Here is a 72,089-nt window from a genome sequence, read left to right as displayed (position 1 = left end):
GAATATAACATTCCTTCAAGACAGTTGAAGCTTGTTAGTTTTAAGAGATTACTGGGATCAATTTCCTCCAGCCATACATTAAGGTAGCAAAACACTTTTCACGTTTTTCTGTTCCCAGCCAGTCAACTACCATTTCCTGGGAAAATCTATTAACTGGTTAGTCTCAGGTCAGTCAGAAACTGCGTTCATTTCCCCCCAATTTCAACAAAGTAGTTACTGGTACCAAGCAGAATTAGTTAAATATATGTTCCTGTTAACATATCTTTGCACTTGGGATCCATGTGAACACCTTCCACCTGCCTTTTATGAAAGGTGGTCATCCAGTTTGCTTTTCCGGTGGCATTCTGTTTCTCACTATTACTCTCCACAGCTAAGTGATGTGAAAATGACATATTTAGTAAATAGTATGATTGAAAGCTCCAGAAGGAATGCCAGCCCTTTCAGCTCTCTGGGTCTTATATGTAAACTGTTCTTTAGAACCTATCTTATTTTCGTATTTTTCTCTTGAATTTCATTTAGAAAAAATATTTTAACGTATTTGAAAAACATCCACCAACTATCCCATGATGATCACCAGATTTCCACTTCCCTACCCTTACCGGTTTCCTTTCCATCCATCCATCACCCCATTAACTCTCCTAGGACCATCTCTTTCCATCACAACCTTCCAGGCTCAAGGTAACCTGTTACTAACTGCTTTGGGAGTGGTGAGCTAGGACTCATGTCTTTGTACGGTACCTACCGCAATGCAGCCATAACGCCATTTATAAAGTTGGTTCTTGTGTGAGCTGCAGTTAAAAGCGATGTTTAGGGAAAACTACAGACACCAGGGACCATGGAAGACCAAAGAACAGCCCCAAAAGCTAATATAATTTGATCTCCCCCCACCAAAATTTCCTCATAGCAGACTTGGCTACCTTGGGGAGTTTACAAATCCAAAGACTTACAGAGGCAATGGACCTAATTGTTGAAACACGCTAGTGAAGTGTCACCGTAACAGCAACTCTGAATATTGTTGGGATAAGTGAAATGGTACAGTTAGGGATGCTGAACAGAGGGCCTGAGGACATGGTGACTTATCTTTGCATCTCCCAGGAGCTTATCTTCAGGCTTCATGCTGCAACTGTTCTCTTGGCTTTGCCCTGTATAGAGTCATCCTTGAATGACTCCGAGGGCGTTGATCACTCATCTGGTAGGTTTATTCCCCAGTGTATGTGTTCGCATCCCCCAACCTTCATTTATGGATAGACCCCCCAAACCTTTTAGTGATGTGTCTCAAGTTTGGTTATTTTCCAAAGGTGGCCATGAGGCGTAAACACAGCTTCCACGGAGAATTTTACTTCTCTTCTGGTCATCTTAGACTCATCTGCCTTCCTCAGCCTATTCCAAATTTGGACAGAATCCAGCATGTGTATGCCTAGGTAGAGGCGGGGCTTTTTAACGGCCTCTTGGCAAAGCTCAGGTTGACTTTTCTTGCGGTTCATCTAATGTTTGGAGGGCTTTTCTTCTGCCTTTACCTTGTTCCCTGGCTGCTTATACTCCTTAGCTTTCTTAGAGTTTTCTATGGTGTTTTTTATCTTCTCCTGCCCATGGCTCTTTGTCTTGCTGATCCTGCTGGAGGCAGCTTTGTGAGGTTTGCTGTTAGTCTTGGCCGTGGTCAAAGGACACCTCTCACTGACTGCAGCATTAGGAACAATCCCCGCTCCCCCTAGCAAGCATTCTCGGACCTTTGGCTGTATTTTGCTCTTGGGTTCTCCCTCAAGAGGTTCAGAAGCCTCCTTTTTGTTCTTCCATTTTGCATGGGAGGTCGCCTTAGTGACACTTGAATTTTCTTGCACCTGCTTCAGAGTCATGGTGTCAGTGGTGTTCATTACCTGCAGATCTTTTCATTGATTTAGGTCTACTGGGATCGGTAGGTATCCAGAGGTTTTGAAAGCCCAGTTTTCATCTGATCAAAATTCTTAACCTTTTGTTCCTGAGTGGGAGTTGGGGTCAGCCCCAGATTATTTTGGTCTGGAGATAATATGGGAACTTCCCCAAATTCAGGTGGTGGATTACTCTCAGGTCTTTGAATCCTGCTACTGCAACATGTGGGAAATTTGGAAATTTGTGTCAGACCAAATGTCTGACCTGAAGGTTTCCATGCCAGGGAAGTCTCCATCCCCAGTAAATTCTTCAGTACAAAGGAAGGAAGGAAGAAATCAGTGCCTGCGAAATGAGATATTCCCTCCACAAAACTAGTGGTACAACAACTGTGCACCTACCAGCAACAGGCAAGGCATTTTTACTGGGTATTCTACGGATAATGGACAAGGCCCTGTGCTTGAAGATTGGAGGTAAATGTTGTAGTTCTTACTGTTTGTCATGTGGTGCTGTTGTTTTTTGGTTTTCTTTGTATTTGAGTTTCTGTGTAACCTAACTTTAAAAATAAGAGACTTTGGACAGAGGGATAGTCCATTTGGTAAGGCACTGGCTCTGCGCACAGCTGACCTCAGTTTGATCTTTCGTATCCCGTATGATCTCCTAAGCATCTTCAGCAGTGATCCCTAGCACAGACCCTGGACTAATCCCTGAGCACTTCGGACTGTGACACAGATTCAACCTCCTACAAACAAAAGATTTTTTTAAAGAAAAATTACAGTCTTTTCAACTAATACGTGCCATACAGAGCTTAGCATTGTAATGTATTTTACTCTCAATTTATTCACTTTCATGGAAAAATAAAAGGACGTTAATATCATAGAATAAGAGTATGAATGAAGCACTAATTCAGCATGATATTTGCGCTAAAATACAGTTTGTAGGTTTCATGATTTGAGACAGAATCTCTGAACCACAAGTGTATTCAGAACCTTGCTGTTCATTAATGGAATGGAAAGTTAAAGAGGTCCCATTACAATAAGAGTTCTGAAACTTCTTAAGAAAATAAGAAAATACTAGTTTAAGACATGTATTTTACTTTTGGTGTGGTAATTCTGGAGGACTGCTGAACTAGACCAGTGTAAAATGTGGCATTCCCTGCCACAGAGGCTGGGTGGGATTGGGGCGATGGGTGTTGGGAGGAATAGTGGGATCCTTGGTGGTGGAGAATGGGTACTGGTGGAGGGATAGGTACTACATCTTTGTATAAATGAAATCTAAGCACAATAATTTGTAAGTCTACAACTATGCCTCATGATGTTTAACTAATAAAAATTTTAAAAATATATGAAATAACTAGGGAAAAACTGTGGCATTCCTTTGTGAGCTCCTGAAGTTTCATTATATGAAACCTAGATATCCATTATGCTATCATAACTTCCAATCTCCATTAGCAGCTCTTATGTTGAGTGTGAAAATAACATGTTGTAAAATGAGTGAGGGGAGTAAACATGAACTTAGTTTAGTTAACTTCATTTCATAAACTTAAAAATCTCAGTGTATTTAAATACCACCTGTCTATGGACAGTTTTCCTCTTTTTTGACCCCAATTTTTGAATTTTATTTCCCTCCTCTCAGTTTAACTCACCTTGATAACTCGATTCTGTGATGGGTTGAGCAGACACAGAGAAGTCGATTCCAGAGGAGGAGGTTGGTGTTTGGTTATTTGGCGGCTGGACCTCCTTCAGAACCATAACCATTTCTCTAGATGAGTTGCTGTAAGCTTGGGGGGCAGAGCCGTTTTGTCCTGTGTATGACATAGAGTCATAGGACTGCAGGCCAGAAAGGAGAGTTCCCAGAGAGCCTTGATGATTGTAATACACCTGGATTCGGTCCTGGGGGAGAAGTGACAGACTTTGACTCTGATATGGAAACTGAGATGGTGTTTTCTCAACAAGACTGGCAGAAAGCGATGGGTACACAGACAGCGTGTTGTAGGTATCTAGGGTTCTCTCATAGCGAGCTGCCTTAGACATGGAAGAGACAGCGGTGTCTTGGTCAAGGACAGTCACAGAAAAGTCTCCCATAGAAGACTTCATTTCAGCACTTCCTGAATTATACCATTCCAAAACACTAGTATAGGAAGAAGCTGAGGTGGATATATGACTCTGGTTAAACACTCCAGATAGCATTGTTGTGCTGAAATATTGGTAAAGTTAGGCACTATCCATCAGTTTTTGGAAAGAGGTGCCAGAGGCTGAGGGCAGGAGCCAAGAAGAACTACCAGCTGGAGCAGTAATCTGGAGTAATTGCAGACACTTCCTGTTAGGGAAGCTGCATCGTTCACCATGGGAAAGGAAAGCTGCAGAGTATGGGCAGTTCCCAATACAGATGGATTTTGAAAATTTTCTGTAAGGAACAAGAGGGTGATGAAAAAATTCTGTGAGACTAATAATCTCCTGCAATGCTGAGAGGAACAATATTAACTTCAAATTTAAGCCATTGAGATGCTTCTAGTACCAACAATCAATTGAGTTTCCAAAATTCCAACAATTTGGGGTGATTCAAAGCCTGGAATCTTTTGGCACTTTGTATATTTGATATCGTGCTCCCAAATAAACCCAGAACTGTAGAAGAACCAGGTGATCTTGTCCGTAACTGGATTTCATGCTTACAGATAGTTTCTCCTTACCCTAGCAATGCCTGAAGCTTGCTCTCCTATGGACTAATATGTTATTTCCTATAAGGCAAGCTTTTCCAAACTAGGAAGTCTAGGAGAATGGGTAACATTCTCTGGACAAGAAGAAACCTGAGGGCCAGAAATGACAAAGCGACTTCATGTTTTCCAATCATTTTTGTTGGGCGTGGTAAGGAGTATAGTTTGGACCAATAACTGACAGTGATCTTGGGCTCTTTCTGGCTCTACACACTGGAGTGACCCCTTATAACATTCAGAAGAGTGTATGCAGTGACAGAGATTCAACTAGATTGGCTGTGTACAAGGCAAGTGACTCATCCCCTATCCAGTACTATCTCTCTGTCCCTTATGAATTTCCAAGTTACAGAACCTAACCATGTGGACTTTTTTCCAAGACTCTGCATGATCACTACTTTGCAGAAATGGTTAGGAAGATACCTTACTTTAATATAGGCATTTGGGATCTTTACAACTATTACCATTGTAATCATCAGGTTTCCATTTGACTTGTGCAATGAATATCTGTTACTTACGGTTCACTTATGACTTAATCTTGTTGATGCATTGAAGGTTACGCTGAGTTTTGATCCACTTCAAAAATGACTACTTGAGTTTTTCCCAAGAAATGTTTTTGGAAGGAAAACTTTATTTAAATTCTGTGTCTTAAGTTGTTTATCTAAAATGTAGTTATTAATAACTCTAAGAATAATAATGCATACATGAATATAATTTTTCCATTTCCTGTGGTTTACATAGGAGGAAGTATAAAGAAAACATAATGAAAAATATGTATCACAGAACTGAAAAAGAAGTATATAGATATCAATGAAATCTGGGCTCTGTAGCAAGCAGCATAGTACAGTAAGTTATTGAGAGCAGACCCAAGAGTAAGCCCTGAATAACAGTGGATGTGGTCTCAAACAAAACCAAATAAAACAGTCCAATAAGGTTATTAAAAAATTGTTCCACATATACAATATGAAGAGTCTATTCTATTTTAGAAAAAAACCTAGCCAAAAAATGGAATAGAAGGTGATTTTTGAGTGCACACTTTACCAGTCCATCAAACAGAAAAGATTTACCAGTAACTGCATAACAAAAAGAAAATAGGAATAAATGTGATTGTATTTCATAGACAAGAAATGTTTTAAATGAGTAAAATACAGAAAGAAACTTCAAAAGTACAAAAAAATTATTTTCATCAATACCTTTGAATATTAACCAGCAAACAATACCTGTTAAACATAGCATAGGATTTCACTTGATCACACAAGAAACACAAAAGTTCATTTAAAAAGTGATCACAAAATATTACAAATTTAATTTCAACACCTAGATTAGAATTATCTTTTTCAGTCAGGAAAACGTTCTTCTCAATGTTTAATAAATGAGCACCAAATCCAATAAAATATCTTTAATGTAGGAAAACTCAGAATTCACAAATATGACAAAAATATGCAATTAGACATGTGAGACTTGATTTTTCTATGTCCTCTTAGGATCTAAAAACAGAAGTTGACTATTATCAAAATATTCTCATGTAAGGAAGAAAAAATCACATGAAATAATATTTGTAAATATGACAAGCACCTTTAACCTGGAACCTACTTACCACACAAATGAATCAAATCTCCTGATTCAAGTTAAAATATACCATTTTTTTTAATTTAAATGGCAGCGAGTACATGTACTTAAAAACCAGAACGTAATAAAACCATTGAAGATTCCGTTTTCTTCCACCGCCTTAAATAAGCACTACTAGGTATTTATGGGAAGCATCACTTCTGAAGCAGGTTTATACGCCAAATTGTCAAGTACCATGTACTGTGTTCTAAGAGATAATAAGGAAAAAAGCCAGCAAGGATGGCTTTCTGAAAAACTGCTTTTCTTATGGTACCCTATTCAAGGCATAGTATACTTTCTAGTCCTGGCATTTTTTGAAGTAAATTGCTTTGACTTGTTCTCAGTGTATTTATCTCAGAATATTTAATATGTATTCTTTCTTTTTTGATTTTAAATCTTTGGTTCTCTTCAACATTCTGTCCAAACGTTTTCCCCTTCCTTGATAATCGCTGTCTATATTCTTTCTTTCTTTCTTTCTTTCTTTCTTTCTTTCTTTCTTTCTTTCTTTCTTTCTTTCTTTCTTTCTTTCTTTCTTTCTTTCTTTCTTTCTTTCTTTCTTTCTTTCTTTCTTTCTTTCCTATTTTATTCTCCCTCATATCGTCTTGGATTCTATTGGTCAATATTTGAAGAAAGTGATCCCAAACTTTCTTACCTTTGAGGGCTTGCCTCTCTACCACTCAGCACTCCACACCTTCCCCATGCCCCATATTTTCTTAATACCTGGTTTAAATATAAAACTCATAGATCAATGATTATTACTGTGTAATGGCACTATATTTAAAATACTGAAGTATAAATACAAGTGGAGAGACCATTACAGAGAAAACATTCTAGTATATATTAACAGTTTTCCACAGCATCTACATTTTCTGTTTCTGTAAAAATACTGTCTCTGATTTATATTTTTTCAATGGATATAATGTAAAATTCACTATTAAAAGGAAAAAGAAACACAGAGAATCAATACTCATACATATATATGTGTGTGTATTTGAGCTTGTAAACATTTCTAAAATATAATGTAATCAATGAGCAAAAGCACTTTGTATATGAGAGAACGAAAGCCAATGTCTAAAATCACACAGCAAATGTCCAAGTCAAGCTAAAATGAGGCTTATAAAATTCTACTTGAATACTTTCTTTCATTACTACATGTTGTTTTTTATTTTACTGCTAAGTTTATGGATGATATATCTAATGAAAAGCGTTGAAATGTATTATTCCTTACCTGCCATGGTCAGAGAAGAGGAAATACCGATGAAAGGTAGACGAGAAGAGGAGACGGTACGAGAGTACGTCTGAACACTGAAGCGGCTTAAGACCAAAAGTGTCCAGTACAGATGACTGGTCACTGGTGATTGGTGATTGGTCACTGGTCACTTGCCATGATGATTCAAATTTGTTTACAAACAACTGCATGGGAACCCCAAGATTCTACCAGTTGGTAGTTGGATGGGTGGGAGAATGATGTCATAAAGTAGGCAGTTGAAAGGTAGAGGCTAGGCAATCAGGAGGTCAGATTCCCAAGAAGAAGACCGGATTGGATAGAGAGAGATGTAGAATGAAGCAGGCTAAGGAGATGGAATCCTATAAGACAGTTATAACAGTTTCACCTTCGTCAAACTCTTCTGTTAGAAAAATACTCCCATTATACTCAAGAGCTTACATATTTCATTAATAAATCAAGAAAATTACTAAAAAATCGTTTATATTGCACTGTTAAAGAAACAACATTTGGTATTACTAGTATATTTTATATAACGTTTAAAGCACAGCGGGTAGGGCATTTGCCTTACAGGAGGCCAATCCTGATTCCGATTCCTCTGCCCTTCAAGCTACCCAGAGTATCTTGTCCATAAAGCAAAAGCTTGGCAAGCTAGCCATGACGTATTCGATAGGCCAAAACCAGTGGCAACAAGTCTCACAATTTCTTGTAAGATGTTACTGGTTCCTGCTTGAGCGAATTGAGGCATCGCGGGAGCATAGTGCTACAGTGCTATGATTGAAAAAAAATGGTGATTTCTTTCAATATGACAACACTTACTATGATAAGTTGTAGATGAATCGAGATATGTTAAAATGTAAATATAATGAGAAGAAATTGAAAATGCACAGGTATCTTATTTGTACAAAACAAACAGTTGTTCTCAGTTTAAAACTGTAGAAGGTAAAGAAAAACATATGCTCATTTGTGTCAAAATTTTGCAATCTGAAAGAAAAGTTTAAAATTCAAATTACTTGATCAAAAAACAAGTAAAACCAACAAATTCTGGCAATTAATATGATAGGCAAAGAATGAATGTTTTTAATAAATTAGTGCTGTGAAATAAATCAGTATTTAGCTAGTAAACTTGTATAGAAAAAATAAGCACAAACTATGATCATATAATCTGTATTGTAAGAAGTGTAAATGACTAGTAAACACAAGAGCAATTTCCTTTTTTTAATTTTTTTTTTTTGCTTCTTTAGTGAACCACCATGAGGTACAGCTGTAGACTTACTAGTTGTTGTGCTTGGGTTTCAGTTATACAATGATTGGGTCCCATCCCACCACCAGTGCCCATTCTCCACTCCAAACAATCCCAGTATCCTACCCAAACCCCATCCCCATCCCACTCTGCCTCTTTGGTAGGGCACTCCCTTTTGTTCTATCTCTCCTTTTGGTTGCTGTGGTCTGCAGAAGAAACACTGGGTGGCAATCATGTTCCGTTCATAGACTACTTTAAGCAGGCATCTCCCTTCCTGGGCAGATCTTCCCAGCACCCTTTATTGGGTGCTCCCTTCTCTATCTGTGCTGCCTTTACCCCTAGATAATGCAGCTGGCCTCTAAGCCATGGAGTGAACAACCTGGTATTTATCACAGCTGTTCTTGGGTGTTAGTCTCTTATTTTGTTACTTTATGTTACCCAGATGAATGCAACCTTTCTATGTCTGTCCCTCTCTTTCTGACTCATTTCGCTTAGCATACTATTTTCCATGTAGTACCACACAAGAACAATTTTCAAGCTCACTAGTAGACAAAGAGCACAAATTAAAATGAGAAATTAAAATTTCCCCACAAATTACAAATATTTAAAAATCAGGTAATATCTTTTCCTAAAGATGATCAATATATCCTAGATATATCAAAAAATCTAAGAAAAAGTATGCCATGAATGTATAAAATATATGCAGATAATTTATTTGATTGGACCCCAGACTTAGTATAGGGGTTAAAGCAATTACCATGCACACAGTCAACCCAAATTAATGGCTGGCTCCACCAGGAATAACCCTTGAGCACAGAGTCAGAAGTCCCAAGCACCACATACGATGGCCCAAATACCCCCCAAAAAAGAAATATAATTTATCACTTATTACTATAAACTACAAATGTATTATAAAGTCCATTAGAAAATGCATTTTAATTTTTTAAAATGTATCAAAATGTACAGATTTCCATACCACACATATCACTACTTAGACAATGTAAGTAAATACTATTAAAAAACCATCTTCTTGGTCAATAGCAGACTATTAAGTTTGGGGACTTTCAAAAGTTATATAGGAATTAGCACCCTTAACCTTTATGTTACTCAAGAATCAGTTATATGTTTTTCTTTTCTTCCTTTTTTGTGGCGAATGGAGCGCACCCATATGTGTTCTGGGCTCACTTTTGACTCTGTATGCAGAGATCACTTCTGGAAGGCTCAGGATTCTGGGGATTGAACTCAGATTCGCTGCATACAAACCCTCTACATATAGCACTAACTATGTGGCCCACATGTTTCTTTTTTAAATAACATTTTAATAAATCATTTTAAATAATTTTTTAAAAAACATTTTTAATGAAACATTTCATTAAAAAGATTAATGTAGTGAAATACTCTTTTAATGATTAAAGTAAATTTAAAAATTAGAATAATACTTGGTAAAGCATAGGAACACAGCAGAAATATATGATGAAATATATGATGGTATATATCTTATTTGTAAATTTGTAACTGTAACACATTGTCCTTTTCCATTTCAAGGATGAGATGAATCCATAGAGTAGATTCGTTCACTCACAATACTATATTCTCTCCTGGATGCTTTTTAAAACTACTTGCCAATGTGCCTGTTTCTAAACTTTTTGAGTACTATAGCCCTCTTTGCTATTGTTAGATGTTTCTCTTGTTTTACTTTTACTTTCTGTTCCAATCTTAATGGTATCACCTTCTACTCAGTCAACCTAGCTAAACCCTAAGGTCTCTTCCACTTTCTCCTGCACAAGTCTCTGCTTTCTGACAAAAGGGAGGACCTCGGAATGCTGACATAAATCTAATACCCAGGGCTGCAGGAGATAGTGTAGTGCTTATGGAACTTGTCTCACATGCTCTCAATTTGACTCCCGGCACCACCGGATTGCCAGAGTATCAAAGGCTGTATAGCCTCAGAGGACCCCAAGCACCATGGACACGTTTTCTGAGAATTACCTGTGGGGCCCCCACACCTCCTGAGCATTGCTTTAGAGACTCTCCCAGCAACCAAAAAATATATAATGCCCCAGAAATATGTACTTGTCTTAAATAGGGACCCTCACTTGAGGTGAGGTTCTCAAGGAAATATTGCATGAAAACATAAATCAAAGAGCAGGGGAGACAGTGTAAATCATGTGAGTACAGATCATATATTGGGTGAAATGTGTTAAGATTCAGATGCCCTAGTCTTCGCACCAGGGATATTCCTTCAAAACTGCCCCCAATATACTGGAAAGGTTCTAGAATATTAGATGACTGAAACTCAATTATGAGCAACTTTGTAACTGTGTATCTCTTAGTGATTCTAATAGTTAAAGTAAAATTTAAATACACCCATCAAAGTTACCTTTTTACCACTAAATGGGAAACATACTTTCTAATACTTATCCTCACCAAAAGCTCAACAGAGTGTGATGATTGCCAAAAAGTGTCCTCCCTTGCATTTTTGTCATGATACTTATTAATACTTAACTCTTCGTTTTTTTTCCCTCTTCTCATGCCAAATCTTCCCGTCTCCCTTGCAAGCTCCTGAAACATTATCCATTCAACATTAATGCAACTTTGCCACTGCTCCTCTTGAAGTCTTGTCCACGAACTGATTCTAAAACATAACATAGCTGCAATTACAGTATTCAGGCCAAAGACAGTCATTGATGTATCTTTGGGTTTAGCATTCTTCAAGATATTGGCACACAGGTGAGTAATATATTTTTCCTACAGTGAACACAAATATATATATATATATATATATATATATATATATAATGTCAGAGAAACATGTACTTGTCTAAAATAGGGACACTCACTTCTGGTGAGTTTCACAAGGAAATATTGCATGAAAACGTAAATCAAAGATCAGGGGAGAGAGTGTAAATCATGTGAGTACAGATCATATATTTGGTGAAATGTGTTAAGATTCAGATGCCCTAGTCTTCGCACCAGGGATATTCCTTCAAAAACACCCCCATTTTTCTGGAAGGGTGCTAGAACATTATATGACTGAAACTCAATTATGAGCAACCTTGTAACTGTGTATCTCTTGGTGATTCTAATTTTTAAAGTAATTTTTAAATGTACCCATCAAAGTTACCTTTTTACCACTAAATGGGAAAGATACTTTCTAATACTTATCCTCACCAAAAGCTCAACAGAGTGTGACGATTGCCAAAAAATGACCTCCCTTGCATTTTTGTCATGATACTTATTAATACTTAACTCTTCGTTTTTTTTCCCTCTTCTCATGCCAAATCTTTCCGCCTCCCTTGCAAGCTCCTCAAACATTATCCATTCAACATTGTTGCTCTTTGCCACTGCTTCTCTTGACTTCTTGTCCATGAACTGATTCTAAAACATAACATAACTGCAATTACAGTATTCATGCCAGAGGCCAGCATTGATGTATCTTTGGGTTTAGCATTCTTCAAGCTATTGGCACCTACAGGTGAGTAACATTTTTTTTTTCTACTGAGAACACAAAAATAGATATGCTGGTTTTTAAAGTTCTAACAGTAGTCTGAGATACCAATTAAGGATATATATTTTTAAATTTTTATTGAATATCTGTGAGTTAGACCATTACAAACTATTCATAATTTGCTTCCAGTCATACAACGATCCAACATGCTTCCCTCCACTAGTGTGAATTTCCCACCACCAATGTCCCTGGTTCCCTACAACATCCCCCAACACCCTACCCCACCCCCAGCCTGTCTCTATGGCAGGCTCTTTAAATTCTTTCTCTCTCCTTTTAATTTTGTGCATTATGGTTCTCATACAGGTACTAAGAGGTCATCATGTTTGTTTAAGGAATTTAGTATTTTTATTGGGGGGTCACATCCGGCGATGCTCAGGAGTTATTCCTGGCTCTGCACTCAGGAATTACTCCTGGCCGAGCTCAAGGAATCATATGGGATGCTGATATTCGAACCCGGGTCGGCAGCATGTAAGGCAAACACCCTACCCACTGTGCTATCGCTTCAGCCCCGGAATTTAGTATTTTTATCAGGAAGGTAAGGCTGGAGTTGCTTTGAGGTATGGACATGACTGCTGCGGCTTCCATAAGTACAAGGCAGTGAGGGTGGGCTGCCCATCCTGACTCAGAGAAAGCCTAGAGATTTCAGTCACAAAACCCGCATATCCGAAATTTCAGCTGTTATATTTCAGTGAAATCCATCCTGAGACGATGTAATGAGACTAGGGCATGGTAGAGATTTTGGTTTGTGGGAGCAAGTGGCTGACCTGAGTTCTGGTTGCGTGGGCAACAAACTAACCTGCCTCCCTCCGATTTACCCTAGTATGTTCTGCCGTGTGCAGGTCCAAGGTTAACTGTGACTTTTGATCTCTTTCAAGATTTATTTATGGGTCACTTAAGCAAGACCAATACATTAGCTTGTATAGCTGAGCCAGGGGTGGTTTGTGAACATGACTCCCTCATATCTTTTGGGCGTTTAATTTCTTGGGAAACTTAGTCCTGAGGTGTTGGGATCCAGCCAGAGGCACAGTGGAAATCTGGGGTTATCAGGCAGCATGATGGCACCGTTAGACTGTAGATACACTCACCTCGAGCGTGCAGGTTGACTTCCTGGAGGCACTGCACCCCCAGACTAATAAATATTCATTGAATTAATGAACGAATAATCAACATTTTCAAAATGTGTCACTTTATTGCATTTTAGAAGGGTAACTTCTAACAGGGAAATCATTTTCATGGTATAATCAAGACCTCCGGTTCATTCTTAATATATTTAATAAAAGCTACACATTCTGGAAATTCATACAAAGAAATTCTTTATATTATCTGTCTTCATAATCTACTTGTAAATTACTCAGATATCACCGTTTATACCACTGTTCTTAGCATAGAAATTTACAGATAGAAAGTGTTTAGTAAAAATTCATTTTGGGGGCTGGAGCAATAGCACAGGGGGTAGGACATTTGCCTTGCACGCAACCAAACTAAGTTCGATTCCCAGCATCCCATATGGTCCCTCGAGTACCGCCAGGAGTAATTCCTGAGTGCATGAACCAGGAATAACTCCTGAGCATCGCAGGGTGTGACCCAAAAAGAAAAAAATTCATTTTGGCACTTCTGTTGAATATAGTACTGGAAGTACTTGCAATAGGAGTTATATAAAAAAAGATATTAAGGGCAGTCATGTAGGAAAAGTAGAAATCAGGCTCTCACTATTCACAGAAGACGTGATACTATATTTAGAGAATTCTAAAACCTCTACCAAAAAACTCCTAGAAACAAGAGATTTATATGGAAAAGTTGCAGGCTATAAAATGAATACCTAAAAGTCTATGGCTTTTCTATATGCAAATAATGAGAGAGAAGAAAGTGACATGAAGAAAGCAACCCATTCACAATCATGCCTCAGAAAATCAAGTATCTCAGAATCACCTTAACTAAGGAAGTAAAGGACCTATACAACAGAAAATAAGAGGAAACGAAGAAATGGAAACATATCTCCTGCTTATGTATTGGGAGAATTAACATTGTCAAAATGACAATACTCCCCAAGGCATTGTACAAATTCAATGCGATCCCTATAAAGATACCCATAATATTCTTCAAAGAAGTTTATCAATCACTCCTGAAATTCATATGGAACAACAAACGCCCACGAATAGCTAAAGCAATTCTTGGGACAAAGACGATGGGAGGCCTCACCTTCCCCAACCTCGAACTCTACTACAAAGCGATAATAATTAAAACAGCATGGTACTGGAACAAAGGCAAAGCCGCCGACCAATGGAACATCATTGAATATACTGACACACACCTTCAAATATATGTTCATCTAATCTTTGATAAGGGAGCAATAAATGTGAAGTGGAGCAAGAAAGACTTCTTTAACAAACGGTGCTGGAAAAACTGGACAGCGACATGCAATAAAATGGGCTCAAACCTCTACCTAACAGCAAGCACAAAAGTCAGATGAAAATGGGTCAAAGACCTCAACATCAGAACAGAATTCATCAGGTACATTGAAGACAAGGTGGGCAAAACCCTCCACGACATTGAAGCTAAAGGTATCTTCAAAGATAACATGCCACTGGCCAAAAAAGTGAAAACAGAGATGAACAAAGGGGACTATCTTAAATTAAGTAGCTTCTGCACCTCAAAAGAAACAGTGACCAGAATACAAAGACAATCTACAGAATGGGAAAGGATATTCACCCAATGCCTATGTAATAAGGGGTTGATATCAATGATATACAAGGCACTTGTTGAACTCTACAAGAAGAAATCATGCAACCCCATCAGAAAATGGGATGATGAAATGAACAGTAACTTTCTCAAAGAAGATACCGAATGGCCAAAAGGCACATGAAAAATGCTCTTCATCACTAATCATCAGGGAAATGCAGGTCCAACCAACAAAGAGATATCACCTCACACCACTGAAACTGACCCACATCCAAAAGAACAAAAGCTACCGGTGTTGCCATGGATGTGGGGAAAAAGGGACTCTCCTTCACTGCTGGTGGAAATGCGGACAGGTTCAGCCATTTTGGAAAACAGTATGAACAGTTCTCCGAATACTAGAAATTGAGCTCCCATTTGACCCAGCAATATCACTCCTGGAAATATAGCCTGGAGAGGCAAAAAAGTACAGCCGAAATGACATCTGCACTTGTATGTTCATTGCTGCACTGTTCACAATAGCCAAAATCTGGGGAAAAAAAAACCTAGTGCCCAAGAACAGATGACTTGTTAATAACACTTTGTTTCATCTACACAGTGGAATACTATGCAGCTGTTAGAAAAGAAGAAGTCATGAAATTTGCATAAAGTGGATCAACATAGAAAGTGAAATGAGTCAGAAAGATATGGACGGACATTGAAAGGTTGTACTCATCTGTGGAATATAAAGTAACAGAATGAGAGACTAATACCCAAGAATAGAGTGATAAGGACTAGGAGGTATGCTCCAGGCCTTGGAAGCCGGCATCACATGCTGGGGGGAAAGGCAGCTCAGATAGAGGTCAGAACACCCACTAAAGGGTATTTGGAGGACCCGCTCTGGGTGGGAGATGCATGACAAAAGTAGACCATAGAGCCATTCTTTCTGCCCCACCAAGATCACGATTTGACCCCCACAAGAGGCTATCCGGCACGACCACAGCACCAGAGGCACGTGGAACCAATTCAGAACCCAGAGGCTTTTGGCAGAAATGTGACTGAACTATGCATTAAGCTACGGCACCATTCTCCCTCAGGTGGGAAAGGGTATTTGTCGCTTCCGCCTTTCTCCCCACTGGCGGCACGATTCCCACCACCTCAGAGACTATTGGACAGCCAGGTATGAGCTAGGGTGACAGGGCAACTACATCCTCGTGGGATTGGGGGTGAGGGGTGAAACCAGCCCATTCGTCCTGCCAGCCAAGACCATGAGTTGCCCACCACGAGTGGCTCTCTGGCATGCCATGGCCCCAGAGAACAAAAGAGAATGCCCTGCCACAAAGGCACGTTTGGGGGCATGGTGGGAGGAATACTGGTATCATTGGTGGTGGAGAACGATTTCCTTGAGCAGGCACCAGTTACATCTCCATTCGTCCTAGCCCTCAGATTTTAGCAAGTACCACATTGGAGGTTTTTTCACGGTCAGGGAAATGAGATACTTCATTGTTTCTGGGTTTTGGCATATAGAATACACCACGGGTAGCTTGCCAGTCTCTGCCATGTAGGCAAGATACGCTTGGTAACCTGCCATGTTCTCCGAGAAAGAGAACTGGACAATATGAGTTGTTGTCTAATCAACAAGATCCAGTCTCTGGATCTTGGCCATTGATGGAATTACATGGCTCCAGAGGCAGTCCGGGGGTGTAACCCTTAGCTACTGGAAGATGGGGGATCTGGATGGAGGAGGCCCATTCTTGGTCCGAGCAGACTTGAATATCTCAGCCCCGGGTCCCGCACACCTGGGTTCCTCTGCCAGTTCTTCATGCATGAGGCTCCTTCAAGTGTGGTGAGAGTGGTCTTAAGCATACCTATTGCTGGTTGCAGAGGTCTTCAGCTGTCAGGTCTCTGCTCGGGGTGGTGAGGGAAACACAACCCACACACTCCAAGGGGCCCTGGTGAGGAAAGCCAGGTGCGGCGTCAGGAGACCGTCATTTCAGAGATACTTAGACTTAATTTTAGATCGAAAAGTACACATCATTCAAACAGTTGTATGTGCTTAGTAATAAAATATTACACACATGTTCAATCACCTAAGAAAGCCCATTCTGCTCAGGGAACTAGATTTTTAATTACAGGTCTGTTTTGCCCATGTGGAATGACTGAGAATCACTATGAGTAGATATAAAACTCACTATACACACAAAGATGCACACAGGTTACTTTGAGTCATCTGTGTTGTTAATGTGTCTTGGCCATTAAACTACATTGAGACCCCTTTTATGTCCTTTACAGGAGCCTCATGAGTCTCACCTTCCCTTCAAGTTGAACTTGTAATAAGGTGGAATGAAATCATCAATATGCTTCTCACCTCTTCCTTCAGGAGAAAAATCCTACTTACTTTCAAGGTGGTCAAAGTGCGGACAACGCAATCCACTGTTTTCTGGAGATGTACACGGGACCGAGGTGAGAATATCAAAAGGCTCCAGTTTAATTTTCTTAATGAAGGTTTCAGGGTAGAGCATTAAACAAGACTGATACACCACCTTCCAAAAGAATTATTTTGCAAAACTTATGCCCTGGGTATGGTAAAAGATAATATGGTAAAAACCAGACTTTTCCTTCTGGGACATTAATGTTCTAAATTTATCACTTCAAGCTGCTTTGAAATACCTTCCTAGATTGGGAATCACTGTCTGCCATAGGAGTGAGTAAGGACAACACTCAAAGAAATCAGAAGAGAAAAATAGGGAAAAAAATCAGCTCTTATACTCAGTTTGGCAACACATATACTAAAATTTAAATGATACAGAGATTAGCATGATCCTTACACAGAGATGACAGGCCAACTTGTAAAGTGTTCCATATTTTTGTTGCATTAAGAATTAACAGGGCTACTTTAAGCTAAGACAAGCCCCACAAATACTCAAAATTTCGACATAAAGATAGCAAAAATCCCCATCACAATGATCTCTCTCAATGTCAATGGACTAAGTACACCAATTCAGAGGCACAGGATGGCAGGATGAAATAGAAAACTGAACCCAACATTCTGCTGCCTGCAAGAAAAATATCTGAATAATCAAAGCAACCATGGGCTCAAAGTCAAAGGCTGGAAAACAATTCTTCAAGAAAAGAACACCACCAAAAAGCTGCAGTGGCCATACTAGTATCAGACCACGTGGACTTCAGGCTAAAGGTTATAAGAGACAGTGAAGGTCATTTGTTAATGATCATGGGATATGTACATCAGAAAGAACTCACCCTCCTCAATGTATATGCTCCTAATGACAGACCAGAAAAATACGTAAAAACAACTTCTAATAGACTTAAAGAAAAACATTGATAGCAACACAATACTAGATGGAGATTTCAACAGTACTTTCTCACTTCTCAATAGATCAAACAGACAAAAACTCGGCAAGAAAATATTTTATTTGAGGGAAATAATGAACAACCATTGGCTTAGAGAAGAAATCAAAGAGGAAATAAAAAGATTCCAGAAAAAAATGATAACGAGGAACTATCAGAACCTGTGGGACAGAGCAAAAGCAGTTCTAAGAGGAAAGTTTATAGCTCCGCCAGAATTCAACTGGAAGAAAGAAAGGGCCTACAAAAATAACTTACAGCTCAAGATTTTGGAAAATACCAAGAAAAGGAGTCCAAACTAGACAGGAGGAAAGAAATAATAAAAACTGGAGCAGAAATCAATGAGATATAATCCCAAAATACAATCCAGTAGACCAACAAAAGCAAGAGATGGTTCTTTGAGAAAATAAAAAAGATCGATAAACCACTAGCAGAACTCACAAAGAAGAAAAGAGAAAGAATCCTAATAAATCGAATCAGAAATGCAAAGGGGGACATCATAATAGAAACTACAAAATCCATAGGATCATCAGAGATTATTTTGAGAATCTTTACAGCAGGAAATGAGAGAATCTTGAATAAATTGATAAATTACTGGATTCCAATTACCTCCCAAGGCTGAACCAAGAAGATTTTGAAAACTCGAACCCATCACTACAAGGAAAATGAAATGATAATCAAAAGTATCCCCCAAAACAGGAGCCCAGGCCCAAATGGATTCACTAATGAAGTATTTCGAAACCTTTCAAGAGGACCTACTGCCAACATTTTTTAAGATTTTCCAGGAAATTGAAGAAACAGAAATACTCCCAAACAATTTCTATGAGACAAAGATCAGCCTGATACTCAAATCAGACAGAGACACCACAAAAAAGAAAATTACAGACCTATTTCCTTGATAAATCCAAAGATCCTCAAGATTATACCAGCAAAGAGAATCCAGAAACTCAACAAAAGGTCACACTCTATGACCAACTAGGTTGATCTTGGGGATGCAAGGATGGCTTAACATTCTCAAGTCAAACAACAGAATACACCATCTCAATAAAATAAAGATAAAAATCATATGATAATATCAATAGATGTAGATAAAGCATTTGAGGAGATCCAGCACCCATTCATGATGAAAAACTCTCAACAAAATGGGAGTGGAAAGTACTTTCCTCAATATAGTCAAAGCAAACTAACACAAACCCACACCAAGCATTATTCTCAACGGGGAAAAACTAAAGGCTTGGAGCAGAAATCAATGAGCTAGATTCCCAAAATAAAATCAGGCACAAAACAAGTTACCCACTCTCACCACTCCTATTCAACATAGTACTTGAAGTACTTGCCATATGATTTTGGTAAGAAAAAGATATCAAGGGCATCCAGATAAAAAAAGGAAGAACTCAAGCTTTTACTATTTGGAGATGACATGATAGTATACTTAGAAAATCCCAAAGAATCTACCAAAAAGCTCCTGGGAAGAATAGATTTTTTTACTAAAGTAGCATAATACAAAATCAATATCCAGTAGTCCATGGCTTTCCAAATACTATTAATGAAAGAGAAAAAAGAGATAGGCGAAAAACAATCCCATTCACAATAATAACCTCAGAAAATCAAGTATATTAGAATCAACTAAATAGGTTAAGGACCTATACCAAAAAAACTCTACAAAACACTACTTCATGAAATAAAAGAGGATATGAGGAAATGGAATCACATCCCATGCTCATTGATTGAGAGGATTAACACTGTCAAAATGGCAATACACCCCAAAGCGCTATAAAGATTTAATGTACTTTCTATAAGGATACCCATAACATTTTTCAAAGAAATAGATTAAACCCTCTTGAAACGCATACACAACAATAAACTCCCATGATGAGCTAAAGCAATCTTTGGTAAAAAGAAGAAGGGAACAGCTTCCACAACTTCGAACCCTACTACAAAGTCGTAGTAATCAAATTAGCATGATATTCAGATAAAGACAGGCCTCAGATCAATGGAATATAGTCAAATATCCTGACGCTGGCCCTCAGATTATTATTACCTAATGTTTCATAAAGGCTCAATAAATATGAAGTTGAGCAAGGAAGTCTCTTCAACAAGTGCTGCTGGGAAAACTGGTCAGCAACATGCAAAAAAAAAATTAACTCAGACCTCTTTATAGTGCCAGGAACAAAGTCAGATCAAATGAATTAAAGACCTCAATATCATACCTGAATTCTTAAGATATATGGAGAAAAATGTGGGAAGATCCCTCCATGACATTAAAGCTAAGGGAAACTTCTAGAATGATACACCACTGACCAAGGAAGAGGAAGTGAAGATAACCAAATGAGACTACATTAAACCAAGAAGTTTCTGCAACTCAGAAAAAATGGTGACCATGCTAAAAAGACAGCCCTCATAATGGGGGAAAATTATTTATGCAATACCCATAAAATTAACCCCTTATTGTATATAACCCAAGATATATATGGCACTGGTAGAACTTCATGAGAAAAAGACATTCAACCCCACCAAAACATGAGGAGAAGAAATGAACAGAAACTTCCTCAAAGAATAAATACAAATGACCAAAAACCAGAGGTAAAATGTTCTACATCATGAATCATCAGGGAGATACAAATCCAAACAGCAATGAGATATCTCACACCACAGAGATTGACACACATCAAAAAGAACAAGAGCAACCAAAGTCAGCATGGAAGTGGGGAGAAAGGGTCTCTTCTTCACTATTGGTGGGGATGCCGATTGGTTCAGCCTTTTCGGAAAACAATATGGGCATTTCTCAGAAAGCTACAAATTGAGCTTCCATGAATCCAGAAATACCACTTTTGGCAATATACTTCCGGGCCCCAAAACACACAGCAGAAATGCTATCTGCACTTCTATGTTCATTGCAGCACTATTCACAATAGTGAGAATCTGGAAACAACTTGTATGCCCAAGAATTCTCAATGATTAGTTAGAGAAACTATGGTATATCTAAACAATGGAATACTATGCAGCTGTTAGTGAAAATGAAGTTATCAAGTATGCTTATAAATGGATGTACATGAAGAGTATCATGCTGAGTGAGATGAGTCAGATGGAGACAGACAGATATAGGATTACATTCATTTGTGGGATATGAAAAAACATAACTTTAGATTAATACCTTAGAACAGTAGAAATAAGGGCCAGGATGATTGGTCCACTGTTAGAAGCCTACCTTATGGGCTGGGGGAGATGGCAGTTGGGATCGAGAAGAGACCACTATGACAAAGATAGTTGGAAATGATGATACTGGAAAAGAACTGTGAAGTGAAAATAGGTAAAGGAAGAAACATGGTAACCTATCAGTTCCTGTGTTGTAAACCATGATGCCTCAAAAGGGAGAGATCGGCAGATAGGTATATAGGCAGAAGAAAGGGAGAGACAGGGGGCGGGGGTGAGGAGAGAGAGAGGGAGAGAAAGGATTTCAGGGGGAAAACTGGGGACACTGTAGGTGGGAAATGTTCACTGGTGGAGCAATGGGTCTTGGAACACTGTATGACTGAAACCTACTCATGAACAGCTTTGTATCTCTTTATGTCCCAGTCATTCAGTCAATCACTCAATGGTGATTCAGTCAACCAGTCATGGTGATTCAGTCAATCACTCAATCAATCAATAAGTAAATAAATAAAAATCAACTCTTTGGGCCCAACCATACCTAGAGGGCACTCCAGCTTTATAGGCACATGAATCAAGTATCTTCTTAGTTTAAAATGAGTGTGGTATGAGTTTGTCACTTTCAAACATAAGAATTCTGATTAATCACCATGGAATGTTTGTTTAATATAATGTTTTCTGAATAATTTTTATGAGACAAGATCTGTGAATAAAACCTTCAAGTGAAGAAAACAACATTCAATTATTTCTGTCACTTATTCATTTCACACTTCACTTAATCACTTAACTTCCCGTTAGTCGTTGATTTGCTCGAGCGGGCGCCAGTAACGTCTCCATTTGTCCCTATCGCGTGCTTCAGGGTCAGGTGAATGAGACCAGTTGTAGTTACTGGTTTTGGCATATCGAATACACAGCGGATAGATTGCCAGGCTCTTCCGTGCGGGCGGAATACTCTCGGTAGCTTGCCAATCTTTCCGAGAGGGATAGAGGTTTTTGGGGTGACCTCTAATCACCCTTGTAGGTGTTACCATATTTGAACCCTATCAAATATGGTACGACAATTCCAGAGGATGGGTATTTAGTGTCTTATGATGTGTCGCTCGGCCGCAAGGGGCCGCGCGGTTCCGGAAAGCATCCTGGAGTGTGGCGACGGCTGGGTAGTGGAAGTAGTGTCGAGAGTGGAAGTCTGCCAGCGAGAGTGGAAGTCTGCCAGCGGGGTATTTATCTGGGTAGGGTGGGTCTCCTGTGCACAATTCGATCCCTGGGTGGTTGATGGAAGCAGACAGGGCAGGGTAGGGTGGGGCTCCTGATTAGAATCCCTTTGTCACCTGTGGTGGTGGGAGCAAGCAGAGGAGCTCTGTCCCTGGGTCCGCCGAGCCTGGAGTCCAAGGTCTCAGAGAGTTCCGCTTATCTTGTTCTGTGGGTCTTCAGCTGTGCGTGGGTCTCGGCCGGAGCTGCCGCGTGGGTCCGGAAATCGTCCTGGAGTGTGGCAACGGCTGGGTAGTGGAAGTAGTGTCCACTTATCTCCTCTGTGCCCCTGGCTGAGCATTTGCAGATTAAAGAAGCCTTTGAGAATGAAGTGGGACTCATAAAAGCCAGCTTGAGAAGAAAGGAAGAAGAAAGCCAGAACAAAACGCAAGAAGTCTCCAAACTTCAGACTGAGGTGCAGAATACTAAACAAGCCTTAAAAAATCTAGAGACCAGGGAGGTGGTTGATTTGTCCAAATACAAAGCAACAAAAAGTGATTTGGAGGCACAAGTTTCCAACCTAAGTGAAAAGCTGGCCAATCTGAATAGGAAATATGAAGAAGTGTGTGAGGAGGTTTTGCAAGCCCAAAAAAGGAAACTGTCAGCAAAAGATGAGAAAGAATTGCTACATTTCAGCATTGAGCAGGAAATCAAAGACCGGCAGGAAAGGTGTGATAAGTCCTTAACAACCATCACGGAGTTGCAGAGGCGAATACAGGATTCTGCTAAAGAGATTGAAGCAAAGGATAATAAGATAACTGAGTTGCTTAACGATGTGGAGAGACTAAAGCAGGCCCTCAACGGCCTCTCGCAGCTCACCTACGCCAGCGGGAGCCGCAGTAGGAGGCAGAGCCAGCTGGTGGACAGTCTGCAGCTCCAAGTGAAGACTCTGCAGCAGCAGCTGGCTGATGCTGACAGACAGCACCAAGAAGTAATTGCGATTTATCGGACACATCTTCTTAGTGCTGCACAGGGTCACATGGATGAGGACTTATTCATTTATTCAATTATTATTATGGAAAATAGGATTCAGGTGAGAAAACAAGAAATCTTTTACTTATAGCATGAACTTCTAATGTCTGGACTGCAAATTTCTAACATCTTTAGATTGGCTATAATATAGCTAGTTCTGCTTGAGAAATAATTGACTTCTGTCCAATATTCTGAATTTTGCCTTATTGTGTGGCCTGAATAAGTACTTCTATGAATAGAAATTATTAATTATCATTAGAAGCCATTTGAATGTTAATTTATATTGTTGTGATTTATATTTTAATCTAATTACTTTTTCTAAAAGAGATAAATTTGGATGTGGCAGATTGAATCCAATTGAGTCCTGAAGAGGTCAGGGAGTAAATGAAAATTATAGGAAGAATTTGATGAATTGGAGGAGGGGAAGGGCTTAAAGGCCAAAATATTTCACCACCTGAATTTAATAAAATTTATTTATTACGTTATCATAATGAATGACAGCATCACTTGGTACAGTAGTTCAGATGAAATATAGGATTTTTCTAAGAACACACACACACACGGATACATGCAAACATACTCATTCTCTCTCTCTCTCTGTCTCTGTCTCTCTCTTACACATGCATGCATGAATTCTTATAAACTCAACATTCTCACACAATAGCACTCATAAACACACACACTTATAATCTCTTCCCATCTTTCCACCCTCCCCTGCAGTCCACACCACCCCTGATCCCTATCTCCAGCTACTTAAATACATGCTACCCATCTACAGTTTTCATCCAAGCAATTGCTAAAGAAACAACAAAAGTGTTCATGTGTGTACAGATTTACTCATTTTATTTTGCCTCTTTTATATACCTTAGGCCTTCAACATTTTAAAAACGCAATACTGTTTACTATAGAATGTACCACTGCCACCCCTAATATCTACAAGCTACTAGAGAAAAATAAATTATCAAAGAAGCTACACAACAGTCCTGAATTTTCTTGTTTGGTATCAATTAACCTCTAACAAGTTTTATAATAGGTTGGGTCCAAAATGCTGCTGCGTGTCAGTATTTCCTGGGGCACTATCTTGAGAATCCAAGTATGGAAACCCTTGCTCATAGCATTGTCACTCCCGGTGTGGGTGTGGGCAGCAGCATTGATGGTATCTGACCACTTTTTTTTTTATGCATTGCCTCACTTTTTATTCTTTTAATGCTTACTACTAAAAAACCATGAGGTACAGTTGTAGACTTACAAATTTTTGTGCTTGGGTTTCAGTTATACAATGATCCAGTACCCATCCCTCAACCAGTGCCCATTCTCTGTCATTTACATTTTTTTTTAATTTTTGTTAGTGAAACACCATGAGGTACAGTTATAGATTTACATATTTCTGTGCTTGGGTTTCAATTGTACAATGATCAAATACCCTTCCCTCCACCAGTGCCCATTTTCCACCACCACGGGTCCCAGTGTCCCTCCACCCCCTATCCCCCCATCCCACCATGCCTTTGTGGCAGGGCATTCCCTTTTGTTCTCTCTCTCCTTTTGGGTGTTGTGGTTTGCAAAAGAGGCATTGACTGGCAATCATGTTGGTCTTTACTCTACTTTCAGAATGCTTCTCCAATCCTGGGAGGATCCTCCAAACACCCTTTATTTGGTGCTCCTTACTCTATATGAGCTCCCTTTCCCCCTAGAATGTGTGGCTGGATTCCATACCATGGAGCAAAACTCCTGGTATTAATCTCACTGGCCACTTTTTGAATGAAAGCTGGTGTCTCTGGTCCCATGCCAAACAATTTAAACAAGCATCTGCAATAAAGATTCCCCACTTATTTTGTGAAATGAGGGTCTTTCTTAAGAGCCTTTCAGACTGGAGTGATAGCTCACTGGAACGACTGTGGACTTTGCCTGCAAAAGAAACAGATTCATTTCCTGGCACAACATAGTACCCTGAGCAACACTGGAAGAGACCCTTGAGCCAAAGCAGCACCTGAACATGACTGGATGTGTCCCCAAAGAACCAATAACCATCAGTACATCTAGTTAGAGTAACCATCAACAAAATAGTGCCTCTTTTCTCCATTCATAATACTCAAAATTCTGACTGCAGTATCATTAAGAATACTAAATAGTTCCCGTAAATTTTATTCTTCTTCACATATATTTACTCTAAAATAATTTAGATTTCGTTTTAAACTACAGGTAAAAAAGTAAAATTATAACTTTTTTAAAAAATTAAAAATAACGCCTATACATAGCCAGGTACGACTCAAAAAACAAAAAAGCAATCAAGCAAGCAAGAAAGAAAGAAAGAAATTAAAAATTAAAAACAATGTTGTTTCCAGTGCTAAGGATCAATCACAGATCATCATACAATGGAAGGCAAATTCTGAATCACTGAGTTATAACCCTGTTCTTAAATATTTACAAAGGTCTTATTTGATGTCTCATTACATTTTTTCTTTTTATTAAAAAATGCTTTTTGTAGTAGACCTGATTGCCACCTTACCTCCTACTTCATGCCCTTTGCTTCTCTTGTATATTTTAAGATACATATTATATTTTAATATAAATAAATATATATAAATACTTATAAAATATTGTATATTTTAATATATATATCTTATATATTATAAGACCCAGTTGTCACCTTAATCTTCCTAAATCCATGCTTTCCTTTGACAGACTTTCCAAGATCATGTATGGCTTCCTTTAAATTGGCAAAAATGGAAACCTTATTTTCTGTATGCTCTCACGCTAGAGGTGATGATGTTTTTGATCCTGGAGAAGTCTTTTCTGGGGAGTTTTCTGGCTGTTTCTACTTGACTTCAAAATATCTAAAGGTAAGTCATCATCTTTTTTTTTGCGTTTTTGGGTCACACCTGGAGATGCACAGGGGATACTCCTGGCTCTGCACTCAGGAATTACTCCTCACGGTGCTTGGGGGGACCATACATGATGCTGGGAATCTAACCTGGGTAGGCCGTGTGCAAGGCAAATGCTCTACCTGCTGTACTATAGCTCCAGCTCCCCCCCCATCCCCATAATTCATCATCTTGAGGGCCTCAGATTTTTACCTTTGATTTAGAAACTTCATCTTTACATTGACACAGTAAATTGAAACCACAAAACCATTGAATGGCATGTTATAATTGTAGCAGCCATGAGCAAACATTGATAAACCATAAGTTGGCATAAATGAATTCTGTCTCAGAGGCTTCACTTATGAGGATCCCTGTCTGTTACATATACCAGGATCAGAATCTACATCAGGCCATCAGTAGAAATTGTCCAACCGAAAGCTAGTCATCCACTGGGATCAGAATCCTTGATCCATCTAACTTGTAATTTTTCATTCATGACTTGTTGACCTTGTTTCAGTTGGAGACATCCAGAGCATCAACTCAGCTTTCCAGTAATTTCCACAAGAAATCCAAATACCTAAGAATGTTATCATTTCTTACGCCACTGTTAAAAATTTTTTTGGAATCCCACGGTAAGATACTATCATTAATGTTATAATATTACTGTTCTCCATAGTCCAGATCTCCCGAAAGAACACTCTACCCTTCTCACTCCAAGTGCAGACTCCCGTTTAAGATGTTCCTGAGCATACTTCTAATAGTGTCACTCAGGTTCTCCCCTAAAGTGCACAAGTTAAGTTCATACCACTCCAAGTTCTTATTCCTAAACTACCAGAGTCGGCTTGGTCCTCAAATTTGTGTTCTCCCTTGAAGAAATACCGTGCTTCCTTTCTCCACGTCTCTCTTTGCTTGCTTAGTTAAACGAGTGTTCTCTCTTGAACATATATTCCATTCCACCGTACACCTGTTTCACAAGTTTCTAAGTGTTTTTCAGTAAAATCTATTTTGCTTCATTAAACTGAAAATTTTAAAACACCAGAGCATTGTTAAAACCAATATTTGTATCTTTAAATGACAAATTTTGAAAATGAAAGGTGGTAAAGCAATGGAATACTACTCAGTTGTATGAAGTGAAATCTTCTTATTATTTGTATAAAAATGGATAACATGAGGATATTATGGTTAGTGTCATAAACCAGGCAGAGAAAGATAGGCATCATACAATTTCATGCATATGTGGCATATGGAGAAAACAAATTAAAAGAATAAAATGTGACAGACAAACGTCTAAATCATTATTTATATTCTATGATTTATAATTCAATTAATAATGGTTTGTCATACACATAATTCCAACATGACACTCCTCATTCTCTCAAAAAATAACCCCTTCCTCTCCCCAAACCCCCAGAATCCCTCCCTCCCAATCCCCTGACTCAATTGTGTGGATCAGTTCTCCCCTTACATTGCCCTTGAACCTTTGTTGCTACCTTGCTGTGTGTCTTTACATCCCATATATGAGAAAAATCTCTCTGTATCTGTTCCTTTCCTTAAGGCTAACTTTACATGCATGATATCCTCTACTTTCATCCAATGTTGAAAATTGCATAGTTTTGATCTTTTCAAAGCAATTAAAACAAACTATAGAACTATAAGACTATTTAGTTACCAGAAGGAAAGGTGTAATCAAAGTGGAAAAATTGAACAATGGTGAATGACAGAGTAGGCCTTTCAGTGGTGAGTGTAATGTGATACATGCATGTTGATTCTGCATAATCCTAAAATTTAAGCAGTTCTATAAAGTAATTATAAATAACAAATAGTATTTAAATAATTGGCATTTATCTATGGTTTTGACATATCTTTTGTGTCAAACTATCAGAAATAAAAATAAAGTGAGATAGAGATATGGTGTATCACTATACTTTTAAATAAGAGAAGTGATGAAAATTTCTCTGTCTTGATAAACTGTCATATAAATTGATTCCATAATCAAATTTATATACTCAAGGAAAAATAAAAGTCAACCAACTTAATCTTTTGCCTTCACTCAGGTTCCCATCTATTGATCTCTGGCAGACAAAACAATTTTTATTTTATTTTATTTTTAATTTTTATTAGTGAAACACCATGAGGTACAGTTGTAGATTTACCAATTTTTGTCCTTGGGTTTCGATTATACAATGATCAAATGCCCATCCCTCCGTCATTGCCCATTTTCCACCACCATGGATTCCAGTATCCCTCCCACACACATCCACCCATACCACCATGCCTCTATGGCAGGGCATTCCCTTTTGTTCTCTCTCTCCTTTTGGGTGTTGTGGTCTGCAAAAGAGGCATTGAGTGGCAATCATGTTCAGTCCATAGTCAGAATTTTATTTTCAAGAGATTTCTTGGCAGAGATTTGGCATTCTTTGCTAGCAACCAACTCATTTTCTTCTGCTTTTTTTTCTAGAAATATATATTTATACTAAGACTGACTAGTCATGGCACCAAATGACAAATGTCCCTGTTTTTACTTCAGTTCTATTGACTAATTATCATATATTATTTGCAGTGAATAGAAAATAACTGCCCAAAATTCTTGGGGTAATGGAAAATGTTTATTCTTCCCTTAGTTTGGAAAATCCCTGTCACTAGTATAGTGACATTCATCGATATTTGCAAACACGATGATTAATAAGAGGTAAACCATGACTGCCACTTCAAGGAAGAATGGGCCTTCAGCAGACATCTTCTTTTGCAGAAGGATACCTCTGGCCTGGGTGTGGGTAAAACAAGAGAGCTGTGAGCTACTGGCAGTAAATACATGCTCTGAGGCTATGTGGTGACACTGCTGAGAAATGTAGAGAGCCCTGATTAGGTAGGGTCATGGGGGAGAATGGAATGATGAAAAGAAAGCAGAGCAACAGGACAAGGTGATAGATTCCTTTGTATAAAAGTTTTCATCTCTATTGTACTAATCTGTGAAAAAGAGAACAAGCTTCTTATCATTCTTTCTGGCAATATATTATACTTAAATAGTGCTTCAGGAAAAAAATGGTCCCCTTGTTAGTTGATATAGCCTGAATATCTGTGAGGTCTTTGAACTCTATGTATACACTGCTGATGACTTAAACCAATCTCACTATTTAACTACCTAAACTGCTGTGGTCTCACCATTTAACTCTCTAAACTCTGATGGCTCCAAATCTTCTAAGATCAACTTTCATCTCTTCCATGATATCCAGGATTCTCTTCCCAACCTTCAACTCTCCCTTTCTTTCTCCATCTCTCTACCAACTATGCTCTCCATGCCAAAATTTGCTAAGACAAGCCTTCTTGATATATAGACATAAGTTGACTTCTCTTTTTTCAACATTTAGGCAATTTTGATTTACAAAGTCACTTGTAATGGAGTTTTGTCATACAATATTCCAATTCTAATCACACCACCAGTGTCTTCATTCCTCGACCAACAAACGACCCATTTCGCCCAGCATTCCCACCGATTTCCTTGACGAACACATTTTGAAGTTTAACTATTGTACTTTGGGTTCCATACTTACAGTGGTTTTGGCATTGGTGGTTAAGATATACACCTCAACTTTTTCATGCTGGCCTTCCTAGATCAATGCCAATTTATACCATGTAGGGAAAATATATTAGAACAAAACATTAAGCTCCAATTTTTTTCCTTTTTTTTTCTTTTTATTAGTGAAACACCATGAAGTACAGTTATAGATTTACAATTTTTGTGCTTGGGTTTCTATTATACAATGATCAAATACCCATCCCTCCACCAGTGCCCATTTTCTGCCACCATGGATAATATCCCTCCCACCTCAACCCCCAACCCATCCCACCCTGCCTCTGTGGCAGGGCATTCCCTTTTGTTCTCTCTCTCCTTTTGGGTGTTGTGGTCTGCAAAAGTGGCATTGAGTGGCAAAAATGTTCAGTCCATAGTCTACTTTCAACATGCATCTCCCCTCCTGCTTGGATCCTTCAAACACACTTTATTTGGTGCTCCTTTCTCTATCTGAGCTGCCCTTTCCCCTAGAATGCCCGGCTGGCCTCTAAGCTATGGAGTAATGCTCCTGGTGCTGATCTCAGCTATTATTGGATATTAATCTCGTATTTTGTTACTTTATATCCCCCAGATGAATGCAATCTTTCTATGTCTATCCCTCTCTTTCTAACTCATTTCGCTTAGCATTATACTTTCCATATTGTACCACTTGTATGTAAATTTTATGACTTCATCTTTTCTAACAGCTACATAGTACTCCATTGTATAGATGTACCAAGTTTCTTTAACCAGTCATCTGTTCTTGGGCATTCAGGTTTCTTCCAGTTTCTGGCTATTGTATAGAGTGCTGCAATGAACAAACAATTTCAGATGTCACTTTGACTATACATTTTTGCCTCTCTGGGATATATTCCCAGGAGTGCTATTGATGGGTCAAATGGGAGTTCAAGTTCTAATTTTTTGAGAATTGTACATACTGTTTTCCAGAAGGACTGAACCAGTCGACATTCCCACCAACAGTGAAGGGGTGTCACTTTCTCGCCACATCTGTGCCAGCATTGGTTGCTTTTGTTCTTTTGAATGTGGGCCAGTCTCTGAGGTGTGAGATGGTATCTCATTGTGGTATCTCATTTTGATCTGCATCTCCCTGATGATTAATTATGTAGAGCATTTTCTCATGTGCTTTTCAGTCTGCCAGGGGGTTGTCCTGTCCAGTTCACACTATTTTCTTTTCGATCAGAATTGTTTAAAGATTATTTGATAATTATTTGATAATTATTTGATTATTTGATAAATTTGGAGCTTAATGATTTGTTCTCATGTATTTCCACTACATGGTGTCAGTGGGCATTGATCCAGGAAGGCCAGCATTAAAAATTTGCAGTGTATGTCTTAACCACCAATGCCAACACTACTGTAAGTATGGAACCCAAAGTACAATAGTAAAACTTCAAAATGTGTTTGTCAAGGAAATCGGTGGGAATGCAGGGAGAAATGGGTCATTTGTTGGTGGAGGGATGCAGACACTGGTGGTGAAAATTCTCTACATCATTAATCATCAGGGAGATGCAGAACAAAACCACAATGAGATTCCATCTCACACCTCTCTCAGGTGTGAGAGAGAGAACACAGGGGATTGCCCTGCCACAGAGACAGGGGGGATGGGGGGATGGGGGTGGGAGGGATATTATCCATGGTGGTGGAAAATGGGCACTGGTGGAGGGATGGGTATCTGATCATTGTATAATTGAAACACAAGCACAAAAAATTGTAAATCTACAACTGTAAAAAAAAATAAAATAAAGGGAAAAATTTAAAAAAAAAAGAAAGCAAGAGATTGCAGCCTAAAGAAGAAAGGATTATACTAGGCACTCTTTATGTACTCCTGTCCCCTAGGAAAATCCATCTTTGGGAAAAGTATGTATTTTACACCATTAACTTTTGAATTTTGTGGGACTGGACATTTTTATTTCAGAATGGATACTTCTTTAATAACCTAATCCTTTAAAAAACTATAGAAGTCACAACTTCATCACAGTCTTCAGCAGAAGATTTCCAATACATATTGTCTAAAGGACCTCTAAGAGATAAAATAAATACACACTCAATCACGATTTGTATGAGTTATGCTTGTTCAACACATTGGTTACACAGGAAAGCAAAATATTGGTACTTTTGTATCCAGGTAATGAGTGTTTTACTGTTCAAGAAGAAAAATGGCCCAGAATATTCCTTGGAATCTATTTGGGTCTTAGTTCTCTTATGCTAAGAAAAAAAAAACCCTTCCTTTTTTTGGTTGTTGTTGTTGTTACTGTTAAAAGTTAAATAAGAAGTTTGATCAGGCATCCTCATATTTTGTGCTATGAATTATAAATACTTCTTATCATATATGTTATCTGCTGTGCCTGTAATAAAAGAGACTTAATTCTAAAAAAAAAAGAAAATGTAATGGTGTTGACTAGATTATATCAAGATCATTTTTAGCTATACATTTCGATGATTCATCCTTGATTCACTGATTGATACTTTGAAATGTCCCAGTTCATTCTCATTCAGAGAAGTCATTTATTTTTCCTAGTATTGATGTGTACAGGGAATTTGTCACAAAATTCTTTATATAAAGTATATTGAGGAACTCAATGATAATGTTTTATTACAATTTTGCAAATAATTAAAAAAATACACTTTTAAAAGATTTTCTTGGTTCTATATATAAAAGCTAAAGTACAAAAATTTAGGTTAACTCAATATTTTCTAAAGTTGTTACATTAGTATTTGAAAAGAAATTTTAAAAGATTCAGGGAGATGGGATGGGAAAAAGTCATGGATCCTTAAATATCAGAAGAAGTCTTTGGGTATGTGGGGCAGGGGAGTGTCTAGGAAAGTTGAGATCACACTCAGTTATGTGATCTAATCTCTATATATCTAATCTCTGAATTAGATACCAATGATATATCCTCACAGATGTATTCATATGACTATCATGTACAGTAGTGAGACCAAGGGAAATAATTCTTAGCATTGACATTCTTGGAAACGGAAGTAATAATCAGGTTTTTATGATTAAGTTGTTATGATTTCATAAGCAGTGTTTGTTTCCTTAACCTAACTGGAATGTCTTTAAAAGACCAAATATAGGAAACTTAATTCACATTTAATTTAATATAGATAATGCTGAATTTACAGGTTAAATAGAGATATCTTTTCAAAAGTCTTTCAGAGACACTGTCCTTTACTTGTTTTATTAGGAACTGAATGTGGTAACCTATAATCTCTAATTCCATCTGTAGTCCTCCCTACTTTGTTTCTACCAATTCAAATAAACTTCACTTTAGACCTAGTTTTCAGTAATCTCAACTAAACTTATAGTAAAAAAAATTCTTAATCATTAAAAATCATTTCTAATAAAACATTTAATTAAAAAGTTTAATGCAGGCAAATACTGTTTTAATCTTTAAAGTAAATTGAAAAATCAGAATAATACTTGGTAAAGCATAGAAACATAGCAAAAAATAGATGGTATATATCTTATTTGCAAATTGGTAACTGTAACACATTGTCCTTTTCCATTTCAAGGATGAGATGAATCCATAGAGTACATTTGTTCACGAACAATGCTATATTCTCTCATGGATGCGTATTTAAATACTTGCCAATGTGCCTGTTTCTCAACGTTTTGAGTACTATAGTCCTCTTTTCTATTGTTAGATCTTTCTCTTGTTTATTTTTAGTTTATGTTCCAATTTTTTATTTTTAATTTTTAAATTTATATTAGTGAGATACCATGAGGTATGGTTGTAGACATATGTATTTTTGTGCTTGGGTTTCAATGATAAAATGATCAAATACCCATCCCTCCACCAGTGCCCATTTCCCACCACCAGGGATCCCAGAATGCCTCACACCCACCATCCCCTCATCCCACCCTGACTCTGAGGGAGGGCATTCCCCTTTGTTCTCTTTCTCCTTTTGGGTGTTGTGGTTTGCAAGAGGCATTGAGTGACAATCATGCTTGGTCTATATGTACAGCACTCTCTCCCATCCTGGGAGGATCATCCCAACACCCTTTCTATAACTTCCCATTCTTTCCCATGCCATACTTCAACCCCCAGCCCCTGCCCAAAACAACCAAATTTGACAGCATCTCAAACTTCAGAACTTTTATTAACAACCAATTAACTACGATGCATCTCTACAAATTGTTAAAAATTTATTAAAATAAACAAACTGTGTATGGTATTTCTGTGTTTGTCTAAAGCAACCATCTGGTACCTCAAGTGGAACCTACCATTCCAGCTACTCACATTACGTAGCCATAGTAGAGAGAGATGTCCATCTCTTTTTCTCTCTCAATAAAGAACTGCACTTTCCCCAAAGAGGTGTGTTTGGCAGCATTCTCACGCTCCTGCTGAGCCTTCCTTTTCATAGCCTCACGCTCTGGTCTCTGCTCTTTGGTGATGGGCTTTGACACGACTCGCTCGGGAACATTGGGCTTTCTCCATGGAATCGGTTGGAAACGGAAGTCCTCCTTGTTCTGTCTCTCCTTTTGGGTGCTGTGTTCTGCAGAAGAGACATTGGGCGGCAATCCTGTTCGGTCCATAGACGACTTTCAGCAGGCATCTCCCATCCTGGGCAGATCTTCCCAGCACCCTTTATTGGGTGCTCCCTTCTCTATCTGCGCTGCCTTTACCCCTAGACAGTGCAGCTGGCCTCTAAGCCATGGAGTGAACAACCTGGTATTTAACACAGCTGTTCTTGGGTGTTAGTCTCTTGTTTTGTTACTTTATGTTACCCAGATGCATGCGGTCTTTCTATGTCTGTCCCTCTATTTCTGACTCATTTCCCATTGCATAATATTTTCCATGTAGTACCATACAAGAGCAATTTTCAAGCTCACTAGTAGACAAAGAGCACAAATTAAAATGAGAAATTAAAATGTCCCCCCAAATTACAAATATTGAAAAAACAGGTGCTATCTTTCCCTAGCAGAGGTGCTAGAAAAAAGACCTTTTCAAGCTATTTTATTGAGAATTAAATCCTTTTAATAGTTAGGCAATATATAGCTTAAAGCAGTTTAATGTTAATTAAGTCAGTGTCACTGTCACTCTCCTCCCATTGTTCATCGATTTTCTTGAGCGGGCCCAGTTAGGTCTCCAGTGTGAGACTTTGTTGTAAGTTAGCTTTTGTGTGTGTAGATGGAAATTCAGGGATCAAACCCAGAACCTCAGAAATGTGAGGCAAATATTTTACCACCGAGGCCAATTTCCAGCCACAGTTAATGGTTTTGCTTTTGTTTCTATAGTGCGAAGTACAGAAATCAAAGTTTCATACACGCAGGCCAAGTTCTTTTGCCCTGAGCTACATATCCGGTCACAAGTAAGTTAGCTGTGAAGAATTGATCTTATGTAAACAATTAGAAAAGTAGACAAATAGATATAAATGCTCACATCAATGTCATCTTAGCAGTAAAACATTACAATTATAAAGTCTCAATAAACACTTTATAGTAATTGAAATTGATTATTTAAAAATCATACTTGTGTAGAGACTAATATAAATGCATAATTGAAAGACTCCAAAGAAATGTACCTGCATTTTACTTGCATGTTTATTGTGGTTCTACTTTCTTCGTAATATAGTTATCCCATGAACAATACAAATTTGGACTTCTATATGATATTTTTCAATAATTGTATTTTGAAAATTTTTGGACATTGGTAGGGATGTGAAATAATTAAAGATGATCAATATATCCTAGAAATATAAAAAAATCTAAGGAAAAGTATGCCATGCATGTATAAAGTATATGCAGATAATTGATTTGGTTGGACCCCAGACTTTGTATAGGGGTTCAAGCACTTACCATGCACACTGTCAACCCAAATTAATGGCTGGCACCACCAGGAATGACCCTTGAGCACAGAGTCTGAAGTCCCAAGCACCACATACTACGGCCCAAATACCCCACACAAATAGAAATATAAATTATCACTTACTACCTTAAAATACAAATGTATTATAAAGTCTATTATAAAATCCATAAAAGTTTTTAAATGTATCAAAATTTACAGATTGACAGGCCACACATAGTACTAATTGCAGACAATGGAATTAAATACTATTAGAAAACCATCTTCTTGGTCAAGAGCAGACTATCTGTTAAATTTGGGGGTTTTCAAAAGTTATAGAGGAGTTAGCACCCTTAACGTCTATGTTACTCAAGAATCAGTTATATGTTTTTCTTTTCTTTTCTTCCTTGTATGTGTGGAGGGGAGTGCACCCAGATGTGCTCCAGGCTCACTTCAGACCCTGTATCCAGAGATCACCCCGAGCAAGCTCAGGGTTCTGGGAATTGAACTCAGGTTAGCTGCATACAAGGTAAACACCCTCTTCATGCTGCACTAGCTCTTTGGCCTATATGTTTCTTTTAGAAAATGACATGTGAATAAAACATTCTTAATCATTAAAAATCATTTCTAATAAAACATTTACTTAAAAAGTTTGATGCAGGCAAATACTATTTTAATCCTAAAAGTAAATTTAAAAATCAGGATAATACTCGGTAAAGCATAGAAACATAGCAAAAAGTAGATGGTATAGATCTTATTTGCAAATTGGAAACTGTAACACATTGTCCTTTTCCATTTCAAGGATGAGATGAATCCATAGAGTAGATTTGTTCACGAACAATGCTATATTCTCTCCTGGATGCGTATTTAAAAATACTTGCCAATGTGCCTGTTTCTCAACGTTTTGAGTACTATAGCCCTCTTTGCTATTGTGAGATCTTTCTCTTGTTGTATTTTTACTTTATGTTCCAATTTTTTTATTTTTAATTTTTAAATTTTTATTAGTGAGACACCATGAGGTACGGTTGTAGACATATGAATTTTTGTGCGTGGGTTTCATTTATACAATGATCAAATGCCCATCCCTCCACCAGTGCCCATTTCCCACCACCAGGTATCGCAGTATGCCTCCCACCCCCCATCCCCTCATCCCACCCTGACTCTGTGGGAGGGCATTCCCCTTTGTTCTCTGTCTCCTTTTAGGTGTTGTGGTTTGCAAAAGAGGCATTGAGTGACAATCATGCTTGGTCTCTAGTCTATGTTCAGCACTCTCTCCCATCCTGGGAGGATCCTCCCAACACCCTTTATTTGGTGCTCCATTCTCTATCTGAGCTGCCTTTTCTGCTAGCGTGTGTGGTTGGTCTCCAAGCTATGAAGAAAAATTCCTGACACTAATCTCGGCCACTCTTGGGAGTTCGTCTCCTATTTTGTTATTTTATGTTCTCCGGGTGAATGCAATCTTGCTCTGTCTGTCCCTCTCTTTCTGACTCCTTTCGCTTAACATGATACTGTCCATGCAGTACCACTTCTATGTAAATTTCATGCTCTTCCTGCCTGAAGATGTCTCTCTGGCTTCCTGAAAGAACAGGGAGGGGAGAGGCAAATTCCTGGTCCTAAGCAAACAGAGGAGGGGAAGAATTATCTAAAAAACATACCAAAAGAGGCATTGAGTGGCAATCATGTTCGGTCTAGAGTCTACTTTCAGCATGCATCTCCCATCCTGGGAGGATCCTCCCAACACCCATTATTTGGTGATCCCTTTTCTATCAATAAAAAATAATAAAAAATTAAAAAAAACACACAAAAACAATCAGTTTTGATTCGCATGAAATATGGAAATTCTGAATTTCACGTGTAAAAGATTTTACTTGGCTTCACTGAAAGGATTAAAAATTAAATTGCACAAAATAGCTTTGCAATGGCCCATCTCATGGTGATTCAATTAAAAAATAAATGAAGAAATTTTAAATCACTCATAAAGATTAAAACTGCCATAACAAATACATGCACCTTGATTTGAAACAGATAACTCACATTTGAAAAGAGAGAGAGCGAGAAGGAATAAAATAAAGTGAACAAAGCAAATGACTCCTTAGGAGGTCATATATATAGTAATTAAGGTGGGAGGAGGTGGTGCTGGAGCACACGAAAAGGTATTTATGATTCAAGGATTCACACCCAGAGATATTATTGCAAAATTTCGAAAATATATAAAACTATCTCACAATACCCTCAACCATGTATGGTGAGACTTGAAATTTGATACCAATTATTTATTCACACAGATGTATTCATATGCCTATCATATGCACTAGGGAGATCAAGGGAAATCATTCTTAGCACTGACATTCTTGGAAACTCAAGTAGTAATCAGGTTTTTATGATTAAGTTGTTATGATTTCATAGGCAGTGTTTGTTTCCTGAACCAACCTTGAATGTCTTTAAAAGGCCAAATACAGGAATATTAATTCACTTTTAATTTAATATATAATATGCTGAATTTACATGTTAAACAGAGATGGATGTCTTTTTCAATAGTCTATTAGGGACACTGTCCTTGACTTGTTTTATTAGGAACTGAATGTGGTACCCTATAATCTCTAATTCCATCCCTAGTCCTCGCTACTCTACTTCTACCAATCAAAGCAAACTTCACTTTAGACCTAGTTGTCAGTAATGTCAAATAAAGATGATAGTACAAAATAAGTCTGATCAAATACTTGTGTTATCCAGCAGTTGTTAAAGATGCTTACACAAGTGAACAGAATATTGAGAAAGAAACGAACACTCCAAATTGTCGTTGAAGAAGGCAAAGAATACATGTTGTAAGTGACCATAAAAAGAAAGAAACTTAAAGTCAATTCCTTGGTAAGTTCTGGTAGTCTTGAAACCATGTTGCCCATGGGGTAATCAGCTAGCTAAGTCTTCCTTCACTTGGATGTTCCTTGTTCACATCCCTGATATCGCTCTTTTCCTCCTCAGAACCCATTCCCAGTAAATCATGTGCTCACCAGATCTTGTTGTTTCAAGCGTTGTTTTCGCCAAATTTCAAGTCCTTCCTTTTGCACTTATTGTCTCTTCTCCCATCATTTCAGACTGTTCTCCCAGCATTTTTTCCTCAGTGAATACAACTTTCCTTCAAGGGAGTTGAAGCTTGTTCGTTTGGAGAGTAGACTGGGATCATTTTCCTCTAGCCATACATGAAAGGTAGCAAAACACTTTTCAAGTTGTTCTGTTCCTAGCCAGTCAACTACCCTTTCCTGGGAAAATTTGTTAGCAGTTTAGTCTCAGGTCTGTCAGAAACTGCATCTGTGTTGCTCCATTTCCACCAAAGTAGTTACTGGTACCAATCAGACTTAGTGAAATATATGTTCCTGTTAACCCACTGGCACTTGGGATCCATGTGAACACTTTCCACCTGGCTTTTATGAACCGTGGTCATCCAGTTTGCTTTTCTGGTGGCATTCTGTTTCTCACTATTCCTCTCCACAGCTAAGTGATGTGAAAACACCATCTTTAGTAAATTGTATGATTGAAAGCTCCAGAAGGAATGCCAGCCCTTTCAGCTCTCTCAGTCTTATATGTAACCTGTTCTTTAGAACCTATCGTATTTTCTTATTTTTGTTTTGTTTATCAATTACGAAAAACATGTTAACGTAATTAAAAAACATCCACCAACTCTCCTATGATGATCACCAGCTGTCCTGTTCTCTCCCCTTCCCGGTTTCCCTGCTATCCTTTCCTCACCCCATTAACTCTCCTAGGACCATCTCTTTCTGCCACCACCTTCCAGGCTCAAGGTCAAGCGGTACGAATTCTTTGGGAGTGGTGACCTAGTGCGCATGTCTTAGTCCGGTACATCCCGCAACGCAGCCCCAAGGACACTGATAACGTTGGTTCTTGTGTGAGCTGCAGTTAACAGCGATGTTTAGAGAAGGATACAGGCACCCGGGACCATGGAAGACCACAGAGCAGTCCCTCAAGGTAATATAATTTGAGCTCCCCACTCTTCATCAGGCCCATGCAATTTCTCCTCTGATGGGCTTTAGAACCTTGGACCAAGTTTCTCTTTCTCAGAATCTTGTCTATTCCCCCTTTGTCCTCTCTATACCTTCCCATTCTTTCACATGCCATCCTTCAAACCCCAGCCCCTCCCAAAAACAACCACATTTGACAGCATCTCAAACTTCAGTAACTTTATTAGCAACCAATTAACTACGATGCATCTCTTCAATTGCTTAAAAAGGTATTAGAATTAATAAACTGTGTATGACATTTCAGTGTTTGTCTAAGGCAACCAACTGGTACCTCAAGTGGAACCTACCATTCCAGCTACTCACATTACATAGCCATTTTAGAGAGAGATGTCCATCTCTTTTTCTCTCTCAATAAAGAACTGCACTTTCCCCAAAGAGGTGTGTTTGGCATCGTTCTCAAGCTCCTGCTGAGCCTTCATTTTCATAGCCTCACGCTTTGGTCTCTGCTCTTTGGTGATGGGCTTTGACATGACTGGCTCGGGAATATTGGGCTTTCTCCATGGAATCAGTTGTAAACGGAAGTCTTGGAGGAGAAACTGACTCTGATGTATGGGTGGCGAGAGCTGCTTCTTCACAGATACTGGAGAAGGCTCCAGATGTTGAGAAGTGCCAGCTGCTGTCTTGTAGGAAGCAGGTGTAGAAGCTGCAGGGCGAAGAATACACTGGCTACTAGGGTTCTGCAAACCTGGTTGAGATGGGTTGGTTGAAATGGACTGAGCAGGTTTGGCAGAACCAGACAAAAATGCAGTGGTTGACCGGGAAGAATTGGCAGCAGTTGCCTGAGCTGCATTGGTAGAGCCAGGCTTGGCAGGGTAAGCTGCAGCAGGACGATGTGAGGCCACAGATTGTCGTCTGGAGAAACAGGTCGAGCTTGCGGCCTCTCCATGGTAAGAAAAGTCAAAGGTACCAATTTGACCTTCCCAGGAGGTGGCAGCTCAGACTGGGATGGAGATGAGCGTTTTTCAGCATTGTTACTTGGTTTCTGTACTTTGTTTTGACCTGAGTTTTCTCAAGGACTTTTCCATCCCGTGTAGCACCTAGCCATGGCTTGACAGCTGAGGGTGGATTGGCATCTTTAGGCCTCTTTGAGCTACCCAGGACCTGGAAGGAAGAGATTCCAGGTTTTGGATCACTCTTCTTCCCCAGAGCATGAAAAACTTTGACAGAATCCAGCATCTGTATGCCTAGGTAGTGGCGGGACTTTTTAACAGCCTCTTGGCAAAGCACAAGTTGACTTTTCTTGCGTGTCATCTTGCCAGTGGTGGGCTTTTCTTCTGCCTTGATCTTGTTCCCTGGCTGCTTACACATCTTAGCTTTCTTAGAGTTTTCTCTGGTGTTTTTTATCTTCTCCTGCCCATGCCTCTTTGTCTTGCTGATGCTGCTGGAGGCAGCTTTGTGAGGTTTGCTGTTAGTTTTGGCTGTGGTCACAGGACACCTATCACTGACTGCAGCATTAGGAACAATCTCTGCTCCTCATAGCAAGCATTCTTGGACTTTTGGCTGGATTTTCGCCTTTGTTTCTCCCTCAAGAGTTTCAGAAGCCTCCTTTTTGTCGTTCTGTTTTGCATTGGAGGTCCCCTTAGTGCCACTTGAATTTTCTTGCACCTGCTTCAGAGTGATGGTCTCAGTGGTGTTCATTACCTGAAGATCTTTTCATTGATCTAGGTATACTGGGATCTGGTAGGTCTCCAGAGCTTTTGAAATCCCAGGTTTCATCTGATCAAAATTTATAACTTTTTGTTCCTGAGTTGGAGTTGGGTCAGCGACAGGTTACTTTGGGTTGGAGATATTATGGGAACTTTCCCAAGGTCAGGTGGTGGATTCCTCTCGTCTTTGAATCCTTCTACTGCAACATGTGGGCAATTCGGAAATTTTTGTCAGACCAAATTTCTGACCTGAATTTCGATGCCAGGGAAGTCTCCATCTCCAGGAAATTCATCACTTAAAAGGAACCGAGGAAGAAATCAGTCCCTGCAAAATGAGATATTCCCTGCACAAAACTACTGCTGCAACAACTGTGCACCTACCATCAGTAGACAAGGAATTGTTACTGGCTCTTCTACGGATCATGGCAAGGCCCTGTGCTTGAAGATTTTAGGTAACTGTTGTAGTTCTTACTGTTTGTCATGTGGTGCTGTTGTTTTTTGGATTTCTTTGTATTTGAATGAGTTTCTGTGTAAACTAACTTAAAAAATAAGAGACTTGGACAGAGGGATAGTCCATTTGGTAAGGCACTGGCCCTGCGAAGAGCTGACTTCCATTTGATCTTTCATATCACGTATGATCTGCTAAGCACATTCAGCAGTGATCTCTAGCACAGACCCAGGAGTAATTCCTGAGCACTTCGTGCTATGACGCAGATTCAATGTCCTCCAAACAAAAGATTTTTTTTAAAAAAAATAAAGATTTTTAAACTAACAAGTTCCATACAGAGATTAGGATTGTAATGTGTTTTACTCTCAATTTAGTCACTTTCATAGAAAAATAAAAGGACGTTAATATCATAGAATAAGAGTATGAATGAAGCACTCCTTCAGCATGATATTTGTGCTGAAGTGCAGATTCTAGATTTGATGATTTGAGATAGAATCTCTGAAACATAAGTATATTCAGAACCTTGCCGTTCAATAATGGAAGGGAAAGTTAAAGTGGTACCATTACAATAGGAGTTCTGAAACTTCTTAAGAAAATAACAAAATACTAGTTTAAAACATGTATTTTGCTTTTAGTGTCGTAATTCTGGAGGACTTCTGACATAGAACAGTGAAAATTGTGGCATTCCCTGCCACAGAGGCTGGGTGGGATGGGGGTATGGGTGGTCGGCGGAATACTGGGATCCGTGGTGGTGGAGAATGGGCACTGTTGGAGGGATAGGTACTCCATCATTGTATAAATGAAATCCATGCACAATAATTTGTAAGTCTACAACTGTGCCTCATGATGTTTAACTAATGAAAATTAAAAAATAATTGAAATAACTAGGGAAAAAATGTGGCATTCTTTTGTGTGCTCCTGAACTTCATAATATGAAACCTAGTTGTCCATTATACTATCACATGTTCCAATGTCCATTAGGAGCTCTTATGTTGAGTGCGAAAATAACATGCTGTAAAATGAGTGAGGGGTGTAAACATGAACTTAGTTAACTTCATTTCATAAACTTAAAAATCTCAATGTATTTAAATACCACCTGTCTATGGACAGTTTTCCTCTTTTTGAGCCCAATTTTTGAGTTTTCTTTCCCTTCTCTCAGTTTAAATCACCTTGATATCTCGATACTGTGAGGGGTTGAGAAGACACAGAGAAGTGGATTCCAGAGGAGGAAGATGGTGGTTGGTTATTTGGGGGCTGGACCTCCTTCAGAACAATAACCATTTCTCTAGATGAGTTGCTGTAAGCTTGGGGGGGGGGGGCAGAGTCATTTTGCTCTATGTATGACATGGAGTCATATGACTGCAGGCCAGAAAGGAGAGTTCCCAGAGTGCCTTGATGATTGTAATACACCTGGGTTCGTTCCTGTTAGGGAAGTGACAGGCTTTGACTCTGATGTGGAACCTGAGATGGTGTTCTCTCAACAAGACTGGCAGAAAGTGATGGGTACACAGACACCGTGTTGTACGTGTCCAGTGTACTCTCACAGTGAGCTGCCTTAGACATGGACGAGACAGCGCTGTCTTGGTCTAGGAAAGATACAGAAAAAGTATCCCATAGAAGTCTTCTCTTCAGCCCTTCCTGCAATATCCCATTCCAAAACACTCAGGTAGGAAGCAGCTGAGGTGGATATAAGAGACTGGTGAAACACTCCAGATAGCATTGTTGTGCTGAAATGTTGGTAAACATAGGCACTAACCATCAGTGGTTGGAAAGAGGTGCCAGAGGCTGAGGGCCGGAGCCAAGCAGAACTATCAGCAGGAGCAGATATTCTGGAGTAGTTGCAGACACTTCCTGTTCGGGAAGCTGCATCATTCACCACGGGAAGGGAAAGCTGCAGAGTATGGGCAGTTCCCAATACAGATGGATTTTGAAAATTTTCTGTAAGGAACAAGAGGGTGATGAAAAAAAATCTGTGAGACTTATAATCTCCTTCAACGCTGAGAGGAACAATCTGAACTTAAAATTTAAGCCATCGAGATGCTTCTAGTACCAACAGTCAACTGAGTTTCCAAAGTTCCAACAATTTAGGGTGATTCAAAGCTTGGAACCTTTTGGCAATTTGTGTATTTGGTATCGTGCCCTCAAAGTAAACACAGAACTGTAGAAGAACCAGGTGATCGTGTCTGTACCTGAATTTCTTGCTTACAGATAGTTTCTCCTTAGCTTGCTCTCCTATTGACTCCTATGCTCTTTCCTAGAATGGAAGCTTTTCCAAACTAGGAAGTCTAAGAGAATGGGAAACATTCTCTGGACAAGAAGAAACCAGAGGCCCAGAGATGGCAAAGAGATTTCCTATATTCCAATAATTTTTATTGGGCGGGCGTGGGGTGGTGTAGAGTGTGGACCAACAACTGACAGTGATCTTGGGTTCTTCTTGGCTCTGCACTCTGGAGTGACCCCTTAGAACATTTGCGAGAGTGTATGCCGTGACAGAGATTCAACTGGATTGGCTGTGTACAAGGCAAGTGCCTTATCCCCTCCAGTACTGTCTCTCTCTGTCTCTTATGAATTTCCAGGTTACACAACCTAAAGCATGTGGACTTTTGGCCAGGACCCTGCATGATCAATACAAGGCCAGAAACCGGAAGGAAGATACCTTACGTTAAGATAGGCATTTGTGGTCTTTGCAACTATTACCATTGTAATCATCAGGTTTCCATTTGACTTGTGCGATGAGTACCTGTTACTTACGGTTCACATACGACTTAATCTTGTTGATGCATTGAAGGTTACCCTCATTTTTGATCCACTTCAAAAATGACTGCTTGAGTCTTTCCCAAGAAATGTTTTTGGAAGGAAAACTTTATTGAAACTCTGTGTCTTAAGTTGTTTATCTACAATGTAGTTACTAATAATTCTAAGAATAATAATGCATACATGAATATAATTTTTCTATTTCATGTGATTTACATAGGAGGAAGGCTAAAGAAAACATCATGAAAAATATGTATCGCAGAACTGAAAATGAAGTATATATATATTAATGAAATCTGGGCTCTTTAGCAAGCAGCATAGTACAGTAAGTTATGGAGAGCAGATCCAAGAGTAGGCCTTGAATAACAGTGGATGTGGTCCCAAATAAAACCAAATAAAACAGTACAATAAGGTTATTAATAAATCGTTCCACATATGTAATATGAAGAGAGTATTCTATTTTAGAAAAAAACTGCTAGCCAAAAAATGGAATAGAAGGTGATTTTTGAGTGCACACTTTACCAGTCCATTAAAGAGAAAGGATTTATCAGTAATTACATAACAAAAAGAAAATAGGAATAAACGTGATTGTATTTCATAGACAAGAAATGTTTTAAATGAGGAAAATACAGAAAGAAACTTCGAAAGTACAAAAAAATTATTCTTGGAATTCTTGCTTACAGATAGTTTCTCCTTACCCTTGCAATGCCTGAAGCTTGCTCTCCTATGGACTAATATGTTATTTCCTATAAGGCAAGCTTTTCTAAACTAGGAAGTCTAAGAGTGGGTAACATTCTCTGGACAAGAAGAAACCTGAGGGCCAGAAATGACAAAGAGACTTCATGTTTTCCAATAATTTTTATTGGGCATTTTAAGGAGTATAGTTTCGACCAATAACTGACAGTGATCTTGAGTTCTTTCTGGCTCTGCACTCTGGAGTGACCCCTTATAACATTCAGAAGAGTGTATGCAGTAACAGAGATCCAAGCAGATTGGCTGTGTACAAGGCAAGTGCCTTATCCCCTCCAGTACTATCTCTCTTCCCCTTATGAATTTCCAAGTTAGGGAACCTAAGCATGTGGACTTTTTTCCAGGACTCTGCATTTTCACTACAATGCAGAAATGGTTAGAAAGATACCTTACATTAATATAGGCATTTGGAGTCTTTACAACTCTTACCATTGTAATCATCAGGTTTCCCTTTGACTTGTGCAATGAATATCTGTTAGTTACGGTTCACTTATGACTTAATCTTGTTGATGCATAGAAGATTACCCTGATTTTTGATCCACTTCAAAAATGACTACTTGAGTTTTTCCCAAGAAATGTTTTTGGAAGGAAAACTTTATTTAAATTCTGTGTCTTAAATTGTTTATCTACAATGTAGTTACTAATAACTCTAAGAATAATTATGCATACATAAATATAATTTTTCCAAGTCATGTGGTTTACATAGGAGGAAGTATAAAGAAAACATCGTGAAAAATATGTATCACAGAGCTGAAAAAGATGTATATAGATATCAATGAAATCTGGGCTCTGCTGCAAGCAGCATAGTACAGTAAGTTATGGAGAGCAGACCCAAGAGTAAATCCTTAATAAATGTGGATGTGGTCTCAAACAAAACCAAATAAAACAGTCCAATAAGGTAATTAATAAATTGTTCCACACATACAATATGAAGAGTGTATTCTATTTTAGAAAAAACTGCTAGCCAAAAAACGGAATAGAAGGTGATTTTTGAGTGTACAACTTACCAGTCCATTAAAGAGAAAGGATTTAGCAGTAACTACATAACGAAAAGAAAATAGGAATAAACGTGATTGTATTTATAGGTAAGAAATGTTTTAAATGAGTAAAATAGAGAAACTTTGTAATTACAAAAATTATTCTCATCAATACCTCTGAATATTAAACACCAAACAACACGTTTTAAACATAGCATATGATTTCAGTTTATCACACAAACAACAGAAAAGACCATATAAAAAATGATCAGAAAATATTGAAATTTACTTTCAAAACCTGGAGTAGAATTAACTTTATTAACCTGGAAAACTTTCTTCTCAATGTTTAATAAATGAGCACCAAAATCCCATTAAATGTTTTTAAAATAGGAACAATCAAAATTAACAAATATGACAAAAATGTGTAATTCTACATGTGAGACTTGATTTTCCTATTTCCTCTTAGGATCTAAAGCAGAAGTTGACATTATCAAACTACTCTCATGTTAGGTAGAAAAAATCACATGAAATAATATTTGTAAAGATGACAAGCAGCTTAAACCTGGAACCTAATTACCACACAAATGAATCAAATCTCCTGAATCAAGTTAGAAAATACCATTTTTTAAATTTCAACAGGCAACGCGTACATGTACTTAAAAACCAGAACGTCATAAAACATTGAAGATTCTATTTCTTCCACCCACCTAGAGAACCACTATTAGCTATTTATGGGACTCATCATTTCTGATGCATGTTTATATTCCAAATTGTCAAGTACCAAGTACTGTGTTCAAAGAGATAATAAGGAAAAAAGTCACCAAGGATGCCTTTCTGATATACTGGTTTTCCTACTGGTACCCTACTCAAGGAACAGAATACTTTCTAGTCCTGGCATTTATTGAAGTAAATTGCTTTGACTTGCTCTCAGTGTATTTACCTCAGCATATTTAACATATATTCTTTCTTTTTTGATTTTAAATCGTTGGTTTTCTTCAACATTCAATTCAGACGGTTTCCCCTTCCGTGATAATTGCCGTCCATATTCTTTCATTCTTTCTTTCCTTTTTTATTCTCCCTCATATCGTCTTGGTTTCGATTGGTCAATGTTTGATGAAAGTGATCCCAAACTTTCTTACCTTTGAGGGCTTGCCTCCCTATCGCTCAGCACTCCACACCTTCCCCATTCCCCAAATTTTCTTATTACCTAGTTTAAATAGAAAACTCAAAGATAAATGATTATTACTGTGTAATAGCACTATATTTAAAATACTGAGGTATAAATACAAGAGGAGAGACCATTACAGAGAAAACATGCGAGTATATTTCAGCAGGATTCCACAGCATCTACATTTTCTTTTTCTGTAAAAATACTCTCTCTGATTTGCTTTTTTCAAAGGATATTATGTAAAATACACGATTAAAAATAAAAAGAAACACAGAGAATCAACACAAATATATGTTTGTATTTGAGCTCATAAATATGTCTAAAATATAATGTAATCAATGAGGAAAAACCGTTTGTATGTGAGAGAAAGAAAGCCAATGTCTAAAATCACACAGCAAATGTCAAAGTCAACTAAAATGAGGCTTATAAAATTCAACTTGAATACTTTCTTTCACTAGTACATGTTGTTTTTACTAGACTGCTAAGCTTAGAGATGATAAATCTAATGAAAAGCTTTGAAAAGTATTATTCCTTACCTGACATGGTCAGAGAAGAGGAAATACCGATGAAAGGTAGACGAGAAGAGGAGACAGTATGAGAGTAAGTCAGTAAACTGCAGCGGCTTAAGATCACAAGTGTCCAGTACAGATGACTGGTCAATGGTGATTGGTCATTGGTTACTGGTCACTTGACAGGATGATTCAAATTTTTTACAAACAACCGCAAGGGAACCCCAAGGTTCTACCAGTTGGTAGTTGGTTTGGTGGGAGAATGATGTCATAAAGTAGGCAGTTGAAAGGTAGAGGCTAGCCAATCAGGAGGTCCGATTCCCAAGAAGAAGACCGGATTGGATAAGAGAGAGGGTTAGAATGAAGCAGGCTAGGGAGATGGAATCCTACAAAACAGTTATAACAGTTTCAAATTCCTCAGACTATTGTGTTAGAAAACTACTCCCATTATACTCAAGAGCTTACATATTTCTTTAATAAATCAAGAAAATTACTAAATAATCATTTTTATTGCACTGTTAAAGAAACAACATTCGGTATTCCTAGTATTTTTATATAACGTTTACATCCAGCGGGTAGGGCATTTGCCTTGCAGGAGGCCAACCCTGATTCCGATTCCTCTGCCCGGCAAGATACCCAGAATATCTTGCCCTCATAGCAAAATCCTGGCAAGCTACCCATGACGTATTCAATAGGCCAAAACCAGTAACAACAAGTCTCACAATCTGTTGTAAGAAGTTACTGGTGCCCACTCGAGCAAATGGACGAACCACGGGAGGATAGTGCTACAGTGCTATGATTGAAAATAATGATGGTTTCTTTCAATATGACAACACTTATTATGACAAATTGTAGATGAATCGAGATGTGTTACAATGTAAAAATAATGAGAAGAAATTGTAAATGCACAAGTATCTTATTTTACAAAACAAACAGTTGTTCTCAATCTAAAACTGTAGAATATAAAGAAAAACATGCTCATTTTGTGAAAATCTTACAATCTGAAATAAAAGATAGAAAGTAAATTAAGTGATCAAAAAACAAGCAAAACAAACAACTAATGGCAATTAATATGATAGGCAAATGATGAATGTTTTTAATAAATTACTGTTGTGAAATAAATCAATATTTAGCTATTAAACTTGTATAGAAAAAATAACACAAGAGCAATTTTCAAGCTCACTAGTAAACAAAGAGCACAAAATAAAATGACAAATTAAAATGTGTCCCCAAATTACAAACATTTAAAATTCAGGTAACATCTTTTCCTAGCAAAGATGCTAAAAATAGACCTTTTCAAGTTATTTTATTGAGAATTAAATCTGTATAATAGTACGGCAATATGTACTTGGGTTTAAGCAGTTTAATATTCTTTAAGTAAATTAGCTTTTGTGAGCGTATATGGAAATTCAGGGATCAAACCCATAACCTCAAAAATGTGAGGCAAATATTTTACCACTGAGATATATTTTCAACCATAGTTAGTGATTTTGGTTTTTTTCTATTATGTGAGGAATAGAACCCAAAATTTCATACTTGCAAGCCAAGTGCTTTAGCCCTGAGCTACATACCCAGTCATAAGTAAGTTAGCTTTTTATTTTCTTTTTGGGTCACACCTCGCGATGCACAGGTATTACTCCTGGCTGTACACTCAGGAATTACCCCTTGCGGTGCTCAGGGAAGCATATGGTATGCTGGGAATTGAACCCAGGTCGGCCGCTTGCAAGATAAACATCCTACCAGCTGTGCTATCGCTCGAGCCCTAGTAAGTTAGCTTTTAATATCAGATCTTAAGTAAACAATCAGAAAAGTAGACAAATAGATATATATGTTCACAACAATATCATCTTAGCAATAAAACATTGCAATTATAAAAAACTCAATAAAATGTTATAGTATCTGAGATTTATTTTTCAAAGATTATACTTGTATATATACAAATATAAATACATAATTGAAAGACTCCAAAGAAATGTACCTTCATTTTACTTGTATGTTTATTGTGGTTCTATTTTCTTCTTAATATAGTTATCCCATGAACAATACAAATTTGGACCTCTATATGATTTTTTGTCAATAATTATATTTTGAAACTTTTTTGGAGGTTGGTATTGATGTAAAATAATTAAAAACGATCAATATATCCTCGAAATACAAAAAATCTAAGACAAAGTATGCCATGCATGTATAAAATATATTCAGATAATTTATTTGATTAGCCCCCCGGAATTAGTAGAGGGGTTAAAGCACTTACCATCTACACAGTCAACTGAACTTAATGGCTGGCATCACCAGGAATGACACTTGAGCACAGAGTCAGAAGTCCCAAGCACTACATACTATGGCCCAAATACCCCACAAAAACAGAAATACAATTTATCACTTATTACTATAAAATACAAATTCATTATAATGTCCATTATAAAATGCATTATAATTTTTTTAAAATGTATCAAAATTTACAGACTTACAGGCCACAAATAGCATTACGTGCAAACAATGTGAGTCAATATTATTAAAAAACCATCTTCTTGGTCAACAGCAGACTATCTCTTAAATTTGGGGGTTTTCAAATGTTATATAGCAGTTGGCACCCTCAACCTCTATGTTACTCAAGAAACAGTTATATGTTTTTCTTTTCTTTTCTTCCTTTTTTGTGGGAGGGTAGCACACCCAGATGTGCTCTGGGCTCACTTCTAACTCTATCCAGAGATCACTCCTGGCAGGGACAGGGATCTGGGGACTAAGCTCAGGTTAGCTGCATACAAGGTAAACACCCTCTACATACTGCACTAGCTCTTTGGCCTATATGTTTCTTTTTAATAATGACATGTTAATAAAACATTTTTAATAATTAAAACAATTTGCAATTTGTGTTTGAAGAAGGCAAAGAATACATGTTGTAAGTGACCATATAAAAGAAAGAAAATTAAAGTAAATTCCTTGGTAAGTTCTGGTAGTCTTGGAACCATGTTGCCCATGGGGTAATCAGCTAGCTAAGTCTTCCTTAACTTGGATGTTCCTTGTTCACATCCCTGATATCACTCCTATCCTCCACAGATCCCATTCCCAGTAAATCGTGTGATCACCAGATCTTGTGGTTTCAAGCTTTGTTTTCAGAGGAACCCAAATTTCATGTCCTTCCTTTTGAACTTATTGTCTCTTTTCCCATCATTTCAGACTTTTCTCCCAGCACTTTTTCCTCACTGAATACAACTTTCCTTCAAGGGAGTTGAAGCTTGTTAGTTTTGAGAGTTGACTGGGATCATTTTTCCTCTAGCCATACATGAAAAGTAGCAAAACGCTTTTCAAGTTTTTCTGTTCACAGCCATTAAACTACCCTTTCCTGGGAAAATTGATTAGCAGTTTAGACTCACGTCTGTCAGAAACTGCATTTGTTTTTCTCCATTTCCACCAAAGTAGTTACTGGTACCAAGCAGACTTAGTGAAATATATTTTCCTGTTAACCCACTTGCACTTGGGATCCATTTGAACACATTTCACCTGGCATTTATGAAAGGTGGTTATCCAGTTTGCTTTTCTGGTGGCATTCTGTTTCTCACTATTCCTCTCCACAGCTAAGTGATGTGAAAATACCATCTTTAGTAAATGGTATGATTGAAAGCTCCAGAAAGAATGCCAGCCCTTTCAGCTCTCTCGGTCTTATATGTAACCTCTTCTTTGGAACCTATCTTATTTTCGTATTTTTGTTTTGCTTATCATTTACGAAAAACATGTTAAAGTATTTAGAAAACATCTACCAAATCTCCCATGCTGATGACCAGCTGTCCAGTTCCCTACCCTTCCCGGTTTCCTTCCCATCCATCCATCACCCCATTAACTCGCCTAGGACCATCTCTTTCCGCCACCAACTTCCAGGCTCAAGGTCAAGCGGTACCAACCCCAAGATTCTACCAGTTGGTGGTTGGTTGGGTGCGAGAATGATGTCATATATTAGGCAGTTGAAAGGTAGAGGCTAGCCAATCAGGAGATCAGATTCCCAAGAAGAAGACTGGATTGGATAGAGAGAGAGGTAGAATGAAGCAGGCTAGGGAGATGGAATCCTACAGGACAGTTATAACAGGTTCACCTTCCTCAGACTCTTACGTTAGAAAAATACTCCCATTATACTCAAGAGCTTACACATTTCATTAACAAATCAAGAAAATTACTAAATAATCATTTATATTGCACTGTTCACCAACATCATTAGGTCTTATTATTAGTATATTTTATATAACTTTTGCAGCACAGTGGGTAGGGCATTTGCCTTGCAGGAGGCCAACCCAAAGTTTCATACACGCAAGCCAAGTGCTTTAGCCCTGAGCCACAAAATCAGTCATCGGTAAGTTAGCTGTTAACTACTGATCTTAAATAAACAATCAGAAAATTAGACAAATAGATAAAAATGTTCACATCAATATAGACTGAGCAGTAAATCATTACAATTATGAAAAACACCAAAATTTTATTGTCACTGAAATTTATTTTTTAAAAATCATGCTTGCATATGGACTAATGTAAATACATAATTGAAAGACTATTGTAAAATCCATTATAAATTTTTAAATGTATCAAATTTACAGGTTTACAGACCACACTATCTTCGTTGTCTACGCACCAACATCTCATTATGATGAAAGAGAAATCGAGAAGTTCTACATGGAGCTAGAGGAGTTCTATAATGAAGACCTCACCTTCTACAAGATCATTGTGGGTGATTTTAATGCCAAGATAGGACTGAGAAGATCAGCTGAAGAACTTCACATCGGGACCCATGGCCTAGAATGGAACAAACAGGGTGAGAGACTGTCTGAGTTCATCATGTTGACCAAGATCATTCATGGTAACTCACAGTTCCAGAAGGCAGAATCTAAATGATGGACATGGGAGTCTCCCGGTGGACGATTCCACAACGAAATAGACCACATCATATTCAATCAATGGTTTTGCCTGACTGAAGTTGCTGTTGTCCCAAAATTTCGAACGGGATCGGATCACCGTCTCCTTCGTGCAAAATTCTACTTCACAGAGCGGGGAGAAAGGGCTGCAAAGTTAAAAAGAGAACTCCCAGAATGACCACCAACTGGGAACTCTTTGCTACTATTGCGGCAACATGGGAAGATGCCATTGTTGACAACATTGACAAAGAATACAATCCACTGGTTCAGCACCTCCATGAATGTGCGAGGAACGCCAAGAGAGAAAGCCACAAAAAATCGCCTATCTTCGAAAACTCTTGAGCTAATTCGCCAGCATGGTTTGGCGCATGCCTCAGGCAACCACAAGCTAATGTCCAAGCTCGCAAAGCAGTGCAGAGATGCGAACAAGGAAGACCTCAAAGAGAGAAGAGCAGAAGTACTGGTAGATGCGGCAGAAGCCGGGAAAAGTATTCGTAACGCCCGAGTGTCCTTCGCCAACTATAAGACCAAGATGACTGCCCTCCGACGTCCTGATGGATCAAACAAATCCCCCAGAATGGCAATGTAGAAGATTATCCATGACTTCTACTCAAATCTCTTCCATAGCCATGTCCACTTGCTGACATACCAAATTCCACAGGATGGATATGTTGTTCCCAAAGTTCTCCCTTCTGAAATCCGACACACCATTTTGTCGGTAAAGAAACAAACAGCACCTGGCCCAGACAAGGTCAGACCTGAACACCTGAAGAACCTGCCATCAGTACTCATCAATACACTGGCTTGGCTCTTCACTCGCTACCTGTCTGAATGCAAGGGTCCGTCCCAATGGAAAACCAGCAGGACCGTACTACTGTTCAAGAAGGGAGACATCCATGACATTGGCAACTATCGCCAGATCTGCCTCTTGTCTGTCATCTCCAAGTTGTTCACTCGAGTCATCCTAAATAGGATTGGCAGAACACTAGATGAAGGACAACCATACGAGCAAGCAGGGTTCCGCAAAGGATTCAGCACCATCGACCATATCCACACGATAACCAAGCTCATTGAGGTTTCTCGGGAGTTCAAGATGCCGTTCTGTTTAACGTTCATTGATTTAAAATGGCTTTTGATTCTGTTGAGACGGAAGCAGTCATTGAAGCCCTAGCCAATCAGGGCATTCAAGCCCAATACATCAGGATCCTCCGTGAGCGGTATTGCGGATTCACTACCAGGATCTCACCATTCTACAAAGAAGTAATCGTTGATGTCAAGAGAGGGGTGCGGCAGGGTGATACCATTTCACCGAAACTCTTCAGTGTCACCCTTGAGAACATCATGCGACGACTGGAATGGGAAGGAATGGGAGTGAAGGTAGATGGTCGATAATTTGTATTTTAAAAAACCACCTTCTTGGCCAATAGCAGACTATCTCTTAAATTTGATGATTTTCAAAAGTTATATAGGAGTTAGCACTCTTATTCTCTATGTTACTCAAGAATCATTTATATGTTTTTCTTTTCTTCCTTTTTTGTGGGGAGGGGAGTGCACCTAGATGTGCTCCGGGCTCACTTCCCACTCTGTATCCAGAGATCACTCCTGGCAGGCTCAGGGTTCTGGGGACTGAGCTCAGGTTAGCTGCATACAAGGTATACACCCTCTACATACTGCAATAGCTGTTTGGACTATATGTTTGTTTTTTAAAATGACATTTTAATAAAACATTTTTAATAATTTTAAAAACATTTCAATAAAACATTAATTAAAATGATTAATGCAGGCAAATACTGTTTTAATTATTAAAGTAAATTTAAAAATTAGAATCATACTTGGCAAAGCATAGAAACACAGCAAAAAGTAGATGGTATATATCTTATTTGAAAATTTGTAACTGTAACACTTTGTCATTTTCCATTTCGAAGGATGAGATTAATCCATACAGTAGATTTGCTCACTCACAATGCTACATTCTCTCCTGGATGCTTATTTAAAAATACTTGCCAATGTTCCTGTTTCCAAATCTTTTGAGTACTACAGTCCTGTTTGCTATTGTTAGACCTTTCTCTTGTTTTATTTTGTTTTGTTTTGTTTTATTAAACACCATGAGTTACAGTTGTGGACTTAAAAGTTGTGTGCTTGGGTTTCAGTTATACAATGATTGAGTACCCACCACAACACCAGAGCCCATTCTTCACCCTTACCATTCCCAGTATCCCTCACACCCCCTATCTCCCATCCTGCTCTGCCTTTGCGGCAGGGCACTCCCTTTTCTTCTATCTCTCCTTTTTGGTGCTATAATCTATAGGAGAGACTTAGGGTGGCAATCATGTTCTGTCTATAGACTGCTGTCAGCATGCATCTCCCATTCTGGGTGGATCTTCTCAACGACCTTTTTTTGGTGCTCCCTTCTCTATCTGAGCTGCCTTTACCCCTAGAGTGTGAGGCTGGTACCTAAGCCATGGAGTGAAGAACCTGGTATTTATCACAGCTGTTCTTGGTGTTATTCTCTTAGTTTGCTACTTTATGTTATCCAGTTGAATGCAGTCTTTCTATATGTGTCCCTCTCTTTCTGACTCATTTCACTTGGCATAATATTTTCCATACAGTACCACTTGTAAGTAAATTTCATGACTTCATTTTTTTCTAACTGCTACATAGTACTCCACTGTGTAGATGTACCAACGTTTCTGTAACCAGTCATCTATTCTCAGGCAATCGGGTTTTTTTCCATATTCTAGCTATTGTAAATAGTACTGCAATGAAAAAATAAGTGCAGGGGTCACTTCGACTATACTTTTTTGCTTCTCCGAGGTATATTCTCAGGAGTGGTATTGCTGGGTCAAACGGGAGCTCAAATTCTAATTTTTTGAGAATCATCTCTACTTTTTTCCGAAAGGGTTGAGCCAGTCAGCATTACCACCAGCAGTGAAGGAGGGTCCCTTTGTCGCCACATCATGCCAACAAAGGTTGCCTTTGTTTTTTTGAATGTGGGCCAGTGTCTGTGGTGTGAAATGATATCTCATTGTTGTTTTGATCAGCATCTCCCTGATGATTAAAGATGTAGAGCATTTTCTCATGTGCCTTTTAGCCATTCGGATTTCTTCGTTGATTAATTCTCTGTTGATTTCATTGCCCCACTTTTTGTTGGGGTTGGATGTTTTCTTCTTGTGGAGTTCAATCAGTACTTTGTATATATATATATATATATATATATATATATATATATATGATATCAACCCCTTCTCAGATGTGTATTTGGAGAATATCCTTCCTCATTCTGTAGACTATCTCTGTATTTTAGTCATTGTTTCTTTTGAGGTGCAGAAGCTTCTTAGTTTAAGATATTCCCACTTGCTTGGCCAGTGACGTGACATCCTTGAAGATACCATTAGCTTCAATGTCATGGAGGGTTTTGCCAACTTTGTCTTCAAAGTACCTTATGGGTTCCGGTCTGATGTTTAGGTCTTTGATCCATTTTCATCTTACTTTTGTACATTGTGTTAGGCAGAGATCGAAGCCCAGTAGTTTGCATGTAGTCATCCAGTTTTGCCAGCACCATTTGTTGAAAAGACTTTCCTTACTCCACTTCGCATTTCTTGCCCCTTTTTCAAAGATTAGATGGTCATATGTTTGAGGGGAGATGTCAGTATATTCAACCCCGTTCCATAGCTCTGCAGCTCTACCTTTGTTCCAGTATCATGCTGTTTTAATTATTACTACTTTTAGTAAATTTTGCGGTTCGGGATGTTAATTCCTCCCATTTTCTTTTAACCAAGAATTGCTTTAGCTCTTCGTGGGGGGCTTATTGTTCCATAAAAATTTCAGGAGAGTTTGCTCCAATTCTTTGAAGAATGTCATGCATAACCTAATAGGGATCGCATTGAATTTGTACAGTGCTTTTGGATGTATTGCCATTTTGACAATATAAATTCTCCAGATCAATGAACAGGGGATATTTTTCCATTTCCTCGCTTCCTCTTTTATTTCAAGAAGCAGCGTTTTATAGTTTTCTTTGTACAGTTCCTCTACTTCATTAGTTAAACTAATTCATATGTAGTTGATTTTCTGGCACACAATTGTGAATGTGATTGTTTTCATCTTGTCATTTTCTTCTCTCTCAGTATTTGTGTATAGTAAAGCCATGGAATTTTAGGTATTTATTTTATACCTGTAAATTTACTCTCGAGTCTATCATTTCTAGGAGTTTCTTGGTAGAGTTTTTAGGGTTCTTTAAGTATAGTATCATATCATTTGCGAATAGTAAGAGCTTGATTTCTTCCTTTCCCATTTGGATGGCCTTAATCTCTTTTGCTTGCCTAATTGCTATTGCTAGTATTTCCAGTACTATGTTCAACAGCAGTTGAGAGAGTTGGAATCCTTATCTCGATGCTGATCTTAGGGTGAACGCTCTCAGATTTTCCCCATTGAGGATGATGCTTGCTGTATGCTTGTGGTAGCTGGCTTTAACTATATTGGGGTAAGTCCCCTCTATCCACAATTTGGCGAGGGTTTTCATCATAAACGGATGCTGGATCTTCTCAATTGCTTTCTCTACATCTATTGATATGATCATATGATTTTTATCTTTCGTTGATATGATGGATTATGTTGATTGATTTCCGAATGTTAAACCATCCTTGCATCCCCGGGATGAATCCCACTTGGTCATGGTGTATGATCTTTTTGATGAGCTGTTGAGTTCTCTTTGCTAGTATTTTGTTCAGAATCTTCTCCTCCGTGTTCATCAGTGATATCGGCCTGTAGTTTTCTTCTCTCGTGGTGTCTTTGTTTCCATTTGGTATTAGAGAGATATGGGATTCATAGAAACTGTTTGGGAGAGTTTCTGTTTTTTCAATTTCCTGGAAAAGTTTGAGAAGGACGGGCAGTAGATCCTCTTTAAATGTTTGGAAAAATTCGGTAGTGAATCCATCTGGACCTGGGCTTTTGTTTTTGGGAAGAATTTTGATTACTGTTTCAATTTCATTTTTATGACTAGGTCTATTCAGGTATTTTATATCCTCTTGACTCATTTTTGGGAGATTATAGGAATCCAGGAATTTATCCATTTCTTCTAACTTCTCTTTTTTCTTGGCATACAGACTTTCAAAGTAGTCTCTGATGATCTTTTGAATTTCTTTGGTTTCCATTGTGATATCTCCATTTTTATTTCTGATTCGGTTTATTAGTTTTCTCTCTCTCTGTTTCTTTGTGAGTGTTGCTAGTGGTTTATCTATCTTGTTTATTTTCTCAAAGAACCAGCCCTTGGTTTCATTGATCTTTCGGGTTGTTTCTTAGGTTTCCATGTCGTTGATTTCTGCTCTAAGTTTTATGATCTCTTTCCTTCTGCCCGATGTAGGCTCCTTTTCTTGATCCTTTTATAAGAACTTGAGCTGTGAAATAAGTTGCTTAAGTGCATCTTTTTTCCATCCGTAGATATGCTTGCAGAGCTATGAATTTTCCCCTTAATAGGGGTTTAGCTGCATCCCATAAGCTCTGGTAGTTCGTGTCTTCGTTCTCATTTGTTTCCAGGTATCATTTGATTTCTTCCTTGACGTCCTTCCTGACCCACACATTGTTCAGCAGTGACTTGTTTAGTTTCCAGGTGTTCGATTTGGTTGTCCGTGTCTGTGTGTGATTCACATCTATCCTCAGTGCATCATGGTCTGAAAAGATTGTTGATACTCTTTCTGTCTTCCTGATTCTATTGAGGTATGTTTTGTGGCCTAGCACATAGTCGATTTTGGAAAATGTTCCAGGAGCACTGGAGAAGAAAGTGTATTCTTTCTTTGGGGCGTGTAAAGCCCTGTATAGGTCTATAAGTCCTTTCTCTTCTATTTCTTCATTCAAAGCCAATGTTTCCTTGCTGAGTTTTGTTCTTATTGATCTATCCAGAGGTGATAAGGTGATGTTGAAGTCTCCATCTACTATTGTGTTGCTAGCACTGTCCTCTTTAAAATCTGTTAGCAGTTGTTTTAAGTATCTAGCTGCTCCTTCATTAGGTACTTATACATTTAAGAGTATGATTTCTTCCTGTTGTATGTATCCCTTGATGAAGAGAAAGTGGCCTTCGCTGTCCCTTCTAATCTTTTTCAGCCTGACATTAATGTTGTCGGATACTAGTGTGGCCATCCCAGCTTTTGTGAAGGAGCTGTTTGCTTGCAGGATTGTTTTCCATCCTTTCACTTTGAGTCTGTGTTTGCTCTGATTGTTCAGATGAGTTTCTTGTAGAACGCAGAATGCTGGTTTCAGTTTCTGGATCCATTTTGCCACTCTCTGTCTCTTAGTAGGTGCATTTAGACATTGACATTAAGGGAGAGTATTGTCATGGGGTTTTGTGCCATCTTCCTGTAGGAGTTGTTTGTGTTTACACGTGTTTTCCTTCTTTTCTTACAGGAGCCCCTTTAGTTCTTCTTTTAGATTTGGTTTTGAGTGTATGAAGTTCCTGAGTTTGTGTTTATCTAAAAAGTGGTGTATCATTCCATCGAATTTGAGTGAGAGTTTTGCTGGATAGAGTATTCTCGGTGAGGCGTTCATTTCTTTGAATTTTTTCACTATATACAACCATTGCCTTCGGTTTTGAGGGTTTCCACTGATAGGTCTGCTGTGAATCCAAGGGGTTCTCCTTTGTATGTAATTTCCTTCTTTGACCTTGCTGCTTGTAATATTGTGTCTCTGTCCACAGCATCCATCGTTCTGACTATGATATGCTTGGAGTGTTTTTTCTGGGGTCTCCTTAAGCTGGTACCCTTCTGGCTCCTTGGATCTGGATGTCTGCTTTCCTTAACGCTGGGAACTTTTCAGCCATGGTTTCTTTTACTCTAGCTTTTTCATTGGGGTTGTTTCCCTGTCCTTTTGGTACTCCAATGATTCTAATGTTGTTCCTCTTGGCGTCATCCCCTTGGTCTCTGATTCTCCTTAGAGCCATTTTGAGGTCTTTTGCTATTGCTTGTTCTTCCCAGTGGGATTTCTGTTGCTCACCTTCAAGCTCGCTGATCCTAACTTCAGCTGCACTTATCCTATTGCTATGGGCACTTACTAACTTTTTAATTTCATCCACTGAATCCTTTATTTGTGAATCTTCTTTTTGTAGCTTTTTAAAATTCTGTTCTCTTTTCTTCCTGTATTTTCTTGGCTCTCTTTTCTGTTGTTTTTTTCATTTCTTCTTTTAGTCTTTGGATATCTCTTCCATTGACTCTTTGAGTAGGTCCTTGAACACCTTCTGCATTTTATCCTGGAATTCTTTATCAAAGAGAGTGCAATTGTGGAAAACCTCGGTTGAGGATTCGGGATTCTTTTCTTCATATTCTCCTTGTGGTGGAGATTTGCGCTTTGGAGGAGGTACTTTTTAGTTTTGAGCTTGTACAGCACATTTCATACAGGTCTTTTGTTATAAATGGAGTAGGCGAGTGGGATGTTGTTGTATTCTAGTAGAGGTGGTCAGAAATTTTTAGTCGGTATTAGGCGACAAAGTGAGAGATGAAAGTCCTGAGAGCCCAGATTGGGAAATATAACTGGGGCTGGACACCCATGAGAAGGCCACGCCCACTTCTGGGAGGAAACGCTCCCTATATGGTGGTCACGCCCCTGGCCCATCCCAGGGTCACTCCCACCCAGGATCCTGGAATGTAGGAGGAGCAATGAAAAATCCCATGGAGCTGCCTCAGGTGTCCCCTGCTGGAGGGTGTCCAGTTCTGCAGGAAAAGGTGAGGGGCTGGGGGTGAGGAGTGGAGGAGTGGTGAACCTGGCTTGTGCTCCCTCTACCCACCTGGAGGGGAGGGCTGATTAGGTGATGGATAGTCCAAAGGAGCTGCTGCAGGTGTTGTCCGCAGATGTACCCCTGTGGAGGGTGTCGAGTTCAGCGGGAAAAGGCACGGGGCTCTTGTTTTATTTTTACTTTATGTTCCAATCTTAATGGTATCACCAGCTACTCAGTCAACCTAGCTAAACCCTAAAGTCTCTTCCACTTTCTCCTGCACAAGTCTCTGCTTTCTGACAAAAGGGAGGACCTCAGAATGATGAAATAAATCTAATACTCAGGGCTGCAGGAGATAGTGTAGTGCTTATGGAACTTGTCTCACATGCACTCAATTTGACTCCCAGCACCACCTGATTGCAAGAGTATCAAAGGCTGTATAGCCTCAGAGGACCCCAAGCACCATGGCCACGTTTTCTGAAAATTGTCTGTGGGGCCCCCACACCTCCTGAGCATTGCTTTAGAGACTCCCCCTGCAACCAAAAAATATGTAGTGCCCCAGAAACATGTACTTGTCTTAATTAGGGAGCCTCACTTGAGGTGAGGTTCACAAGGAAATATTGCATGAAAACATAAATCAAAGAGCAGGGGAGACAGTGTAAATCATGTGAGTACAGATCATATATTTGGTGAAATGTGTTAAGATTCAGATGCCCTAGTCTTCGCACCAGGGATATTCCTTCAAAAATGCCCCAATATACTGGAAAGGTTCTAGAACATTAGATGACTGAAACTCAATTATGAGCAACTTTGTAACTTTGTATCTCTTGTTAACTCTAATTGTTAAAGTAAATTTTAAATACACCCATCAAAGTTACCTTTTTACCACTAAATGGGAAAGATACTTTCTAATACTTATCCTCACCAAAATCTCAACAGAGTGTGACACTTGCCAGGAAATGTCCTCCCTTACATTTTTCTCATGATACTTATTAGTACTTCACTCTTCTGTTTCTTCCCTTTACTCATGCCAAATCTTCCCATCTCCCTTGCAAGCTCCTGAAACATTATCCATTAAACATTGATGCACTTTGCCACTGCTCCTCTTGACGTCTTGTCCATGAACTGATTCTAAAACATAACATAGCTGAAATTACAGTATTCATGCCAAAGACAGTCATTGATATATCTTTGGGTTTAGCTTTCTACAAGCTATTGGCACACAGGTGAGTAACATTTTTTTTCCTACAGAGAACACAAAAATAGATATGCTGGGTTTTAAAGTTTCATCAGTATTCTGAGGTACAAATGAAGGATATATATTTTTAATGTTTTATCCAATATCTGTGAGATAGACCATTGCAAATCTATTCATAATTTGCTTCCAGTCATACAACGATCCAACATCAGTCCCTCCTCTAGTGTACATTTCCCAAAACCAATATTCCTGGTTCCCTAAAACCATCCCCCAACACCCTACCCCAACGCCCAGTGTGTCTCTATAGCAGGCTTTTTAATTCTTTCTCTCTGTCTCCTTTTTATTTTGTGCATTAAGGGTCTCGTACAGGTACTAAGAGGTCATCATGTTTGTTCAAGGAATTTAGCATTTTTATCAGGAAGTTAAGCGTGGAGTAGCTTTGAGGTATGGAAATGACTGCTGAGGCTTCCGTAAGTACAGGGCAGTGGGGGTGGGATGCCCATCCTGCCCAGAGAAAGCCTGGAGATTTCAGTCACAAAACACACATATCCCAATTTTCAGCTGTTATATTTCAGTGAGAGCCATCCTGAGACGATGGAAACCAGAGGAGAGCATGGTGGCGATTTTGGATTGTGGGAGCTAGTGGCTGCACTGGGTTCTGGTTGGGTGGGCACCAAACTAACCTGCCTCCCTCTGATTTACCCTAGTGTCTTCAGCCTTTTGCAGGTCCAAGGTTAACTGTGGCTGTTGATATCTTCCAGATATGTCTATGGTTTTCTGAAACAAGACCAATACATTAGCTTGTATAGCTGAGCCTGGGGTGGTTTGTTAACATGGCTCCCACATATCTTTCGGGAATTTAATTTCTCGGGAAACGTAGTCCTGAGTTGTTGGGAGCCAGCCAGAGGCACAGTGGCCATTTGAGGTTATCGGGAAGCATGAAGACACCATCAGACTGTTGATGCACTCACCTGAGGGTACAGGTTGACTTCCTGCAGGCACTGCACAACCAGATTACAAGCTTTCATTGAATGAATTAACGAATAATCAACATTTTCAAAATGTGTCTCTTTATTGCATTTTAGAAGGGTAACTTCTAACAGGAAAATAATCTTCATGGTATAATCAAGACCTACAATTTATTCTTAATATATTTAATAAAAGCTACACATTTTGAAATTTATACAAAGAAATTCTTTTAAATTATCTGTCTTTATAATTTACTTGTAAATTACTAAGATATCACTGTTTCTTCCACCGTTCTTAGCATAGAAATTTACAGACAGAATGTGCTAAGTAAAAATTCATTTTGGCACTTCTCTTCAATGTAGTACTGGAAGTACTTGGAAGAGAAAATAGATAAGAAAAAATATTAAGGGTTTTTCATGTATGAAATTTAGATATAATCTCTCACTATTCACAGAAGATATCATACTATATTCAGGGAATACTAAAATCTCTACGAAAATCTCCCAGAGACAATAGACATTTATAGTAAAATTGCAGGCTATAAACTCAATACCCAAAAGTCTATGGCTTTTTTATATGCAAGTAATGAGAGAGAAGAAAATGACATGAAAAAGCAATCCCATTCACAATCGTGCCGCAGAAAATCAAGAACCTTGGAATCAGCTTAACTAAAGAGGTAAAGGACCTATACATCAGGAAATTAAAAAAGACAGGAGGAAATGGAAACATATATACTGCATATGGAATGGGAGATTTAACATTGTCAAAATGGCAATTCTCCACGAAGCATTGTAAAAATTCAACTTGATCCTTATAAAGATACCCATGACATTCTTCAAAGAAATTGATCAAGCACTCCTGAAATTCACATGGAACAACAAACACCCACTAATAGCTAAAGCAATTCTTGGGGAAAAGACAATGGAGGCATCACCTTCCCCAACCTCAAATTCTACTACAAACGATAATAATGAGAACAGCATGGTACTGGAACAAAGGCAGAGCTGCAGACCAATGGAAAAGGATTGAATATACTGACACACACCCTCAAATATATAATCATCTAATCTTTGATAAGGGAGCAAGAAATGTGAAGTGGATCAAGAGAGTCCTTCTGAACAAACGGTGCAGAAAAAACTTGACAGATACATGCAAAAAAAAAAAAAATGGCTCAGACCTCTACCTAACACCATGCACAAAAGTCAGATAAAAATGGGTCAAAGGCCTCAACATCAGACCAGAATCCCTCAGGCTCATTGATGACAAGGTCGGCAAATCCCTCCACAACACTGAAGCTAAAGGTATCTTCAAATATAACACGCCACTTGCCAAGCAACTGGAAACAGAGATAAACAAAGGGAACTATCTTAAATTAAGCAGCTTCTGTACCTCAAAAGAAACAGTGACCAGAAACAAAGACTCCGCCATGCGGGCAAAATACTCACAGAAGCCTACCAGGTTCTCTGAGAGTGAGAACTGGACTATCAGAGTTGCTGTCTTCTAAATAAGATCCAGTCTCTGGATGTTGGCCATTGATGGCATTACATGGATCCAGGAGCAGTTCGTGGTTGTAGCACTTAATTATTAGAAGATGGGGGATTTGGAAGGAGGGGGCACAGTCTTGATCTGAGCAGCCATGGAGTTCTCATCCCCCGGTCCCGCACATCTGGGTTCCTCTTCCAGTTCCTTCATGCAAGAGGCTCCTTCAAGCTTGGGAAGGGTGGTCTTAAGCGTACCTATGGCTGGTTGCAGAGGTCTTCAGCTGCCGGGGCTCTAATCAGGGCGGTGAGGGAAACTCACCCCCGGCACCTCCAAGGGGCCTCGGTGACGAAAGCCAGGTGCGAGGTCAGGACACTGTCGTTTTAGACATATTTGGAATTAATTTTAGATCGAAAAGTACACATCATTCAAAATACTTATGTGCTTAGCAATAAATTACTACACACTTGTTCAATCACCTCAGAGACCCCACTCTGCTCAGAGAACTAGATTTTTAATTACAGGTCTGTTTTGCCCATGTGTCATGACTGACAATCACTATCAGTAGATATGAAACTCACTACACACAAAGATGCACACAGGTTACTTTGAGTCATCTATGTTGTTAATATGAGTTGGCCATTAAACTTCACTGAGACCCTTTGTTCTGTCCTTTATAGGAGCCTCATGAGTCTCACCTTCCGTTCAAGTTGAACTTGTAATAAGGTGGAATGAAATCATCAATATGATCCTCACCTCATCCTTCAGGAGAAAAATCCTACATACATTCAAGGTGGTCAAAGTGCAGACAACACCATTCACCTTTTCATGGAGGTGTACACAGGACTGAGGTGAGAACAGCAAAAGGCTCTATTTTAATGTCCTTAATGAAGGATTCAGGGAACAACATTAAACAAACTCATATACCATCTTCCAAAAGAATTATTTTGTAAAACTGATGCCTAGTGTATGGTAAACGATAATATAGTAAAAACCATATTTTTATTTCTGGGACATTAAAATTCTAAATCTATTTATTATTCATGCTGCTTTGAAATACATTCCTTGATTAGGAATCATTGTCTGCCATAGGAGTGAGGAAGGACAACACTCAAAGTAATAAGAAGCGAAAAATATGGAAAAATTTACTCCTACTAGGTTTGATAACACATATACTAAAATTGAAATGATACAATGATGAGCATGGTCCTTGCACAGAGATAACATGCAAACTTGTAAAGCATTCCATATTTTTGTTGCAAGAAGAATTAACAAGTATACTTTAAGCTAAGACAATCCCCACAAGTACAAAAATTATACATAAAGAGAGCACAAATCCCCAAAACAACAATCTCTCTCAATGTCAATGGATGAAATGTGCCAATTCAGAGGCACAGAATAGGAAGATGAATTAGAAAATTGAACCCAACATTCTGCTGCCTGCAAGAAACATGTCTGAACAATCAAAGCACCCATGGGCTAAAAGTAAAAGGCTGGGAAACAAGTTTTCAAGAAAATATCACCTCCGCAAAGCTGGAGTGGCCATACTAGTATCAGACCACATGGACTTCAAGCTAAAGGTTATCAGAGACAGTGAATGTCATTTCTTAATGATCATGGGATATGTACATCAGAAAAAACTCACCCTCCTCAATGTATATGATCCTAATGACAGACCAGCAAAATACTTTAAAACAACTTCTAATAGACTTATAGAAAAACATTGATAGTAACACAATACTAGTAGGAGATTTCAACACTTCTTTGTCACTTCTCGATAGATCAAACAGACTGAAGCTCAGCAAGGAAATATTTTCTTTAAGGGAAGTAATGAACAACCGTTGGCTTAGGGAAGAAATCAAAGAGGAAATTAAAAATTTCCATAAACAAATGAGAATGAGGACACGAGCTACCAGAACTTGTGGGACACAGCAAAAGCAGTGTTAAGAGGAAAGATTATAGCTCTGCCAGAATTCATCAGGAAGAAAGAAAGGGCCTACCTGAATAAATTAGAGCTCAAGATTTTGGAAAATAACCAATAAAAGTAGTCCAAACTAGGCTGGAGGAAGGAAATAATAAAACTTGTACCAGACATCAATGAGCTAGAATCCCAAAATACAATCCAGAAGACCAATAAGAACAAAAACTGGTTCTTTGAGAAAATAAATAAGATCATTAAACCATGAGAAGCCTCTCAAAGAAACAAAGAGAAAGAATTCTAATAAATCGAATCAGAAATGCAAAGGGGGGTATCCTAATAGAAAGTACAGAAATCCATAGGATCATCAGAGATTATTTTGAGAATCTTTGCAGCAGGAAATGAGAGAATCTTGAATAAATTGATAAATTATTGGATTCGAATTACCTCCCAAGGCTGAACTAAGAAGATTTGGAATAACTGAACCTATCACTAACAAGGAAATTGAAATGATGGTCAAAATTATACCCCCAAACAGAATCCAGGGCCCAGATGGATTCAATAGTGAACTATTTCAAACCTTTCAAGAGGAACTGCTTCCAACATTTTTAAGATTTTCCAGGAAATTGAAGAAACAGAAATACTCCCAAATAGTTTCTATGAGGCAAAGATCACCCTAATACTCAAATCGACAGAGACACCACAAAAAAAGAAAATTGCAGACCTATTTCCTTTGTGAATACAGATACAAAAATTTTCAAGAAAATACCAGCAAAGAGAATCTAGAAACTCAACAAAAGATCACACACTACGACCAAGTAGGTTTAGCTTGGGGATGCAAGGATGGCTTAACATTCTCTAGTCAATCAAGAGAATACACCATCTCAATAAAATAAAGATAAAAGTCATATGATCATATCAATAGATGTAGATATATCATTTGATGAGATCCAGCACCCATTCATGATGAAAAACTCTCAACAAAATGGGAGTTGAAAGTACTTTCCTCAATATAGTCAAAGCAAATTACCACAAACCCACAGCAAGTAATATTCTCAACGGGGAAAAACCAAAGGCTTGGAGCAGAAATCAATGAAATAGAATTCCAGAATACAATCAGGCATAAAACAAGTTACCCACTCTCACCACTCCTATTCAACATAGTACTTGAAGTACTTGCCATATGATTTCGTTAAAAAAAAAGATATCAAGGGCATCCATATAAAAAAGGAAGAACTCAAGCTTTTACTATTTAGAGATAACATGATACTATACTTAGAAAATCCCAAAGAATCTCCAAAAAAGCTCCTGGGAACAATAGATTTGTTTAGTAAAGTAGCATATTACAAAATCAATATCTGGTACGCCATGGCTTTCCCATATATTAATAATGAAAGAGAAAAAAAGAGATAGAGAAAAACAATCCCATTCATAATAATACCTCAGAAAATCGAGTATATTGGAATCAACTAAAAAGGTTAAGGAACTATAACAAAAAAAAAAAACCCTACAATACACTACTTCCCGAAATAATAGAGTATATGAGGAAATGGAATCACATCCCATGCTCATGGATTGAGAGGTTTAACACTGTCAAAATGGCAATACACCCCAAAGCTATATAACGATTTAATGCACTTTCTAAAAGGATACCCATAACATTTTTCAAATAAATAGATTAAACACTCTTGAAACTCATACACAACCATAAACTCCCATGAAGAGCTAAAGCAATCTTTGGTAAAAAGAAGAAGGGAACACCTTCCCCAACTTCAATTCCTACTACAAAGTTGTAGTCATCCAAATACCATAATATTCAGATAAAGACAGGCCTCAGATCAATGGAATATAGTCAAATATCTTGACGCTGGCCCTCAGATTATTATTACCTAATCTTTCATAAATGCTCAAGAAATATGAAGTTGAGCTAGGAAGTCTCTTCAGCAACTGGTGCTGGGAAAACTGGACAGCAACATGCAAAAAAAAATGAACTCAGACCTCTTTATAGTGCCAGGCACAAAGTCAGATCAAATGTCTTAAAGACCTCACTATCATACCTGAATTCTTAAGATATATGGAGAAAAATGTGGGAAGATCCCTTCATGACATTAAAGCTAAGGGAAACAAAAAAGCAAGCAAGCAAGAAAGAAAGAAAGAAAAAAGTTAAAAATTAGAAAATAATGCTGTTTGCAATGCTAAGGATCAATCCCAGATCATCATTTTCTTGCGTTTTTGGGTCACACGTGGCGATGCACAGTGGTTACTCCTGGCTCTGCACTCAGGAATTACTCCTCATGGTGCTTGGGGGTAACATACAGGATGCTGGGAATCTAACCTGGGTATGCCGTGTGCAAGGCAAATGCCCTACCTGCTGAACTATTGCTCCAGATCCCCCCCTCCCCATAATTCATCATCTTGAGGGCCTCAGATTTTTACCTTCGATTTAGAAACTTCATCTTTAATTGACACAGTAAATCGAAACCACAGAACCATTGAATGGCATGTTATAATGGTAGCAGCCATGAGCAAACTTTGATAACCCATAAGTTGTCATGAATGAATTCTGTCTCAGAGGCTTCACTTCTGAGGATACCTGTCACTACCTCCTTTCTGTTACGTATCCCAGGATCAGAATCTACATCAGGCCATCAGTAGAAATTGTCCACCCGAAAGCTAGCCTTCCACTGGGATCAGAATCCTTGATCCATGTAACTTGTAATTTTTCATTCATGATTTGTTGACCTTGTTTCAGGTGGAGGCATCCAGAGCATAAACTCAGCTTTCCCGTTGTTTCCACAGGAAATCCAAATACCTAAGAATGTTATCATTTCTAACGCCACTGTTACAGATTTTTTGGAATCCCACGGTAAGATACTATCATTAATGTTATAATATTACTGTTCTCCATAGTTCGGATCTCCCCAAAGAACTCTCTACCCACCTCATTCCAACTGCAGACTCCAGTTTATCATGCTCCTGAAAGTACTTCTAATAGTTTCACTCAGGTTCTCCCCTAAAGTGCACAAGTAAAGTTCATACCACTCCAAGTACTTATTCCTAAACTACCAGAGTGGGCTTGGTCCTCAAGCTTTTGTTCTCATAAGAAGAAATACCGTGCTTCCTTTCTCTATGTCTCTCTTTGCTTGCTTTGTTAAATGACTGTTCTCTCTTGAACAGGTGGAATATTCCATTCCACCCTACACCTGTTTCACAAGTTTCTGAGTGTTTTTCAGTAAAATCTATTTAGCTTCACTAAACTAAAAATTTTAAAACACTAGAGCATTGTTAAAACCAATATTTGTATCTTTTAAACCACAAATTTTGAAAATGAAAGGTGGTAAAGCAATGGAATACTACTCAGTTGTATGAAGTGAAATCTTCTTATTATTTGTTTATAAAATGGATTACATGAGGAAATTATGTTTAGTGACATAAACCAGGCAGAGAAAGATAGGCATCATACAAGTTCATGCATATGTGGCATATGGAGAAAACAAATTAAAAGAATAAAATGAGACAGACAAACGTCTAAAACATTATTTATATTCTATGATTTATAATTCAACTAACAATGGTTTCTCATACACATAATTCCAACATGACACTCACTCCTCATTCTCTCAAAGAATAAACCCTCCCTCTCCCCCAATCCCCCATAATCCCTCACTCTCAATCCCCTGACTCATTTGTGTGGATCAGTTCTCCCCTTACATTGCTCTTGAACCTTTGTTTCTACCTTGCTGTGTGTCTTTACATCCCACATATGAGAAAAATCTCTCTGTATAAGTTCATTTCCTTAAGGCTAACTTTACATGCATGATATCCTCTAGTTTCATCCAATGTTGAAAATTGCATAATTTTGATCTTTTCAAAGCAATAAAAACAAACTTTAGAACTATGAGACTATTTAGTTACCAGATCGAAAAGTATAATCAAAGTGGAAAAACTGAACTATGGTGAATGACAGAGTAGGCCTTTCAGTAGTGAGTGTAATATGATACATGCACGTTGATTCTGCATAATCCTAAAATTTATGAAATTCTATAATGTAATTCTATAAGGTAATTTTAAATAATCAAAAAAGTATTTAAATAATTTACATTTATCTATGATTTTGACGTATCTTTTGTGTCAAACTATCAGAAATAAAAATAATGTGAGATAGAGATATGGTCTATCACTATACTTTTAAACAAGAGAAGCGCTAAAAATTTCTGTGTCTTGATGAACTCTCATATAAATTGACTCCAAAATCAAATTAATATACTCAAGGAAAAATAAAAGTCAACCAATTTAATCTTTTGCCTTCACTCAGGTTCCCATCTGCTGATCTCTCGCAGACAAAAATATATTTAATTTATTTTTTTAAAAATTTTTATTAGTGAAACACCATGATGTACAGTTGTACATTTACAAATTTTTGTGCTTGGGTTTTGATTATACAAAGATCAAATGCCCATTCCTCCGCCAGTAACCATTTTTCACCACCATGTATTCCAGTATCCCTCCCACACCAATCCCCCCCATGCTACCCTGACTCTGTGGCAGGGCATTCCCTTTTGTTCTCTCTCTCCTTTCGGGTGTTGTGGTCTGTAAAAGAGGCATTGAGTGTCATTCATGTTCAGTACATAGTCAGAATTTTTATTTTCAAAGGATTTCTTGGTGGAGGTTTGGCATTCTTTGCTAGAAACCAACTTCTTTTCTTCTGCTTTTTTTTTCTAGAAAATATATATTTATATTTTCTAGAAAATATATATTTCTAGAAAATATATATTTATACTAAGACTGATTAGTCATGGCACCAAATTGACAAATGTCCCTGTTTTTACTTCAGTACTCTTTCCTTATTATCACAAATTATTAGCAGTGGATAGAAAAAAAGTAGCCCAAAATTCGTGGGGGAAAGGGAAATGTTTATGCTTACCATAGTTTGGAAAATCCCTGTCACTAGTATAGTGACATTCATCTAAATTTGTAAACACAATGATTAAGAAGAGGTAAACCATGACTGCCACTTCAAGGAAGAACGGGTCTTCAGCAAATATCCATGGTTTCAGAAGGATGGCTCTGGCTTGGATAGGGGGCATGAGAGCTGTGAGCTACCGGCAGTTAACAAATGCTCTGAGGCTATGTGGTAACACTGCTGAGTAATGTGGAGAGCCATGATTAGGTAGGGTCATGGGGGAGAATGGAATGATGACAAGAAAACAGAGAAACAGGACAAGATGATGGATTCCTTTGTATAAAAGTTTTCATCTCTAATGTATTAATCTGTGAATAAGAGAACCAACTTTTTATCATTTTCCTGGCAATATATTATCCTTACATAGTGCTTCAGGAAAAAAACGCTTCCCTTGTTAGTTATTATAGCCTGAATATCTGTGAGGTCTTTGAACACTTTCTATATATACAGTGTTGATGACTGAAACCAATCTCACTATTTAAGTATCTAAACTGCAATGTTCTCACCATTTAACTCACTAAACTCTGATGGCTCCAAATCTTCTTAGATCAGCTTTCATCTCTTCCATGATATCCAGGCTTCTCTTCCCAACTGTCAAATCTCCCTTTCTTTCTCCCTCTCTCTACCAACTATGGTCTCCCTGCCAAAATTTGCTAAGACAAGCTTTCTTGAAATATAGACGTAAGTTGACTTCTCTTTTTTTAAAAATTTAGGCAATTTTGATTTTCAAAATCATTTATAATGGAGATTTGTCATACAATATTTCAATTCTAATTACACCACCAGTGTCTGCATCCTTCCACCAACAGATTACCCATTTCTCCCTGCATTCCCACCGATTTCCTTGACAAACACATTTTGAAGTTTTACTATTGTACTTTGGGTTCCATACTTACAGTAGTGTTGG

The 72,089-nt window shown here is 38.3% G+C and overlaps 2 pseudogenes; both read left to right on the top strand.

Moving 5' to 3' along the window:
- The first annotated feature begins 17,584 nt into the window (after window positions 1–17,584).
- On the top strand, window positions 17,585–17,681 carry LOC130033770 (uncharacterized; annotated as a pseudogene).
- Window positions 17,682–65,459: 47,778 nt separating this feature from the next.
- On the top strand, window positions 65,460–65,556 carry LOC130033805 (uncharacterized; annotated as a pseudogene).
- The last annotated feature ends 6,533 nt before the right edge of the window (window positions 65,557–72,089 follow it).

The sequence above is a fragment of the Sorex fumeus genome, unplaced genomic scaffold, assembly GCF_029834395.1.
Source record: "Sorex fumeus unplaced genomic scaffold, SorFum_2.1 ptg000054l, whole genome shotgun sequence".
In the NCBI taxonomy this organism is placed as follows: Eukaryota; Metazoa; Chordata; class Mammalia; order Eulipotyphla; family Soricidae; genus Sorex; species Sorex fumeus.
Note: the sequence above shows the minus strand (reverse complement) of the source record. Positions and strands in the feature narration are given on the sequence as shown.